This window comes from Miscanthus floridulus, chromosome 19, assembly GCF_019320115.1.
Source record: "Miscanthus floridulus cultivar M001 chromosome 19, ASM1932011v1, whole genome shotgun sequence".
Classification (NCBI taxonomy): Eukaryota; Viridiplantae; Streptophyta; class Magnoliopsida; order Poales; family Poaceae; genus Miscanthus; species Miscanthus floridulus.
Window position 1 is genome coordinate 890,886 of NC_089598.1, and position 71,299 is coordinate 962,184.

Below are 71,299 nucleotides of genomic sequence, written 5' to 3' on the forward strand. Positions count from 1 at the left end.
ATAAAAGCGACGTAGCTATTCTATGTTCCAAGCGTTGGTGAAGACTTCACCCTTCTCGTTGGCTAGCTTGTAGGTCCCGGGCTTCAGTACTTGGGCGATGATGTACGGTCCTTCCCATGGCGGGGTCAGCTTGTGGCGGCCCTTGTTGCTCTGTGCTAGCCTCAACACCAGGTCACCTACCTTCAAGTCTCGGCCTCAGATGCGTCGGGCCTAATAGCACCATAGGCTCTGCTGGTATTTGGCCGAGTGTAGTAGCGCAACGTCTCGGGCTTCCTCCAGTTGATCAAGGGTGTCCTCTCGGGTGCTGCGGTTACTTTGTTCGTTATAGGCTTGTAGCCTTGGGGAACCATATTCCAAGTCGGTGGGGAGGATGGCCTCAGCCCCATAGACCAGGAAGAAAGGCGTGAACCCCGTGGCTCGGCTTGGAGTGTTCCTCAGGCTCCAGATGACCGACGGGAGTTCGGCGAGCCATTTCTTGCCAAACTTTTTCAACCGATTGTGAATCCTTGGCTTGAGGCCTTGTAGGATCATGCCGTTGGCACGCTCTACTTGGCCGTTGGTCCTTGGGTGTCCTACGACTAACTAGGCCACACGGATGTGGTGGTCGTCGCAAAATGTCAGGAACTTTTTGCCGGTGAACTGTGTCCCGTTATCGGTGATGATGGTGTTGGGGACCCCAAATCTATGGATAATGTCAGTGAAGAACAACACCGTCTGCTCGAATTTGATTCGATTGATCGGACGAGCCTCAATCCATTTGGAGAACTTGTCGATTGATACTAGTATATGGGTGTAGCCCCCGGGGGCCTTCTGCAGAGGCCCAACCATGTCGAGCCCCCATACGGCGAACGACCACGTGATGGGGATGGTTTGCAAGGCTAGGGCCAGGAGATGTGTCTGCCGAGCATAGTACTGGCATCCTTCATAGGAGCGTACTAGCTTGGTAGCGTTGGCGACCACCGTCGGCCAGTAGAACCCTTGGCAGAAAGCGTTCCCCACGAGCGTCTGAGGCGCCGCATGGTGCCCGCAGGCGCCTGCGTGCAAGTCCCAAAGCAGGGCTTGGCCCGCCTCGGCAGTGATGCATTGTTGGAGGACACCTGAGGGACTTCACCTATACAATTTGTCATTGTAGAGGGCGTAGGTCTTAGCTCAGTGCGCAAGCCATTGTGCTTCGATTCTGTCGCCAGGAAGCTCCCCCCGATCAAGCCAATCAAGGAATGGGATTCGCCAATCCACATCCTGATCAGTCTGCGGAGGCTCGGTGTTGACTTCCATGACCTCAGGCTCGGTTGAGGGGGTCTCGACAGTGGAGGGGGCGTCGAGTTTCACCATGGTTTCCACCGGTGGGCCCTCCTCTGTTACCAAGGTGTAGTTAATGGAAGGCCTGTGGAGGTCTCTGGCAAAAACGTTCGGGGGGACCAGTGCCCGTGCCGAGGCCATTTTTGCCAGCTCGTCGGTGGCCTCATACTTCCGCGTGACGTGATTTAGTTTGAGATCATCGAACTTGTCTTCCAGGCATCGTACCAACTTGCAGTAAGCCTCCATTTTGGGGTCGAGGCAATTTGACTCCTTCATCACTTGATCTATGACGAGCCTCGAGTCGCCTCGGACGTCGAGGCGCCGTGCCCCAAGTTTGATGGCGACTTGCAAGCCGTTGATGAGGGCCTCGTACTCGGCCACGTTGTTGGAGGCGGTGAAGTGGAGCCGCACCATGTAGCGCATGTGTACTCTGAGGGGTGAAATGAAGAGCAGACCCGCGCCTGCCCCGGTCTTCATCAAGGATCCGTCGAAGTACAGGGTCCAGCACTCCGTCTGAATTTGAGCAGGTGGCAGTTGGGTGTCTGTCCACTCAGCCACGAAATCGGCCAAGACCTAAGACTTGATTGCTTTTCGAGGCACAAAAGTCAAGGTTTCCCCCATAAGCTCGATGGCCTACTTGGCTATCCTGCCCGAGGCCTCCCGATTATGAACTATCTCGCCTAGGGGGAAAGATGATACCACAGTCACTGGGTGCGACTCGAAGTAGTGACGCAATTTGCGCCGGGCCAGGACCATGGCATAGACTAGCTTTTGGATGTGAGGGTAGCGTGCTTTGGTCTTAGAGAGCACCTTGCTGATGAAATAAACAGGACGTTGGGTGGGTAGAGCATGCCCCTCTTCCTGCCTCTCTACCACTATGGCAGCGCTGACCACTTGGGTCGTTGCGGCGACGTAGAGTAAGAGGGCCTCGTCCCTGGCTAGGGGTACCATGATGGGAGGATTTGTGAGCAGCCTCTTGAGTCTATCGAGGGCTTCCTCGGCCTCGGGGGTCCAAGAAAAACGCTCAGATTTTCTCAAGAGTCGGTACAGAGGCAAACCTTTTTTGCCGAGGCGCGAGATGAAGCGGCTCAGGGCCGCAAGGCATCCCATGACCCTCTGTACTCCCTTGAGGTCTCTGATTGGTCCCATGCTGGTTATGGCTGAGACCTTCTCTGGGTTGGCTTCGATGCCGCGTTCCGAGACTATGAACCCTAAGAGCATGCCTCGGGGGACCCCGAACACACACTTCTCGGGATTGAGCTTGATGCCCTTCTCTCTAAGGCATTTGAAGGTTATCCTCAAGTCGTCGATGAGATCCTCGGCTTTTCTAGTCTTGACCACGATGTCGTCTACGTAGGCCTCGACGATCCGCCTAATGTTGTCGCCAAAGACCTGGGTCATGCACCGCTGGTACGTGGCACCTGTGTTTCTGAGGCCGAAAGGCATAGTCACGTAGCAGTACATGCCGAATGGTGTGATGAAAGAAGTCGCGAGCTGGTCTGACTCTTTCATCTTGATTTGATGGTAACCAGAATACACATCAAGGAAAGACAAGGTCTTGCACCCTACAGTGAAATCAACGATTTGATCGATTCGGGGTAATGGAAAGGGGACTTTTGGATATGCTTTGTTCAAACCAGTGTAGTCTACGCACATTCTTCATTTCCCATTTTTCTTCTTGACTAACATGGGGTTAGTCAACCACTCTGGGTGGGACACTTCTTTGATGAATCCGGCCATCAAGAGTTTCTGTATCTCCTCACCAATGGCCCTATGCTTTTCCTCATCGAAGCGACGTAGGCGTTGCCTCGCCGGTCTAGATCCGGCCCGAATGTCTAGGGCGTGCTCGGCGACCTCCCTCGGTATGCCCGGCATGTCCAAGGGACTCCATGCGAATATGTCAGCGTTTGCATGGAGAAAGTCGATGAGCATGGCTTCCTATTTGATGTCGAGGGTGGCGCTGATCCTCAGCGCTCGGTCGTCGGGGCAGGCGGGGTCGACCGGGACAAGTTTGATGGCTTCCGCGGGCTCGAACGCCCTCACGCGACGCTTAGAGTCAGGCGTCTCGCCACTGAGTTAGTTGAGGTGGGCGATGAGGGTCTCAGCCTCTGCAAGAGCCTTGGCGTACTCGATGTACTCAACGTCGCAGTCATATGCATGTTCATACGTGGACTCAATCGTGATGATACCGCTAGGGCCTGGCATCTCGAGCTTGAGGTAGGTATAGTTGGGGACTACCATGAACTTGGCGTAGCACGGCCGCCCTAGGATGGCGTGGTAGGCTCCCCCGAACCCGACTACCTCAAAGGTAAGGACTTCCTTGCGGTAGTTAGAGGGGGTGCCGAAGCAGACGGGAAGGTCGATGCGCCCGATGGGTCACGTGCGCTTCCCTGGCACGATGCCATGGAAGGGGGCGACGTCTCCTTGGAGCCTCAACCGGTCGATCTCCAAGAGCTCTAGGGTATTGACGTAGAGGATGTTGAGGCCGCTGCCTCCGTCCATCAACACCTTGGAGAGTCGGGTGTTGCCGATGATCGGGTCGACAACCAGTGGGTACTGCCCGGGATTCGGAACATGGTTAGGGTGGTCATCTCGATCGAAGGTGATCGCCTCCCAAGACCAGTCAAGGTACTAGGGAGTGGCCACCTTGATCGAGAAGACTTCTCGACGTTCCCTCTTGCGCTGCCGCGCCATAAGGCACGCCGAGGGTCCACCGAAGATCATGAAGGTGTTGCGTACCTCGGGGAACCCATCGCCTTTGTCCTCGTCCCGGTCGCCGGTGCCCTTCTGCTTGGCATCGTCATCGGGGAGCCCGAGCCTGGCCTAGTAACGTCGCAGCATGGAGCAATCCTCGAGGGCGTGCTTGACCGAGCCTTGGTGGTAAGGGCAGGGTTTCTTAAGCATGTTGTCGAAAGGCCTAGGGCCTCTGGGGCCTCGGGGATTCTTGCGTTCTGTAGCCCTGACCAGATCGGCCTCCAGGACCTCCTGCTTTCCTAGGCGCCCTTTTTCTTTCTCTTGGGGAGGTGGGAGGCCGAGGCCTCGGGGGCCTCGTCCCTCCGCTTTCCCTTGGTGTCGCTGTCGGGGAAGATGGCTCCGACAGCCTCCTCGCCCGAGGCGAAGTTGGTGGCAATGTCGAGGAGCGCAGCAGTGGAGTGTGGTACGTTCCGACCTAACTCTCGAACCAGGTCTCGACAGGTGGTGCCAGAGAGGAAAGCCTGGACAATCTCTGAGTCGCCGACGCTGGGCAACTCGGTGCACTGTTTGGAGAAGCGCCAGATGAAGTCTCGAAGAGACTTGTCTGGCTTCTGGTGATAGCTTTTAAGGTCCTAGGAGTTCCCAGGGCGCACGTATGTGCCTTGGAAGTTTCCGACGAAGATCCTAACCAAGTCGCGCTAGTTGTGGATTTGTGAGGGAGGAAGGTGCTCGAGCCAGGCTCGCGCTGAGTCTGACAAGAGCAAGGAGAGGTTGTGGATGATGAGCAGGTCATCGTCTACGCCACCTAGCTGGCAGGCTAGGCGGTAATCGGCAAGCCAGAGTTTGGGGTTGGTCTCGCCGCTATATTTCGTGAGATTGGCTGGTTGCCTAAACTGGGCCGGGAAAAGGGCAGCGTGGATGGCCCTGCTGAAGACCTGAGGGCCTGGCAGTTTAGGAGAAGGACTGCGGTCCTCCTCGCTGTCGTAGCGACCACCTCGGTGTGGGTGGTAGCCCCGAGCGGGCCCCTTGTTATCGTGGCGTCGTCGCCTACTGACCACCTCATGGTCTCCCTACACCTCGCGTCGATTGCCGAGGCGGTCCAGAAGCACGGGGGCCCCTATGGGCTATTGGTGCTCGAGCGGGTTTGGGACGAACCGAGGCTTCCCTATCCTATCGAGGCGGGGCTGCGGGCAAGTTCGAGGCGCCCCCATGCCGTCGGGAGGCGAAACTTTTGGCCTGCTGTACCGCAGCGGTCTCTAGGAGATCCCGGAGCTCGTCGCGGACCCGCCGCCCCTCCGTTGTAGAAGGCTCGGGCATTGCGCGGACTAGCATTGCCGCATCCGTGACGTTCTGGCTAGCGCGATTGAAGACTGGGGGTTGCTCGCTCCCTTCGTCGTCGTGGATGCGGTGATGTACATCACGGGCCCTTCGTCGGGCTCCTCCGCCTTTGCCACGACCTCGCTGCTCCTGTTCGAGAGAGTCTCGAAGCTGTTGTAGAAGAAGTCGGTCCTGTTCGACCTTGGCTTGGAGCTCACGGAGTTGTTCCAGGTCTGGGCGTTGAGGTTGCGCAAGAACGAGGTTCTCGTTCTATGCTGCCGGTAGGACAATGCGTGGAGGTGTGGCGGCGCCTGTACCCGGGCGAAGCGGGGAATGGCTACCTACCCCCTCGTCCTCTTCGCCCGCCCTTGGCATCCCAAGCCCGACGTGAAAACACTCACGAGTGGGGTCGTAGGTACCCTCATCGTCGGAGTCGGAGTAGCCAAAGCAGTAGTCACTTGCGGCCAAGAACTGGCGCATAGCCCCAGGGTCGTGGAGTCCAGAGAAATCCACTCCGGGCCATGCCTCGTCCTCCTCCGAGGAGTCGACGTGGGTGCTCAGGTCGAGAGCGAAGCGCTGGCGGCGTTCTGAGGGATCCTCGTGAGCGGCAGTGTAAGCGTAGGCGTAAGAGGCGGCGGCATTTCTCAACCCAAAGGGGTATGGGGATGGTGCCGTCGCCAAACTCTGCTCCACCGGGATCAGCTCCTCAGGGAGTGGTGGAGCGGAGCTTGATGACTAGGCATCGCCATGTGCCACCGGCGATTTTCCTTTGTCCAAGCTTAGGCTAGACAGGTCTCAAGCCAGGGACCCTATGCCAACAGCTGGTCGTAGGATATCGACGGGGAGTGGCGTGCCGCCCTGGATTCACGTAGCGTCGGGGTGGTCTTGCTCGTGTCGTGCCTAGCGAGCACGGTGAGAGCGGCCGCCCGGGCATCGCCTGCGCCTAGGCTACCGGTGCGTGACTTCATCGTCGGTTGGTGGGGCTCGAGGAGTGAGGAGTACCATGTCATACTCATGCCCTAGAGACATGACCTCTAGGCTCCCAAACCAAACCACCGTGCCGAGACGCAATGGTCGTACGGGGTCTGCCATCCGGAACCTGCTGGGATGACGAAACTGACACGCAGAGGCCCCTACCTAGCGCACCAACTATCGGTGTTTCGGACCGGGGGGTCCTCAACCAACCAGTGAATTTGAACTGCGTGCCCCTAATCCCGGATAGTGATGCAAAGAAACACAAGGTTTATACTGGTTCATGCAATCGATGCCCTACGTCCAGTCTGAGAGATCGATCTTGCATTCCTTGCACCGAAGTGCTTATAGTAGGGGGTTACAAGCTAGGGAGAGAGGAAGCTAGTCCCAGGTCTCGGCAAGGTGTCGTGTGGGCCGCTTGAGATGTTGTTCTCAGGCGACTGGGATGTGTGCGTGTGTGTGTGTTACAAGGTGTTCTTCTCTTCGAGTCCCCCTCTAAGTGGCCCAAGTCCTCTCCTTTTATAGTTGAAGGGAGGACAAGGACAATACATGTGTTAACTATACGGCGTCGTGCCAACAGGGGCGGTGTGTCCAAGCCCTGTGGCCTGTTCCTATGGCGGTGTGGTCGTCGGAGTGGTCCGTCCTTGGAGCACTGGGCGCGACGTGCTGGTCACGTCCGACCCTGTGCGTCATGGGAGCCCCTGGGCTGCCTCGGAGTGGGTGCGGCGGTGAACGTGCAAGCCGCTGTGGATGGACTATGTGCGAGGCCGAGGCTTGGTCGATGCCGAGGCTGCACCGCAGTGGGGGGTCTCGACGAGCACAAACCCTGAGATAGCCGAGACCTTGATGCACAGTGCCGAGGCCCCGAGTGGGCGGCTGATCTGGTGCGCCGGCTTGGAGGCGGTGATGACCTAGGCCAAGTTGTCCGTGCGATGTTGTTTTCGAGGCGGGGATCGCGGGACACAGTGTAGTGTGGGCACTGATCGTGGGCACAGCGTCAGAACACAGTGGCCGGTAATCCCCGTCGTGCCCTGTCCCAGCCGGTATGGCGCTGATGCCCTCGGGTCTCGTCGGCCATTTTATGGCGTCGAGCCATCGTCCGGCTGAAATTGCGGGAGTGGTTGAAGTATTAATGAGACATGACGCGCTGTCGAGAGGGTCGGTCGAGGCGGGGGGCGACGGGCTGCGGACGAACCGGCCTCGAGCGACACGGAGAATGAGGCCTCGCGCGAGACGGAGAATGAGGCCTCGCGCGAGACGGAGATCGGACTTCTTGCCGAGGCCTTGCGCGAGAGGCTCGCGCGAGGCAGAGATTGCGTCAGGACGCCGAGACCTCCTGCGCGAGGTTCGAGGCGAAGCGGAGAGCCTGACGGGCTCGGACGTGGCGGGTGAGGGGCCCACGGCTTACATTCTAGCTTTGTTTTTTGATGGGGCTTAAGTGACCCCTTTGATGTTCGCTCAGGGTACCCCGTTCTAAGGTACCCGACAACATTCTCATTAGGACGCGCGGTAGTATTTCTAACAAAACTCTAGCACATGTCCCACAAATTCTATGCTATGTCGTTGCAAGTTTGTTAGGAATCAATTAAACAAGCCTTAAATCCGACATGAAGAATGGTTGATCGATCTGATTGATTTTAGGTTGGATCTACACTAATTTGTTTTACAACGGACCGAGGATATGCTCATATATATATATATATATATATATATAGCTCTAGTGACATGGCACTAGTAGCAGTTAGAGCGTGTTTGGTCGTCAGGCAATAGTTAGAGCGTGAGACGCGACGCTACGCCCAAAGCTTCCACACCGCTATTTAGTTGATGATTTAAATTGAACATATGCAACTCTTTGCAACATAAAACCCCACCACAGCTATGGCGTCGATTTTTGGGGGCCGTAGCTTAGGCGTAACAACAGCTGCATGTGGCAGCCTGTGGCTAGCGGCCAAACATTTCAACCCCTTTTGATGGAGCTGTAGTCTAAGTCTCTTCCCATTCCAATTTATGGGTAAAATCTTTTTTCCCTATTTTATTTAAAATAATAGAATAAAATAAACTAGAAGCCAATAAAATACCTCGAGTCATATCGGCTCTAAGCTTAGGTCCTATTTAGATCGTATGGTCTAAAATTTAGTGGTTAAAATTTAAACCACTTTAGCTCACGAAGCTCTAGGATATTTAAAGTGTTGTCTAAAGTATAACTATAGACCACACAAATAAATTAAAATGTACTAAAATTTTAGTCATCAACTTTTAACTTTGCGCATGAAAATCCAACAGGGCGAACCGGGAGCCGTGCGAAAAGCGGCTCAATTTCATGAAACAGGGCAACCGTTGCCCGTCGGTTTTCAGCCGAGCGTGGCGTGAGGCCGTGGGCCGGTCGCCGGGATCGTCCAAAACCGTGGGATGTGGGGTCCAAAACCAAAACTGGAGTGGCGTGGCCGCGTGGAGTGGAGGTGGAGCCGCACTCTTCTGTCACACAGTGAGCACTGAGCTGTCCCTCCCCTCTGGATCCTGCTGCCGGCTGCCGCGTCACGTCACGTGCAGCGCACACACCCATCCGCCGGCCGGGCCGGGCCCCCATCGCCGTCGAGTCGCCTCTGCATTCCTTCCTTCCCAGGCTGCCGATCAGTCCACTCCGGTCCTCCCACTTCACTCCCAGCTCCCGAGCCATCTGATCTGCTCTGCCCCCACGGGCCCCACCCGTCGCCGTCGCTCTCGGCATGGCTTCCCACCGCCACTTCCTCCGCCTCCTCGACGACCCCTTCTTCCCCTTCCCACCGCCGCCACCTTCCTCCTCCTCCTGCTCGTTCCTCCTTGACCTGGACCACCCGTCGCCGTTCCCCGCCGCCTCCCCATTCCCTGACCTTGGCGACCTCCTCCTGCCCCCGGCGCCGGCGCTCGACCCCTTCTTCGCCTTCCCCCCGACCCCGTCCCCCTACACCCCGCTCCTCCTCCGCGACCTCACCGACCGCGTCGCCGCGCTCGAGCTCGCCGTCGCCACAGCGCGCCGCCGCCCCGAGCCCCCCGCCACCAGGAAGCGCACCTACGTCACCGAGGCCGGCGGCCGCAAGGTCAAGTGGACCTCCGTCGAGAAGCCGCGCGCCGGGGAGCGGACGCTCAGGTGGGAGGCCGAGATCAAGTCCCCCGACGACGACGGCTTCGACCGCAAGTGGAAGTGGGAGGCCAAGGGAGGATCCTCCGCCGCCGGTGGCGCCGGCGCCAGGAAGCTCAAGTGGGGCGCCGCGGTCAAGGGCAAGGGATGTCTCGAACCTTGGTCCCAGGCCTACACCTGGGAGGAGGACTTCACCGCCAGCGACAGCGACGACGAAGAGGAGGAGCGCGCGGCCGGCAAGAACAAGAACAAGACCAAGAAGGCCACCGTGAAGAAGGAGAAGAAGGAGGAGGTGAAGGCCGTCAAGAAGGAGAAGAAATGCCCCTTTGCCACCGTCAAGATCGAGGAGATCTCCGATGACAATGATGCTGGATGCGTCGCCATCAAAAAGGTCAGACCTTTTCTTCTGCATTCGTCATTCTCCCTCACTGGTGATTGGGTGGGTTTTTGCTCCTCACAGGGGTTTTGGACGGTGGTTGGGGCCAAGAAAGGTTTACTTTTTATTTATTTATTTTGATCTGAAGAAAAGGTTAGATTTTTAGCAGGATTAAGAGATCCATAGACGCTTGTTATGGTTTTAGAAGAGTTTGGTGATGTTCTACCGTTCTGGATCCGCATTCCTGGCTTCTTGTACTGACCTGCATTTTTTTTCCTCTCTGATGAGTGAAGGCATTTGCTAAGGGCAACGGCAAGGGAAAGAGGAAGGAGCTCTCCCCACAAGATGCTGCATTGCTCATCCAGATGACCTACAGGGCTCACCTTGCTCACCGCTCCCAGGTGCTTCGATGCCTGCGCGATCTGGCTGTGGCTAAAGCCAAGCTCAAGGAGCTCAGGTCCCTGTTCTATAACATCTCCTACAGGCACCGCATTGCGCATGACCACGAAGAGCGCCAGAGGTTCTCTGAGAAGATCATCGTCCTGCTCATAACCGTCGATGCGCTCGAGGTGAGCTGCATGTTTGTCATTGTGTTTCCTCAGTTACAATGTTGGGTTGCGAGTTGAGTTGTTGCATTGTTTGCCAGTGTGATATATTTGTCAAATCTCTTTGTGCAGCATTAGTTTCCAGTGCTGCGCTAGTATCTGAAGTTATTGGTTAAACCGTTTAAGTAATATTATCACATTGTTAGGAAAATAGAATCTATTGTACAAGTATTAAAAAGTTACTGGGGATCATTTTTGTTGTCCACTTGTGTATGTTTTTGTATGCACATATGATCCTGTAATGAATTAAAGATATAGGCTTACTTTAGATGTAGATACTAGAAATCCAAAATGGCTGCCCAAGGCCTGAAAACATACAAAGACTGACTTACTTGTGACAGTTTTTTTTTCCTGGATAGTATATTCACTGATGCTGTGAGGTTGAAACCTTTAGTATTGTTATTCTTAGGCAATGCTACATATTTCCTGTGAAGCCAACTTTGCATAGTAGCACAACATTTATATGACTGGTATTCGATTGATTAGTAAGCAGAAATCCATGCTATTTTGTTCCTTTAGAACTTCTCTACTGTTTATGTTGTAGGCTTCCAGCTTTTCCATGGCAAATAAATGTAAGGGAAGCCATCTAAATTAATTTCAAATGTTTCTAGATATTCAAGCATTTTAACCCTGCACTGATTGAAATTCTCAAGTCTTTTTTTCTGGATTGGAACCTATCTATTGATAATGCTATGGTAGTGAAGAAAAGGCAAAAAGCATTAGGCCTCGGTCTCTGTCGCATACATTTTGTATACCTTGCCTTTACCTTCACTACTAATGCAGTAGTGTTGCACTAAAATTAGGCGAGACAATCACATTCGCCTCTGCTTCCTTCCTTGAATATATGTCAATCAGATGAACCGTTTCTTCCTCAGCTTCCTTCTGATCCTTCTATTGTACTAAACATGTATTGCCAACTAACTAAACTGTTTTGTTCTTGAAATCCCTGCTTGTATCTCATTTTATCCCTGGGTTCCATATAACCAGTAAAAGTGAATGGTGGTTGGCATGCATAAATCGTAATACCTGTTCTTTCTGGGTTGCTTTGTGGTTTGTGAAGTGTTGGACATTAGCCTCGGACTCTGACCATCTTTGGTGCTTGCCCATGAATCCAGGGACCTGACTACATGGTGAGGACCGCGAAGAAATCTATGCTAGAGGAACTTGAAGCAATGCTGGAGGTTGTGGACCCTCAGCCCCCAGGGAAGCAGAGATCACTGAGCCACAGGAAGTTTGATCTCCCAGAGGGTGGAGCCATCTCTGATGAGAAAATGGCTGCTGCGAACAAGGCCGCCAGGATCATCGAGGAGGGTAAGTGATGCAAGGGTAGAGGGAGCCACCACCTTGTAAGTGGCAGGATATCATGCCTGAATCCTGATGAAAGCTCTGTAGCAGCAGCATATCTATTCGTCTATCGTCTAGGAGAAGTTTAGAACTGAGACAACTCTGCACTTTGTTGAGACTTCCTATTATCCTCGTGGGAGCTATCTCTGCACTTTGTTGTACCTTCAGTGTTATCCATGTTTTACTGTGAACCTGTAATATGTTGCTAGACAGTCAATTTGAGCTTTAGAATGTGTCAACATGTCTAGATGACTAGATCCATATCTATATGTATCTGCAAAGTGCTTTGAGCGACGATCTATTCAGCAATGAAAACAGCTAGTACTTGGTGTGTTCAACAAAGCAGCGTGCCTAGCCTCAGAGACGTTACATCCGTATCTATATGTATCTGCAAATTTGAAGCAGCAGAATTTGTGGAAACATGTACAGACAGCAAACATGTACAGACAGCACTAAGGATGGGAATGGGATGCACACAAACTAGCACGGTCTAGCATTCAGAAGAGCACACCAGGGACAGACTAACATCGATTCTTCTTCATCAGGCTCAACTCTTCTTCCTTTCATGGCCTTTTGGTGTTGGGGACTTGACTGATGGAGCAGCAGCAGCAGCAGCTGGGGGCCGAGCCAAATCCAAGCTCTGCATCTCGCTTGCCAGCAGCGCCCTCCGTTCTTTCAGGAAGTTGAGCCGGTTTGTCAGCTTTACTAATGCCGTTGATGCTGCTGGTGGTATGCTTCCACCGAAATCCTGATCAGCAACAACATACATAGGAGCATTCATCATCGCTAGCTCATCATTCGACAACAAAGGAAAGGAGCATCATCTCATCTCATCTCAAGCACAAACCTCTAGTCTGCTAGATCCATGAAGCCCTCTTATCCATGGGCTATTTGAATATTGTTTCTGCGCAAGATTCCACTTCGAATTAGAGGATGATGACGACGGCCCATCTTGGCCCTCCCTGGCAATCGATTGCCTTCTTTGAGGAGCCCTCTGGCTGATGCTCCCGACCGCCTCGTGACCTGGCTTGGCTGTTGAAGAAGGCGAATGCTGCGCAGTTTGCTTCCTTGACTGCTCAATATCACCCTGAAATGTTTTCTGTTCTTTTTAACCTGAAAAGGAGTTTCCTCCCGCTTATATTGAAAGCAGAATGAAAGGAATTTGGCACTCTTACCATGTCAGATGCAGAATCACTCCCAACAGTCGGTGACACTTCCACTGATGAGCTTTCAGGTCTGGAGAAAGGGGCCCCAGTTTAGTACAAGTCTACAACCGAAATGATGCCAGACAGTGAAAAAATAATAGACCAAAATCTTACCCGCCAACCCTGTCTGTATTTACAAGCCGTTTGTTGCATGATTCACAGCACAGCTGCTGGCCGCTGACCTGCCCACGAAGACCAGAAACCTCTTGCTTCAAGTTCATAATATCAGATTCAGCAGTCACAACTTCCTCAAGATCAGCCTTAGTCTTTAATTAACAGAGTAAACATTTTAAATCATGGAGAACAAAGGAACTGAGAATAAACTCACTAATCACTTCTTTAGGAAACTACCTTGCTGTCTATTGTTGACGGCAAGGACCCCTGCCCTCTTCGCAAATTCATCACCCCGGACTCCAAGGATGTCTTCAAATTTCTCTCCTTCTGCAGCTGATCCCTCAAATTTTCAACCTATTGAATCAACATTATTTTGCTGTCAAAAAGAGAAATGTATGACTTACTCTGAAAAAACACACCCAAACACCTTCAGAGGAATGAAATACTACATGGCCGTAATTTTGCATACTGAACACTTTGAGCATTATTTTATTGCAAAGCTTCTTATTTAATCATTGTGGCCTTTATTTCTTCTTGATGGCACAACGGTTTCTTATCGAGACAAAGTGACCTGGATTTTACTGACCCAAAATGAAAAGAAAAGATAACCCTTCAGTTCTTACTTCTTTTTCAAGTGCTAAACGGCGCTCATGTAGTTCTTCTTTCCGCTTTTCTAGACTTGACTGTAGGATTGCATTTTCTTTGGCCTATGAAAGAAAAGGAACAATATCATCTCATCGGGAGGTATCCAATGCCACTTAACCCAATTCATGTGATCATAGGGGAAAAGGCTTTACCTCCTTTGCAATTTTCGATTGTAGATCAATCTTGTTGCTCTCAAGTTTCTCAATAAGGGTCCTTGTTCAGAAGCCACATCAGAAAATAACTCAAATGTCAGCCCGAAATTGTGAAAGCTTCCTTGCATTTTTTTATATATTTTTCGTTCCAAGCTGCTGTTAAGTTTTGTTTGTGATAGTTTTACTAGTTGAAGTCAACATGCAAACACCGAATGGAAGGACAGCTTCACAGTGGATAAGCGAATGGCAAATGGCAAGTTTGCGATAGTATTAAACAAAGACCAATATCACAAGTAACAAATAAAGTATTGAGAAAGAAAAGCTGGAAAAGATTGTGGTGCTTTCAAAGGATATATGTTTGCAATTCTTTCAATAAATAGGAAATGTCCAAAGGCCACTTACTCATCATCGCTGCAGCATTCAATCTCCTCTGTTGACAGGTCTTTTCTTGCCTGTATATCAAGTATTCCCATAAAATTGTAAGATTATCCTACCAGCATTAATATGAAGAACTATACCAATAACATTTTCACTTACTGAAGTACGGCCCCATAAGGTTTTTTTGCCCTTGTGTGCTGAACTGCATGATTTCTCCATAGATTTTTCTCTTGAAGACGATGAACGAGAAGTTGATCTTAGTATACCATCTTTGGATCCATTTGGTCCACACGATTCTTGTTTCTGGTTGGATTGACTATTGTCCTCTGCCTGTGCACCTTCTACGGAAAATGAATTAAGCGGAGAAGAATTTTGATCAGTGCCTTCCCTTGATGCACCATTTTCTACTCTTGTTGCTCTATAGGAGGTTGAAGATACTGGTTAATTATTGTCATTACCTGCAGTTTCTGAGATATTGTTTTTAACCTATGGACCAAGAAAAATTGAAGTCAGAGACCTAAAGCTGCAGTTCTGAAAAATACATGTGTTCTACGCCAAATGAGCAAAGTTATTTGCAACTTTGTATGTGCTTTGAAGCTGTAGTCTAAACTATTCTTCAATATTGTATCCAAGAGCATAGTGTGACCAAGGTTTTCTTGTGTAAGAATATAGTTACAAACACCGCAAAGCGATTTGCAGTATATGATGCACTTAGAAGTCTCCATGAAATACAAGCAGTTATAGATATAACCATCTTTATAAAAATATAAATACCACTGTTTAAAAGTGGAAAAGTTTGACCACACACATAACTCAGGCACCTATATTAATGGACAAAACATATGAGCCAAGTTGCTAATCTATGCATGCTAAAAGGAGAAAAACAGGGTACCCTCAGAAATTGAAATAATAAAATATAGCACGTTGAAACAAGAACCATATCATGAAAGGCTGCAAAAAGCTAACATCTGTCTCGAAGGACCTTCCAATGCCAGCATGGAGAATATCTCATCTATAATGTTTTGGAATCAATACAATGATCAGTGAAGTACCTTGCCATCCTTGACATTAGCGTTGATCTCATGTTCACTGTCATCAGAGTAGTCCAAGTCTTCTTCAATGTCATCTTCACCAGAATCATAAGAACCATCGTCATCATGGATGTCATTATCTGTGAAATATTCCTTATCAACATCGTCATCCTCAGACTCGGTATAAGCATCTGAAGAACAGGAACCTTCTTCCAAGTCCTGTATGATAATCAGTTGAATTATAACTCATGAATGACTACGTTAAGAACTTCACATGGATCCAGTAAAAAGAGGATACATCAAATATCTGATCAAATTCCTCCATCATAATAATAACAATAGCTTGTGCATGATTTGCAGCCGCAGCAGCTTGAAGTAGCTGGAATGAACTGTCCCCTCCCATACTAAATTCATTGTCTATGTCACATTCTCCAAGAAGAAGAGGTCGAAGAAGGAGTGGTGCCATGCAAGCTGCCAAAGCAGATTGAGACATCCTATTCACAGCTTTGTGTGACTCAACAATTTGCATCATCTTAAGAGTCCTGAAGAAAAACCTGATTAGTCTGGAGCCCATTTGTTGGGATAATTTTGTTACGGTTCTACAGGATAATGTAGCTCAGTCAAATTGATTATAATGATACCAAGGGATGAGAAGCCCCCATCAAGAATGAAAATCCAGCTACGACGCCACAGGAATTAATATGCTAAGTATAAAGTTTTGGTTGGCAAGAAAATATGATATAAGCATACAAGTTAGATACCTCTGCAACAATTGTTGATTTGGTTCTGGGAAAACTTCATATATCACCCTATTTATCTCATCAAGTCTTCTTGCCTTGTCACTTCCTGTATAACACTAGTCTTGATCATCGTATGATTCTAACATATCAAAATGTTGTAGATAAGAGCATATATTAATTTAATTATGTGTAGTTACTTTATGACATCAATTGGGATTATATATCACTTTAATTGATAAATTCAGAAATACAAGATAACTACTGAATGCATAAACAAAGTTTCAAATTAATCTTACGGTATGCTTTAACCAGGGCAGTGCAACATGATGCAGGAACTGGAGATGATGGCATCTCTCGAAGAACATACTGTATCAAAGGAAAACCAGACAAATATCAGTGAAGAGCATTCCTTTTTAGTGAGATTGTAATCAACACTTGCCAAATATATACCTTAATACAGTCACCAATAACATGAGCATCCTCTTCTGGGGAGAACTCGTTTTTCCCTAAAACACAAATTAAATGTGTCTTAAATAGTACAAAGAAGATGGTAAAGCAGTCAAAGCAAATAAAAATACAATTCCCACACATTATTATGGCCCTCATAAAATATCTTCATGAAAACATAGTGAAGAAGACAGGCTATTTTATTAATTGAACTAAAGACTGCCAAACACCAAAAGTAGTTATCCTAGATAAGAAAAGAAAAGGTTCAGTCCAAAGAAATCACCCTTTTCATAATCCCGAATTCTGCGTTTGACTTCTTCAACATCAGCAGACTGACGCAGGATACCCTCTACCTTGACCCCTACAGATAAAGGGTTTTTTTTGTGTGTGTTAGGACTGTGCTGAATGATTTATAGCCATTTATGCTTTTACTCACCATAATGTAAAATTTGCCAAGATTGTGTAATGACCACAATAAGCAAAAGAACTTACCATGATCTTCAATGAACTTCAGGGCCTTCTCCAGAAATGATGGACTACCATCAGCATCTACTAGTGCAAATTCTGCAGGTCTGCCAATAACAGAACTGTCCTCCGCTGCACCACAAACAACTGAACTTGCTTAGCATAATGAAATGCAATGTTTTCAGGTCGTCTGGTCGAACCCGGTCGCCATGTGACTGAACAGGAGACTAATCGCGATTAGTCGTCGACCAGGCCGATTAGTCGACCTTGGTCGTCCATCTAGTCGTCCATGTATATCAGGTCATATATATATATATATATATATATATATATATATATATATATATATATATATATATATATATATATATATATATATATATATATATATATATATATATATATATATATATATATATATATCAAGCATATGTTACAGGGTTCATCCGAACAATTTTCACCCTTGAGCTCTTGCCCCCGCGTCGCTCCCACGTGAGCGGCTCGGGCGGCTCCCCCCCAAACCCTAGCAGCCCCTCCCCTCCCCTCCCCGCCGCGCAGCCGCCGGAGCTGGCCGCCGGCAGGGATGGCGGCGGCGGGGCCCTTCTCCCTTCTATTGGCGGCGCGTGCGGCAGCAGGCCGACGGCCCCTCCCCTCGCGTGAGCTGCGTGGAGCTCAGCGGGGAGGGTCGTCGCGGCTATGGCGGCGCCGGCTGGTGCCCGAGCTGGCACAGGGGACGGCGGCGGGCTCTCTTTCTCCTCAGTGCGTTCCCCTCCTCCTCTCTTGACGGCGACGGTGGCGACAGCTGGGGCCGCCTGTCCGGGCCACGTGAGGTCAGATCCAGTGCCCGGGAGGCTAGATCTGGACTCCAGGTGGCCAGTTCGGCTTCGGGGCCGGCGGCGGGTGCAGTGGCGGCCGGTGGCGGTTGCGGCGGCGGCCGGGGCTTGTGATGGCGCTGGGGGCAGCGCTCTCTCCTCTGCCTGCCTCTCCCCTCACGGCCCTGGCTGTTGCGGTGCCTGCGGTTGTGGTCAAGACGGAGGCGGCGCCGGCGGCATGGGGCGCCGTGTTCGGGGCCTGGTGTCCAGATCCGGCGGTCCAGGGCTGGGGGCGGCGCCCGAGATGGTGGGGCACACGCCCTGTAGCGGCTGGCGGCGAGGTCGGCTGTGACATCGGCGGGTGCCAGGGTCGACAAAGATGGTCAGTGGCGGCCTCGTTGTGCGGCATTGGGACACGAGCGGCGGAGTCAGGTCCGGCTCTGCGTGGCCCGGACGGAGGGGGTGGCGGCCGATGGAGCTGTGCGGCTGCTGCGTGCAGCCGGCGCGTCGATGCCCCTCTAAAGGGGCTTCCGTGGGGCGGCGGGACAGCGACGATGGCGGTGAAGGCTGGCGGGGGTCCGGCTTCGCGACCCGGCGTTCATGCTAGAGGGTTCTTGGGCGAAAGCCTTGGCGATAGCGACACCATTGGGCGCCACTTCCCTGTTGGGGGCGTCGTGTTTCCCCTCTAGCATGTCATCCAAGGGTGAAAACCCGGTCCACTTTGGACGTGCGACGGTGGCGCCATCGGCGTCGCTCCCTTCCTGAAGGCGTCGCATCCGGATTATCACTGCGGCCTCGAAGCGAGGCATGGGTTCACGACTGGAAGTCGGAGCTGCTCTTCGATGGTTGAGCTTGGCAACGATGACCGGTGGCGGTCGTTCCTTTGGACCCGTCGGGAGGTGACCAGTGGGTGGCCTGCCATGGGAAATCCAAGCTGCTGGCAGCTTTTGCTTCCATGCTCGGCAACGATGATCTATGGCAGTGTGTTGTGTTTGTCCTCAATCGCGTTGCGTGGGGTGGTTAGCCTCTCGGGTGCCATTTTGGCTACTCGGTTGGCTAACCTTCTTGTACATTATTACATTCTTTCGTCTTAATTGAGTGGTAGAGTTCTCGGGTGCCATTTTGGATACTCGGTTGACTATATATATATAGTATACACAATAAAGCAAGCATCAAGACTGCATTAGTGTTTAGCTGGTGACACTAATGCAATCTTGATCTTGACGCACCTGAACAGCAGCACTGCTGCAGTAGCAAAATAACTAACATTTAGCAGACCATAGCAGCTACATAGCCAGCATATTACATAACCAAATTAGTTCAGTACAGATAAGTATAAGGAAAATGGACCCTTGGCCTATTTACTTTGGATTTTGGTGTTTAATGACCAACACAACCAAATTGGACTAATGAATTTGCAAGTGTTTGTTTTATAGTTCAATAGGGTGCAAGACGTAACTTAGACGAATGTGACGTGATGATCCGATGATCAACACCTCAAGCAAGACCTTAGGAGCATAAAAGAAGACCCAAGAAGATCAAACAAAGTCTAAGCATGAAGATTGTAACCAAGCTGTATGCAAGATCGCGAAGAAATGAGCTCACTGTGGTGACCGGACGCTGGACAAGCGACCAGACGCTGGCGGCAACCGACCGGACGCAGGACAGCAGCGTCCGATCGAGTACAGTAAGGTTCCAGAGCGACAAATCTGTGACCGGACGCTAGCCAGCGTCCGATCAGTATATATTGCCGGCTCAACGGTCGGGACGACCGGACACGTCCGGTCAGGACGATTCAGCGTCCGGTCAGTAGCAGTTTTGCGGGAATCCGACCCCAACGGCTACTTTCTCAATGGGGCTTATAAATACAACCCCCAACCGGCCATTTGAGAAGTGTGGAGCTGAGAAAACATACCAAGGGTGTTGATACACCATTTTAGTGATCTCCACTTGCATAGTGCTTAGTGATTGATCAGGTGATTAGCGTAGGTGCTTTACGAAGTGCTTAGGTTGATTAGACCACCGCTTATGCGCTTGCTCTAGGTTTAGGCCTAGTGTTTAGTGAGGTTTGCATACCTCTTGCTACCCCGTGCTTGCGAGCACAAGTGTTGTACATCGGAGGGGCTTGAAGTCTTGCGAGATCACACCAACCGCGTTTGTGGTGTGGCCACCACCATGTACCGAAGGGAACAAGGCTCGCGGCGTTTCGGCCGGAAGCTTGATAGTGAAGACGGCGGGGAGCATCCGGGAGAGGCTTGCCGGAAGGCACGTCGGAGACCCACTTGCGCGTGGGGAAGGCCCGAGGCTATCCACGGAGTTACCCGACCGGGAGCTTGGCCCTTGCGAGGGATTCCTTGCGAGGGGCTCCAACGAGGACTAGGGGGAAGCTTGCGCGCTTCTCGATACCTCAGTAAAAATATCGAAGTCGTCGACGGGAGTTTGCATATCTCTACCTTGCTCTTTAGCTTCCGCATTTACATTAATTACTTTACTATGTTTACGGTAGAGATAGCAACACACTAGCAAAACCATAGTTGTACATCTAGATAGTTTATCTATTGCATAGGTTTTGCTAGGGTTAGAAAAAGAGGCCATAGTTTTGAGTTAGAATTTTTAAGTTGCCTAATTCACCCTCCTCTTAGGCGTCACGGTCCCTACAATTGGTATCAGAGCCGGTTGGCTCAATTTGGACCTTTGGCTTAACCGCTGTTGAGCCGACGCTATTTAGAGTGGTTGGGATGGATACCGCTAGGCCTCCGCTCTTTGACGGCACTAACTTCCCATACTATAAAGCTAGAATGGCTTGCCACCTTGAGGCGGTTGATTTAGGTGTATGGAGAGTCACTCGTGACGGGATGAAACTCATCAACAATCCCAAAAAACCGACAAAGAGTGATGAAAAAGAAATGCACTTCAATGCTAGAGCTAAAAATTGCTTGTTTGAATCACTTAGTATGGATGTTTTTAACCAAGTATTCACTTTAAATACGGCACATGAAATTTGGTTAAAACTCCAAGAGCTCCATGACGGCACAAGCAATGTCCGTGAGCAAAAACATTGTCTAGCAAAGCAAAACTATGATTTCTTTACTATGAATGATGATGAGTTTGTTCATGATATGTATTCTCGTTTAAATCTAATTATCAGTGAGCTCCATTCTATAGGATTATTAAAGCAAGATGATGCGGACATCGTGAGGAAGATCATCTCCGTGCTACCACAAAAGAAATATGCAAGCATCATCACCATCCTTCACAACATGGAGGACTTGAGCAACATGACCCCGGGCATAGCCATTGACAAGTTAGTGGCATTTGAAATATCATGTAAGATGGGTCAAGAAGAAGCTTCTTCACCAAGCAAAGGCAAATCTCTCGCTTGTAGCGAGAAAAAGAAGATGAAGGGCAAGCAAGTTGAGACAAGCTCAAGCTCAAGTTCCTTAAGTAAAGATGAAGAAGAAGATGAGGACGATGATGATGATGATGAAGATTCAAGTGATGATCAATCTTCCCCCTCCACCTCCGATCTTGATGAAGAATCAAAGTGATCAACAAGGTAGAGAAGATGATCCAAAGACTCAATGTCAAGGGTGTGCCCATCCAAATTCAAGATTTCATTTTCATAAATCAAAGAAAAGAGCAAAGAAAGAGAGGATGCTATGGATGCAGCGAGTTAGGGCATTTTGTGGAAGTTTGTCCAAACAAGCCCACACCCAAGACAAAGAAGAAGGCATGAAAGAACCAAGCCCTCACATCAATAAGATCATGGGATGATTCTTCAAGTGAAGAAGAACCCCATCACAAGAGGCGAGGCAGCAAGCAATCATCATCAAGCTCTTCTCGTGTGTGCCTTATGGCATGAGGTAACGAAAGCTCTTCCTCTAGTGAGAGTGATAGTGATGATGATATGCCTTCTTATCATGAACTTGTGCAAGAAAATCTCAAATTTGCTAAAGCTTGCACTAGTCAACAAAAGAAGCTCAAAAGTTTTAAAAAAAAGCTAGATAGTTCACAAAAAGTATACAAAACCTTGCTTGAACAATATGAGAACTTTGCTAATCTCAATGTTGAACTATCTACCAAAATTGAGAAACTTGAGACTAGTACAACAACAAATGCATGCACAATCAATGATGAGCAACTTATAAAGAAAAATGAAAAATTAAAAGAAAAGTTAGCTAGCTCACAAGAAGCATATAATAGTTTGCTTGCTAAAATAGAAACCATGTGCAAACATTGTGATGAGCTAACTAATAAAGTTGCTAATCTTGAAGCCGTTAGCACAATCCCCACCAAGGCATCTAAAAGAAAAAGTTCTATCTTTAACATGTCTAAAACAGATGCCTCTACTTCTTGCAATAATTTATGTTTAGACTCACCTTTGTGCAACCAAGTTTGTGTTGAAAAAGTTGTTGTAGATACATGCACACAAGAGGTTGTAAAGGAGAATGAGCAACTCAAGCAAGAAGTAGCTTGCCTCACCAAGGACTTGACTCAAGTGAAAGGCAAGGCAAAGCAAACCCAACTTTATCAAGATAACACCGTCAAGGGAGTGAAGAAGCTTGATGAAGGACAAACCGTGGTTTGTTACGTGTGCCACAAGGAAGGTCACAAGTTCTATGAGTGCAAGGTAAAGAATGGGGGAGGAGCAAAGAAGAAAGAGAAAAAGAAAACAAGCAAGCTCTCCAACACCTACACCAACAAGGTGGAAAAGAAGGCCTCCACACCTTATCTCTTGAAGAAGAAGAAAATAACAAGGTGGTGGCCATCAAGGTGAACAAGCAAGCCAACAATAGGGTCAAACGCTTTTGGGTGCTAAAGGAAATCATTTCCAACATGAAGAGCACCAAGAAGGTTTGGATCCCAAAAGAGAAGTAAGAAGTCCATCGGACAACGGGAAATTTGGAGACTTGGCAAAATTTGGATGCATTTCATGGGGTGCATCATGATGGATAAAGTCATTGCCAAGTAGGTTAGTGAATACTATGGACCCAAATTCCCCTTCCCATGTTAGGTAACTAGATGTCATTACTTTCAATTAGTATTCATTTCAATTGGTATTGTTTTTCAATTGTTATACTCTTAAAGTTAATTGGTATCTAGTTATCTTTCATGCCTATGTTTGCATTTACATGCTTAAATCTTTTGTCAATGCTTTCAATAGGTATATCATATGGTAGGTTTGCTCGGTTTCATTATCAACCCTGGGAGCAAACCTACATGGTTTAAAATTGTTTAGAAGCACGGCACATAGCTTGTTTTACAATTATTTATCTAATATGTGCCAAAGTCCAAATTGTAGATAATCTCTCCCAGATATCATCTTTCAAGTGGTATTTTGATATTTTAAATCAATGTGCACAGATTTTACAAGTATTCAACACTTGTGTGCACAAATTTAGAGGAGCTTATTCTACAACTTGGATGCTTTGAGACTAACACTTTTTCAAATGGTATTAAATTTTCAAACCTATCATATGTGTAGTAGTCTCATTGTAAGGAAATTGGAGTCCCCGGAGTTAAGCATCATTCTTCAATTGGTATCATCATGTTGATTTCATTTCATATTTATATGTTTTCTCCATGCATTATATAGATTAAACTCTCTTGTACAATAAATTGCCAATTATGCATATGCTTTGCTTTCTACCATATGTATGCATATATTCAGGGGGAGCTTAGTCTATATAATGTGAGAGTCAAATTTTGTGATTCATTTCACTCTATACACAAAGGATCACGAAATTTGACCCTCCATTGTGCTACTAATGTCTTCCTTTTCGGTGTTTGATGCCAAAGGGCGAGAATTTGAAGGACCAAAGGCAAGCATCAAGTTGATGTCTACAAGTGGTAATGGTCCGAGAAAGGGAGGAAAGTGAATTATGGATTAGTCTAAGTAATGGGAGAATTTTTTTTAGAAAGCTAGGCTTTAAGGGCAAGACAAGTTTTTAAGTAAAGTTTCAATTGGTATCTATCAATTAGTATCATATAAACTTGCCCTTTGCATTGCATCCTAGTAAGTAGGTAGTTTTTAACTTCCAAATTCTTATTATTTGCTTGTTTTGGTCGTGTTGGCATCAATCACCAAAAAGGGAGAGATTGTAAGGAAAATGGACTCTTGGCCCATTTATTTTAGATTTTGGTGTTTGATGACCAACACAACCAAATTGGACTAATAAATTTGCAAGTGTTTGTTTTGTAGTTTAATAGGGTGCAAGACGTAACTTGGACAAAGGCGACGTGATGATCCGATGATCAACACCTCAAGCAAGACCTTAGGAGCACAAGAGAAGACCCAAGAAGATCAAGCAAAGTCCAAGCATGAAGATTGGAACCAAGCCGTATGCAAGATCGCGAAGAAATGAGCTCACTGTGGTGATCGGACGCTGGACAAGCGACCGGACGCTGGCAGCAACCGACTAGACGCAGGACAGCAGCGTCCGATCGAGTACAGTAAGGTTCCAGAGCGGCAAATCTGCGACCGGACATGTCCGATGGCAGGCGACCGGATGCTGGCCAGCGTCCGATCAGTATATATTACCGGCTCAACGGTCGGGACGACCAGACGCGTCCGGTCAGGATGATTCAGCGTCCGGTTAGTAGCAGTTTCGTAGGAATCCGACCCCAACGGCTACTTTCTCAATGGGGCTTATAAATACAACCTCCAACCGGCCATTTGAGAAGTGTGGAGCTGAGGAAACATACCAAGGGTGTTGATACACTATTTTAGTGATCTCCACTTACATAGTGCTTAGTGATTCATTAGGTGATTAGCGTAGGTGCTTTGCGAAGTGCTTAGGTTGATTAGACCACCGCTTATGCGCTTGCTCTAGGTTTAGGCCTAGTGTTTAGTGAGGTTTGCATACCTCTTGCTACCCCGTGCTTGCGAGCACAAGTGTTGTACATCGGAGGGGCTTGAAGTCTTGCGAGATCACAACAACCGCGTTTGTGGTGTGGCCGCCACCGTGTACCGAAGGGAACAACGCGTTTCAGCCGGAAGCTTGATAGTGAAGACGGCGGGGAGCATCCGGGAGAGGCTTGCTGGAAGGCACGTCGAAGACCCACTTGCGCGTGGGGAAGGCCCGAGGCTATCCACGGAGTTACCCGACCGGGAGCTTGGCCCTTGCGAGGGGCTCTAACGAGGACTAGGGGGAAGCTTGCGCGCTTCTCGATACCTCGGTAAAAATACCGAAGTCGTCGACCGGAGTTTGCATATCTCTACCTTGCTCTTTAGCTTCCACATTTACATTGATTACTTTACTACGTTTGCGGTAGAGATAGCAACACTAGCAAAACCATAGTTGTACATCTAGATAGTTTATCTATTGCATAGGTTTTGCTAGGGTTAGAAAAAGATGTCATAGTTTTGAGTTAGAATTTTTAAGTTGCCTAATTCACCCCCTCCCCCCCTCTTAGGCGTCACGGTCCCTACAATAAGCTAAAGTGTTCAACACAAAGTCACAAACATTGACATTCAATAGTCCCACATGTCCGTCCTGTTAAACAGGCCCAAAAACAGAGTAACCAAACTGGTCGTCCCTGTCCTAGTCGGACGATTAGTCGTCGACTAATCGGACGACCAGCTTTCTGATCGAGCTAATCGAGTCGGTCCTCCTAATCGAATACCAGGACCGACCAGGACGACTAATCGTGATTAATCGCGATTAATCGGACGACCTGAAAACATTGATGAAATGTAAGGAATCCATCCCTCCCACAAAAAAATTCAGTTATTAGCAAATGCAGGGGTTCCATTCTACTATTTACAATTAGCGCAGTGATGTCTCTAAGATCGCCCTTGCGTGCGCTACCCTGGAGTCAGTGGCAATTGTTTTATTTGCCTCTCTAGCTGGCCTTTCGTTTTTAGGATCACCTTGTGAACTACTCCCTCCGGTCCATTTTATCTGCCGCAAGTTAGAGTGACACGGTCTCCTATATTACACTTTGACTATTCATTTGCTTTATATTATATTATTTATACTTATAAACTTATAATCATTGGATAGTATAATTCTTTACGAATCTACTCATATAAAGTTTGTATTATAATAGTTAAAAATTATTACCCTAATTATTGGTTAAAGTTTTAAAAGTTTGAATCTTGATATGCGTGTGCGTCATATAAAATGGACCGGAGGGAGTATTAAGAGTTTGGTTGTATGGTTGCTTGAGTGTGCAAATTTTTTTTAAATAAATGTGGCTGATTCCTCTATTTTGAGGATGAAGCTGGATTTTTTCCATTACGTAAAAAAAAAGACGCAGGCATATTCTAAACATCTAAGATCTCAAATGGTGAGCAAGTAACGAAAAATTAACAAAGCTTACACTGTTCAGCTGGAGCTTCAGCAGGTTCTGCTGCTACGTCAGTGCTGAATATTGGATTTTGCCCCATTGTAATTGCTACGCTGGGTGCCTGTGCTAGAGCACTCTCCAGTGCATTTCTCCACTCATTTAGATCTTCTGTGGTTTCTGCCTGCTTGGTGAAAATTCATACCATTAATTCATAAATAATAACATACAAGTATGGTACCTGTAACAAATTAATGGAACAAAAATGAGCCAATTTCTACAGTGTTACGGCATAGACCCCTGCAAGCTCCTAAGGAACTAGAACTAGCATGGCCCTCCCCTCAATCTAACCAAGTAACCATCACTACTGCTACTTCAATCACTGCCAGCCACACTCAGTTGTGCAAACCGCAACAAATAACCAATCCCAATTGGAACACCGGAAGCAATATGCCAGACATTGTATGAACTGGACAACTAACCTTCAGAGTGAAAGTTCGTCCATCACGGCCATCAGGAAAGAACACTGTCAAAAGTTTCCTTTCTTCTTTGACAACAACACTTAACCATTCCCCAATATTATAAGCTTATCAGACAATATGGAAGAATCATCAACCTTTCGTCAAAGTTTCGGTTTCATTGCATACCTTCCGGAGCTATTCAAGTCGATTCCACCAAGTGTAACAATTGGTTCAGCTCCTCTGGGTGGGGGCACATTCTGAAATTAAAGCACAAAATTGGGAGTGAATACTGTGTTAATTTTTTTAAGAAACCAAAACTCAAAAATGGAAAGAAAAAAACAAGCTTTAGCAATTGTACTTATGGCTTGATACTAAAAAAATAACCTTTTATGCAACTTTTTGTTATCCAACTAACAGGACGAAAAGTAACTATCCCACTTCACCACTAGTTTCACCAGAATGTTTCCCCTGACAAAATGTGTATGCAATGATAATTGTATTCTGATTTCCATCACAGCAGAGTAATGTCAATTTGATAATCTATAGGGGTATCTGAGCAACAATATGCCCCTATCACAAGTAGCTGTGCGTATAGGTATATGATCATGGTATAGACGTATTGACAGGGCCCAATAAAAACAGAGCTCAGTCAGTCTAGCAGATACTATATCTCCAGCCACTACCTGGTAATGATTAACAAAGTAAGATGAGACTTACAGCCAAAGTAAAACTTGAAGAAAATATTATCTCATTAATAAAGTGCAGATTTCACATTGTTATGGTCATTTGGGAGTGTATTTGCTACGATCTCCTCACGAGAAGCGGATTAGCATTACGAAAGCTTCTTTAGTGTTCATTACAAGAAAAATTATTTTACCTCAAACATATGAATAGGATATTACAGAGAGCAGATTGGCGCATGAATAATGATGTAAATAAACACAAAAAAGTACAGATAATACAGTAGAACTTAAGGAAAAGGAGGAACATTGAAGGAACTAGTGCAGTATATCTTACAGGGTCACTTCTGAAGAACACTAGGGATGCCCTTGTAAGAATAAACCAGCGCTTTTTCCATGATGTCCATCCAATTCCTGTTTATAGAAAATGCAATATGTAGTGTTTTATCTCGAAAGTAAAATGTGATCAACTATGGAAGGTGACTAAGTGGGGCAGCCAAGCTTTGACGCTTAAACAAATTATGACCATTTGGCACCAAAAAAGGGATAGCATAAATAAACTATTTAAGGTATTAAAGGAGAGGAAGGAGAACACAGAATTTATGCAATATCATACATATTTGCAGGAAAGCATACCTTTAGATGAAAGTAGTAAATGTCCACTCTTAAGGACCTGCACTAGAAGAATACTTATCATTGTCCTTGATAGTTTTGTTACAAAGATATGGAGAAAATAACCAGGTATATTTCTCTATTTTTACTGTCTATCATGACTTAAATAATAGTATACTTTGCAACAATTAATAAGATAAGTTTCTAGTAACTTTCGCTTTGACCTCAACAGCCAGCTGACACAGTTCGACCAAGCCCCTGCTCACTTGAGAACTTGGTGGGAAGAGACCATGCCCAAGGTCGCAAAAGAGGAAAGAAGATGCTTCAACGGTGATGAGGACATGACACCCATGCATACGACTATGTTTGGCGCATGGTATGGAGGGGTAGGAGGCTAGCAAGGGTGTCCAAGTCAAGAAGGAGGCCCGAGGCTAATTCGGTTCGAGTTCCCGAGGTGGAGGCCCAAAGCAACTCAAGTTCGAGCCCGTCTCGGAGTCCAGGACCAGTCTGCCTTAAACTGGTCACCCAGGACGCATCCGGACTCCGTTTTCGACGATCCACATATGGATGGAAAGATAATTAGATAAGGAAGCCAATGCAAGTGGTCTCACATCAAAAGCCCTTCGGAATCAATGGGAATCGTCGAAACAAGTCAACGTCCAGAATCTGCCAGGGTGCTGCGACACCGTCTTTTGGTCCGTTGGACCGTGTATCGTATTTGGGCCCATTAGAGGGCGCGTTCAGGGGGGTGACGCCCAAGACTCTATAATTAGCAGCCGTCGCTCTCCTTAGAGTTTGAGTTTTGTTTAGTTCTTAATTTTCTCGTGAAACAGACATTGTTTTGCTGCAACTGTGCCGCCAAGGCTGCTTGTTGTGAACCAGGGCTCCAGTTCTTGATCGTGTTCGCCTGTAGCGATTAGTCATTTCGAATAAAGACTTAAACTCCTTCTTGTTTTCATAAGCCTCATATTTATTTGCAATTTCAGATTGTGTTCATCCCGTTCTTACTTGTGTTCTCGATTTGCTTGCAGGAGAGCCTTCTCGGCGAGGTCAATCGCGTTCGCGTGGTTGATAACCAATGGAGCAGTGGTGTAACGGTTGCGGGGGTCTGAATCAATCTTGGTTCGAAGCCTAGATCGTGAACGTCGAGTCTCTACCAATCGACGCTATCATACCTATCGGAAGATCGGGCCTTGTCTACATCAAACGGTTTGGTGATTTACACATGCTGGAATCTTTGGAAGGAGAGAAATCAAAGAATCTTCAACAATGCCCAGGAATCGGCTTTGCAGGTTGCCTCAAGAGTCAAGGAAGACATTGCAAAAAGGAAAAGGGCTTTAGAAAGGGAAGGCTAGCAAGCTGAGTTTCATGCTGTAGCTGTATCAGTGTTTGTTGACCCTTCTTCCTCCTTTGCCTACCCCACCTTTTTGGCTGCTGAACTAAAACCTGTACATAAAACTATTCTCTCCTTCCTTAATTGAAAGGCAGAGCTCCTGCCGTTCATTTTAAAAAAAAAAACTTTCGCTTTGACCAGATGCTGAGGCACGGCCAAGTTGCAGATAAGCATCAGTAGCAGCCATGCACAGTGATGACAACTTGTGAAAACATCAAATTGTATAAAGTCAGCTGATACATGTTGAGCAGCGTATTAGTTATAGGACACAGTACAACATTAAAAAGGCCATTTCTTTTATTTTCTTTACTGCAGCACAAAGCCTTTAATTGTAAGATTACACAAACCTGGCAACTAGGACAAGAGATCGGCGGGCTGTCACCAGTTTCAGATGTGGAGTTCGGGTCTCCCTCCCCACATCGACAGGTCTTAAACTGATTTACATTCTCAGTAGGCTGTGAAGAAGAAACCTATCAAGAGAATTAAACAAAGTGAAGTGAACATGTAGAACAGTGCCTCGGTCAAACAATTAAACAGTGATCTTGTGAACTTGACTTTAGTGCAAAAGGAAGGGGGGGGGGGGGGGATGTTTTTACATAGAGAAGTTTGATTACTACTATTATTCAAAGCATAATAAGGCATGGATTTTGTTTCAGCATATCCTCCATAGGCATGCATTATGCAGCATATTCTCCGTGATTTACTCTTTTATGTACCAATGATTCATAACAAGAATGCCTGAAGTAAACTATACGGTGTGATTACTACTACCCAACTCAGAACAGACATATCTACTCCAGTAAAGCACTTGAATAATGCAACGATGTATATACACATTGATAACCAAACTCCAGCACAGAACATAAAAATTATTGTTGAAACATATGAACCGCTTACTTGCTGGTATGGAATCCTGAACTCGGAAGCTGACATTGTCAGCCTGGTCTAAACGGCCGACTTACGAAGAACGTCAGGATGATTTCTGTCCTGGCATTGTGCTGCCGTTCTTGCTCCCTATTTAGAGATGCAGGGTACAATGTTAGTGTCCATAAAGTCATGAGCTTTGTGATCCACAACCCCCAAAAGAAGAGTAAGGTGAAATGGCACAAGTAACTGATCCGAATACCAATTTGCTGTGCTTTCAGATAAAGACGTGCCTATGTTGAGGGGGTAAAATCGATGTGCGTTGTCCCAGTTGTGCAACCAAGATTCGATTTTGATTGTGTGAAGGGCATGGACTGTCGATCCATGATCCATATCGCAATCAGCTATAGGCTGACTGGCAATGTACATTCGAAACATATAGATGCTGGGGCGTCGCGGATGTTACCTGAATGAATTGAAGGAATAAATGTCACTGATGCGAATGGCGGAGGGAAGAGGCGAATTCAGATTTCAGAGTAGTTGCGTTGCGGCTTGCGGCAGGGCAGGAGAGGAGAGGACAGGAGGCGATCAGAAATCCCCTAGCGGAGACTAGCCTCCCGATGTTGTTCCCCCGACAGCTGCAACAGCTGCCCCTCGGGCCTCCGCTCTTCGCTCTTGGCCGGTCTTGTTGTTTGTGGCACCAATCCATGGATGGTTGGTAGAGCTCCCTCTTCTCCAAGATACATGGATCCGATTGGAGTACTATTCTTGGTAGTTGAGTGGACAGCATCGGAGAAGCAATTGGAGACATGGCATGCGGTTCAGATGGAGGGACGGCGCCACGTCGTTGCCCGCCCGCGCCCGGTGTTCATGCCAAATTATAAATTTGCAACAAAAAAAAAGATAGAGAAATGGATGAAGAATCTGCAGGGAGAAGCAGCAGATGATGAACCGGCGGATTCGAAATAAAGCGATGTCTCATTTTGGCACGTAGTCACCAATAATAAAGCGATGTCTCATTTTGACATGTAGTCACCAACTATGTGAGAAGAGAAGGAAAGCTATAGTCCGACCATGCACCCAACCATCTTTATTAGTTACCATGCATTATTTTCGAGTAGGATTAAAAATGTGGCGGAACCTTCCGAATTGTATGGTCCACATGTGTTCGTCATTGTCCTTTAAACTTCTGATAGCTGCACACGAGAGCCAGATGGCTCCGAAAGTCTGTCGGGTGTCCTCGGGGAACCCCGAGTCATCCACGTTCTCTTCCAAGCAGGATCCATTACAGAAAGCATTGCAGTATTACAACAATTTATACAAATATAATACATCGGAGTAAATAGCGAAAGACTTACAACCATAAGTTTACAAATCATTCGTTAAGTTATTACAAACTATAAACTTTAGCCGACTAGGCAGTAGGGTAGCATGACAGATACCACTATGATCACTCAAGAGAGATTCACCCTGCCCAAGAGTCCACACAAACTCTTCTAGTGCTAGCTCTCCTCCTGCAACAAGGGTTTAACAAACCCTGAGTACAAAAGTACTCAACAAGACTTAACCGACAAAAAGGAAAGACTTCAAGGATATGCAGGCTTAAGGGGAATCAAGGTAAGTCTGAAGCAAAGATCAAGATTAACTTTTGCATAAAAACTTACTAATAATTAATCCTTACTTTCAGCTCCAGTTAAGTCATTATTAGTCTTCAGTTTGCCCCTGATCTAAAGCAACCACTTCTTTAGTCATCACATCTCATGATCATAAGTACCATTGTTTTATTTGATTAACTATGATGAGTGGTCGGAGGATCGAGTCTTCTTCTCCGAGAAGCAATGGTGATTCGAATCGATTAGGCCCAGCTGGGGTTTCCTTACCACACGACGTATGCAGGTCCCGGTCCTGAACCTACATACATCAGCCCTCACTCAGATCCTCTAAAACGTGAACGAGTCCTGCGCCACCCGAGAGTACAGTACCCACCTCCCAGTGCCACTCTTGGTGGATTTCACCGGATGAGTACACGCTACTCTCTCCATCTCTCCACTTCTAGTGCGCGGTTGGCCTTTCACGTAATGGAACAGCTGAGATGTTAGGCTTACCAGAGTATGTGCCCAGTACTACAAAGTCTCGAATACAACAGGCCTACAACGAATGGTCCTTAACCGACACAGGCGGGGCACTATGTTAAGACTTAATTCTTAACGCAAGTAAAGAGTCCGCCCGGTCTCAGATTAAAATTCATGATCATTATTAACCACAAGGCATTCCCTGGGTAAGAACATATATAAGCAACTTGTTGCTCAACTCTTATCCACTAAGCATGACTAAGCATTTATTAACTACTACTACTACCATCCGGGTGAGTATTGAAATATCAAGGCAGGTATGCAGCAATTGGTATTCAAACAACTCCTATTTTACTTAAATGCATCCATCAAATGACTTAAGTGAATAACATTTATAAAACACATGGAAAAGGGTTATGCTCTGGGGCTTGCCTTCGGTGTCGGGGTTGTCAGTTACTTTAGATAACCACAGAAAAGATAACCAACTCCGACTGTTAGAATTCCACTTCAGGGACTAGCTCAACAATGGAATTCCACTCTTGATCACTAGACGTAAATAAATATGCATGCTTTAGGATGATGAGATGTTAAGCATGGATTAAGATGATTAAACAAAATTATTTAACTTGAGTACAACTTTCCTTCATTAATTAAGTAGGTTAATGACTCACAAAGCAATATTTGTTTTCATTAACAAGATTAAATATGGGTACACAATCAAGTAATGAAATTGCCAAGGAACAATAAAGGTGTGGTGTCCCAAGGTCTACAATCAACCCAAAAGTGCACTCAAGTCATGTTATGATTAACTCTATCAATTAAGCATTTATTAATTAATTAACTAAGCATAGAATTAAGTGGATAATTTACATTCATCAAAATAGTACCAAAATTTTTGTGAAAGCAGGTCTAAGCATGTAAAGCATACACAAAAATTTTCATGATTAAAATATAATTATTTTGTTCTATAAAAATCATGAAAGTTACATTTATTAATTAAAAGAGGTAATTTTGTAGTATGCAAAAACTAATCATTTTCACTATTTTATATTTTTCCTATATATACAACATCATAAAGAGGCTACACAAAAATGTTCATAATTTTATCTTACTTCTATGATTTATTAGGAATTAAACAAGATATAGCACAAAATAACATTTTCTGGAAATGAATAAATTCATTTTCGATTTAAAAACCTTTATTTACTCACTCCTCTCCTACCCTCTCTCCCTGATGCATGGGGCCTAAAGATGTCAACGGGGCCCCGTTCCTCGATTCCCCGTGGGGAATTCACCCATTAGGGGACGGGGATGGTACAAATCTTCTCCCCATGGGGAATTAAATGGGGAAAAAATCATCCCCATCGGGTATGACGGGGACGGGGATGGTATGCATGCCCCCGTCCCCGTTCTCCGCGGGGACCCAAAATATTTAAGGCCCAATTCCATGTGCACTAAGGAGGCTCCTGCTTAAGCTAGCTGGGCCGGCCTAACAGCCTCCTCCCCCGTTCGAGCAATGGCCCGGCCTGACAGCTTCCTCCCCCGTTCGAGCAATGGGCCGGATGCGATGGGAGGCCCAATAAAAAACACGTTGCGTTTGGTGGAGAACTGAAGATGAGGCAAAGCTTTAGTACCATATCGGCTACGGAGCGTGGAGCGCGGAGGGAGGGAGCTATAAAATAAGGGGCACCCCAGCCAAAACAAAGCAAAATTGTGTTCTCTGGACCGTTGGTTTCCATTTAGGACTAATGGGCCAGCATGGGCCTATGTTTCTATAGCTGCTACTAGCCTTCAACAAAGCTAGCACTTCAGGTGGTGAGTTGATGCGGGGATGAGGATCCCCGCGGGGATTAAATCCCCGAGCGGGGACGGGGATGGGGAAGAAATGCTTCCCGTGAGCCTTCATGGGGACGGGGACGGGGGAAATTTGCCCCCGCGGGGACAGGGATGGGGCAGGTGGCGAGCATGCGCTCTGGTGTGACCTATGGAGGAAAAGATCAACGGTCATCTCGGTGAGCTTCACGGTGTCAAGTCAAGCACAAAACAAGAAACGAGAGGACGGGACCTGCTAAGGTGTGGTCTGGCCACGACAGAGGGGCTTACGGCGACGATGGCGAGCCGTCGCGGTGGAATCAGTGCACGTGGCCAAAATTCATCAGCGAGGGGCGATACAAGCGGTTTAGGGAGATGCGCAAGGAGCAAACAGAGTTGTATGCGCGAGCAATTGGGCGATGGTGCTCTGGTCATGTTGAATTGCGTCGGCGAGCAAATGGTGACGACGGCGAGCGAGAGAGGAAGAAGAAGACGTGCAGCGACCGACTCGGGGCTTAAAGGAGCGGGGACATTATGAGAAGGACGCTAGTTGCTGCTGCCTCCATTCACGTGAAGTAGGACATGGTGTGGGCGTACCTAGAAGCGGCCGGAAGGGCGACGGCGATGGCAAAGCAGGAGGTGGCGTTGTGCAGTTGGCCGGCTACAGTAGCTCTTTTCCCTTCTTGCTATTTTCCAAAATTGCTCCAAAATTTATATAACGTCTTCAAAATCTTCAAGAATAAAAGTTGTCCAACTTGATCTGCTCTACAACTTTGCTTTTTGGACCTTACTCAGATTATGCCTATATTTTGAAATTTGAAATTGGGGATAAAAGAGGGTATTTGAATTAGGATTTTGAAATTCAAACTTAAATTCTTTGGTGAATTAATTGGTGATCAATTAGTTGTCACGACTATCAACTAAATACACCATTGATTAGAGCAAGGATTGATACAAACAATAATACATTAGTTGAACCAAGTTTACTTTGAAAATTCATTTTATAAACTCTCCAAATTTGAATTCAAACTTGAATTACAAGACTAAAATAAGTTTTGGAATTCGAATCTAAATTCAAACCTGAAGTTCAAGTTTTAGATTGTTGGACTTGATTCTTATCCCCTACATTTGGCACTAGTGTAAAGTACAACTTTACACCTCAAATTTAAATAGGGCATAAATTCAAGTGTTTCGGGTGAAATTTAAAGATAAAAGATCACGAAGGATTTTAACAAGATTTTTGGTTTTAGGTCACACACCACACATATGCATTGCATAACTTACTAAACAACATTGATTTTAGTTATTGCAAGGCATAATTAGCTACCATGGATGCCTATAATGCACAATGATGATCATGTCCAGGTTTTAGTGTTGCTTAACATCAGGAGTGTTACAGCCCTTCCCCCTTACAGAAATCTCGCCTCGAGATTACGAAACACATAAAGCCTTGGGTTAAGTAATGGAAAAGAAATTGTGTCAAACACATATTACAAGCAAGGTTTCCATAGAATAACAAGGGGGTTTACAACATCTACATCAATCTTTTCAAAAGAAAGGTTACAACTATAGAAAAGTTGGCAACCTAAGTAGATGCAAGGAAATCCTGGTTATTCTCCATCAAATAATCCTCTTATTCCTAGGTAGCTTCCTCTTCTAAATGTTTGTTCCACTGAACCTTATAGAATTTGGTTGTTCTCCTTCGAGTGACTCGATCTTTTTGATCTAGAATTTTAACCGGATATTCTGCATAGGTCAGATCTGGTTCAAGTTCAACTCCCTCAATCTCAATGGCCTGTTCGGGCACTCGTAGATACTTCTTCAACTATGATATATGAAACACATCATGTATGGTTGATAGTTATTCAGGCAACTTAAGACGATACGCTATAGGTCCACACTTTTGCACAATTGGAAATGGACCAACGTAGCGAGGTGCTAACTTTCCTCTGGCTCCAAAACAATTGACTCCTTTCATAGGAGATACTTTCAAATAAACATGATCTCCTATCTTGAATGCTAAAGGTCGACGCCTCCTGTCAGCATAACTTTTCTAACGAGACTGTGCTGCTTTCATATTTGCTTGGATAAGTTGAACCTTTTCTTCTGCTTCTTTCACCATGTCTACTCCAAAGAACCATCTTTCTTCAGGTTCAGACCAATTCAATGGAGTTCTACACCTTCAACCATAAAGAGCTTCGAAAGGTGCCATCTTAATGCTTTCTTGATAACTATTGTTGTAGGAGAACTGTGCCAAAGGTAAACACTCATCCCACTTATCTGAATAAGTGAGTACACAGGCTCTTAACATGTATTCCAGAATCTGATTAACTCTTTCAGTTTGCCCTACAGTCTGAGGGTGATAAGCTGAACTATGGATAAGTTCAGTGCCCATTGACTTATGCAACTCTGCCCAGAATTTGGAGACAAACGGTGTACCTCGATCAGAGACAATAGTTTTCGGTACCCCATGAAGACTTAGAATTCGATCGATGTATAATTTGGCATATGTTGCTGCGGGATATAACACTTTAACTGACAAGAAGTGTGCTATCTTGGTAAGACGATCAACAATAACCCAAACAGAATCCCAACCTTTGGACGTCTTAGGTAGACCAACAATAAAGTCCATACTAATGTCATCCCACTTCCAAGATGGAACATGCAATGACTGTAATTGGCCAGCGGTTTTTAGATGGACAGCTTTCTCGTTGGCAAGTATCATACTTAGCAACGTATTTAGCAATCTCTATTTTCATTTTGGTCCACTAGAATCTCTGCTTCAAATCCTGATACATCTTATTACTTCTTGGATGAATAGAAAATCTAGACAAGTGAGCTTCATCGAGGATTTGTTGACGCAACTCAGGAACTTTTGGTACTACCAGACAATTCTTGAACCAAAGAACAACTTCATCATCAATTTGAAAACATGAGGCCTTTCTGGTCACAACTCTTTCTTTGATATGGGCTATCCCTTTGTTCCCTTTCTAAACAGCAATAATCTGACTCAGAATAGTGGATTCAACTATAATATTGGCTAAGGTTCCCTATGAAACAATCTCTAGATTTAGCTTCTCCATTTCCTGACATAAGGTGCTATCAAATGACCTTGCTGTCAGATAATTACAATGAGACTTTCGACTAAGAGCATCTACAATAACATTGGCTTTGCCTAGATGATAATGAACTTCTAGATCATAACCTTTGATTAACTCTAACCATCTTCTTTGACGCATATTCAATTCTGACTGAGTAAAGATGTACTTCAAACTTTTGTGATCAGTGTAGATATGACAACTGCTACCCAATAGATAGTGACGGCAGATCTTAAGTGCATGAACAACAGCAACTAATTCCAAGTCATGAGTAGGGTAATGTTCTTTATGATGCTTGAGTTGTCTGGAGGCATAAGCAATAACTCTACCTTCCTGCATCAGTACACACCCAATACCAATGCCTAAAGCATCACAGTATACATCAAATGGCTTCTCAATGTCGAGCTGAGCTAGAATAGGAGCAGTGGTTAGAAGCTTCTTCAAGGTTTCAAATGCTTCATTACATTCCGATGAACATACAAACTTGGTTTGGTTCTTTAACAACTTAGTCATAGGCTTGGATACTTTAGTGAAGTCAGGAATGAAACGACGGTAATATCCTGCCATTCCCGGAAAGCTACGAACTTGATGAACAGAAATAGGTGGTTTCTAGGGTAATATCTCTCACTTTGCCAGGGTCTATAGCAACACCCTCGGCAGACAGAACATGCCCAAGGAATGGCACTTCATCAAGCCAGAACTCACATTTGCTAAACTTGGCATAAAGCTGATGTTCTCTTAGATGCCTTAGAACAATGCGTAAGTGTTCCACATGCTCTTCTTTATTCTTGGAATATATCAGGATATCATTAATGAAGACGACAACAAACTTGTCGAGCTCTGGCATGAACACAAAGTTCATAAGGTACATAAAGTGAGTTGGAGCATTGGTTAAGCCAAAGGACATGACCAGATACTCATACATACCATATCTTGTAGTGAAAGTAGTCTTTGTAATATCTTTCAGACGGATCTTTATTTGGTGATAGCCAGATCTGAGATCTATCTTAGAGAACACTTTAGCTCTCGCCAGTTGATCAAAGAGTAGATCAATGCGAGGAAGAGGATACTTATTTTTGATAGTTACTTCATTCAACGGATGATAATCAACACACAACCTCAGAGTTTTGTCCTTCTTTTTCACAAATATTGCAGGGCATCACCATGGTGATGAGCTTGGTCTGACATAACCCTTATCAAGCAACTCTTGCAATTGGATCTTAAGTTTGGCTAATTCTTTCAGAGGCATCCGATAAGCTCTTCTGGATATTGGAGCAGTGTCGGGTTTTAACTCAATTACAAACTCCACATCTCTATCTAGAGGTAAACCAGGCAAATCATCGGGAAACACATCTGGAAACTCCCTTACTACAGGAATGTCTACCACTTCCTTGCTAGTGGTTGCACATACTCTTTCTACTGCCCTCTTTGGAGTAGGTAAGCGGATAAGCAACTTAGAACTGCTATCAAGAGAGTTTAACTGTATGACTCTATGCAAAGTATCAATGACAGCTCCCCGCTGATATAACCAATTCATACCAAAGATCACATCTATATCCTGACTCTTTAGAAGAATCAGATTGGTAGGAAAAAGTATGCCCAACAAGCTCTATTGGTACCTGATATACCATTTCCTTAGTAACCAATCATCCACCGGATTCACCAAAAATTAGCTCCACTTCACCCTAAAATTTCTCAAAACCTCTAGAAGCACATTTACCATTTTGGTGGAGCTCTTCAGAGGGTGCTCCACCAACTCAAGTCTAGTGAAGTTGGTTACTGAAAGCATCTAGGCCCCTAGTTAGGTTTTGGTGATTAATGACAATACGTGATTACTGTGACTAACATGTGTTTTGCAGAAACAATTGAGTTAGGTCACGGTAATGGAGATCGATTGGGCAATCATGGTTGTCATGCCCCTACGATGAAAATCATTTCGGTTTTCAAAGGATGGACGACAAGGTTAAGGATGGACTAGTTCTAAGTGTCGATTGGAGTTGGAGAGACACTTAGAGTAGTTTAGGACTTTGTTTTTCCTTTGGTCGTACTATTACGGGGGTTATGAACGGGTAGCTTGACCTAGGTGAGACTAGTGAGTTAGGTGTGGTGCACACTTGTTAAAACTAGCACTAGGTAGCTCCAAAACAGCCCTATGATCCAATGGAGCAAACTTCATTCACATATGTTCGAGAGTTGGAAGTGAATGGAGGGTCAAATACTGATCGGACGCTGGCTCCGGTGTGACCGGACGCTAGCTTAGGGTCCGGTTAGTTCATTTGACCAAGGTGATTACGTCTAGATTGATCGGATGCTGTGAGGTCATGGCACCGGACGCTGAGGGCCAGCGTCCGGTTGACTCCAGTAAGGTTCCAGAGAGGGAAAATCACGACCAGACGCTGTCTAGTATTCGATCACACTGTAAACACTAGAGTTCGGGGTACACTGACTGGAGCATCCGGTCAACATGACCGGAGCGTCTGGTCACCCCGTAGAGGCACATAACGGTTCATTTTTTAGCCGGTGTTATAAATACCACCTCCACTCATGTGTGGGGGTACTTTTGCTCATTCCAACAGCTGAGAAACACCTTAGAGAGTGCCAAGAAGAGCAAGGTCCTAGTGAGGTGATTGAGATTTGAGAATCCCAAAGAGAGCCCTCATTAGTGAAGATCAAGAGTAGCAAAGTGTGCATCCACCTTCTCATTAGGCTTGTCGTGGTTAAGTGAGAGTTTGTGCTTGTTACTCTTGGTGATCGCCATCACCTAGATGGCTTGGTGGTGATTGGGAGTTCAGTGATCACCTAGCGGAGCTTGTGGGTGACCCAACTCATGTTGTGAGCGGTTGTGGGTGATTCACCACGACAGAGTGTCGAAGAATCAACCCGTAGAGAGCACTTGATCCTTGCATGGATCAAGAGGGAGCTACACCCTTGCGTGGGTGCTCCAACGAGGACTAGTGGGGAGTGGTGACTCTTCGATACCTCGGCAAAACATCGTCGTGTTCCTTCCTCTCTATTTACTTTGAGCACTTACTTTGAGCAATTCAATTCATGTCTTTACATTCTTAGAATTGCCATGCTAGAGTAGGATTGGAACTTAGGTTGCAAGTCTTTTGTGCGGTAGAACAATTAGGAACACTTTCTAGGCACAAGGGGTTAATTAGGCTAACCATAGGATTTAATTATTGCGAAGAAATTTAGAATTAGTCCAATTCACCCCCCCTCTTGGGCATCTTGATCCTTTCAATTGGTATCAAAGCCCCATGCTTATGTATTTAGACTTAACCGCCTAGAGCAAGATGTCTCATGGGGATGGACCTCCTCCTTTCTTTGAGGGAGATGACTTTCCTTATTGGAAAATTCGCATGGAGGCGTATCTTAAACCTCGGGATGCAACTAACCTACAAGGCAATGAGGTGAACTATGAGAAGTGGAATGTAAAGGCTCGAAACACTATATTTAGAGGCCTTTGCAAAGATGTGTTCAATCGTGTGAGGAACCACAAGGACACCCATGCACTATGGTCGGACATTTGTGCGCTCAATGAGGGAACTAAGAGTGAGCGTGAGGAACGCTATCATCTTGTCATGAAAAAGCTCAACTCTTTTGAAATGCTTCCTAAAGAATGTGCTAATGAAATGTATTCATGTTTGAATGTTCTTGTAGAGAAAGTCAATGGGCTTGGACTCACTCAAATACAACCATCCGATATTGTAAGAAAGATCTTGAGTGTCCTCCCCATTGACAAATATAGGCATATTGTGACCGTGCTACATCAAGGTGATCTTTCCACCGCTACACCGACATAAATCTTGGGGAAGATCAATGCTCATGAGATGTACATGCACATCACTCCACAAGATGGCTCATCCTCTACCAAGAAGAAAGATAAGGACTTAGCATTCAAAGCTAGCCAAGAGAAGGGCAAGGTGAAGGGTCGAGATGGCGACTAGAGGGGGGGTGAATAGTCCTTTTTAAAACTTAATCACGTTGGCTAACCGAAACAAGTGCGGAATTAAAACTATCGGTCTAGCCAAGACTACACCCCTCTATCTATGTTCACTAGCACCTTGCAAAGATACTAATCAAGCAACAAAGGTGCCGGGCTAGCTAGAGCTCTCCTAACCAATTCTAGAAGCAAGGTCACACAAACCTATGCCACTAGTACTTTAAGCAAAAGGGGAGCTCCTACGCATGCTAGTAAGCAAAAGCACAAAGCCAACTAAGCTCACTAGCAATGCTCAATAACAAGGCAATCAATGCCAAATTAGAGAGCGCAATTACTTAGCTACACAAACTAAGTAATGTGACTAACAAGGTTACATAAACCAAATTAGCCATGCAAGGGAGCTACTTCTATGCTACACAAGCATGAAGGTAACTAGCAAGCTACACAAGCTAACTAATTACAAAAGCAACAACACAAGCTTAATGTATATGAAAGTAAACGCAAGCTTGTGTAACGGAGATGCAAACCAACGGGAAGAACAAGGTTGACACAATGATTTTTCTCCCGAGGTTCACGTGTTTGCCAACACGCTAGTCCCCGTTGTGTCGACCGCTCACTTGGTGGTTCGGTGGCTAATTAGCATCACCCGCTAAGCCCGCACGTCGGGCGCCGCAAGAACCTACCCCTTGAGTGAGGGTAGCTCAATGACACGCTTTACTAGAGTTGCTCTTCGTGGCTCCCGCGGGGCGAGCACAATGCCCCTCACAAGCACTTCTCTGGAGCGCCGCACAAGCTTCTTGCGCGCTTCGACGGAGACCACCACCAAGCCGTCTAGGAGGTGGCAACCTCCAAGAGTAACAAGCACCACCGGCTTGCAACTCGATCACCTAGTGCCACTCGATGCAACCTCACGATGCAATCGCACTAGAATCGCTCACTCACACAATCGAATGATCACTATCAAGTATATGTGTGATGGAGGGCTCCAAAGCACTCACAAGCATGGACACTAAGTCCCTTGAGGTGCTCAGCACCAGCCATGGCCGAAGGCCACTTCTATTTATAGCCCCAAGGGCTAAACTAGCCGTTACCCCTTCACTGGGCAACGGTCGGGCCGACCGGACGCTCCGGTCGTGTTGACCGGACGCTGGACCTCAGCATCCGGTCGCCCACAGATGGCCACGTGTCCTGGTTCCAACGGTCACTTGACTTGACTGGACGTAGCAGCTTTCAACTGATCGGACGCTGAACCCCCAGCATCCGGTCACACTTGATCGGACGCAGCCAGCGTTCGGTCACACTCTAGCTTCTGCGTCATCATACGTTAGCCTGACTGGATGCAGCCTGCCAGCGTCTGGTGCTTTCAGACCCAGCGTCCAGTCAGTTGACCGACGCCAGCGTCTTCGCGACCAACTCATTTTCACTTCTAACTTCTTCACCCTTGCTCCAATGTGCTATCCACAAGAATTTGCATTCGGCGCAATAGAAAATAGGCATTCCATTTTCCCGAAAGCGCCAAACACCACCTCCTTTGTAAATGTGCCAACACCACCATGTGTACACCACCATGTGTATGTGTGTTAGCTTTTCACAATCACTTCCCAAAGGATGTTAGCCACTCAACTTGCCACGCCACTCGAACCTAGCGACGATGCAAAGTTAGATCACTCGAGTGGCACTAGATGACCGATATGCAAACAAGTTTGCCCCTCTTGATAGTACGGCCATCTATCCTAAACCCGGTCATAAACTTCTCTACACACCTATGACCGGTGAAATGAAATGCCCTAGGTTATACCTTTGCCTTGGGCATTCCATTCTATCTCCTTCAATGTTGATGCAACACATGCACCAACATGATCAACAATGATATGATCCACTTCATATCATCACGTGATCATATTGGTTCATCGATCTTGACTTTACTTGCTCTTCACCGTTGCCATCGCCCATCGGCGCCAAGTCTTGCTCAAGCTTCACCGCCATGCGGTCCATCACTCCAAAGCCTTTGACTTGCCCTTCACGCTTGCAACCGGTCCATCAAGCCAAGTCTTGTCTTGATCTTCTCCACCTTGATCACATGACTCAATGTCATGTCTCATGTGCATTTAAGCTCCTTCATCATCACATGTGTGAGCTTTGCAACATCTCCAAGCCATTTTCACCTTCATGGCATATGTTGCTCATACACATGTACCTGTGGACTAATCACCTGTGTATCTCACATAAACACAATTAGTCCACCTAGGTTGTCACTCAATTACCAAAACCAACAAGGACCTTTCACAAGGCAAGACTTGAGTATGAGAGCTCAAGTGATGATGAAGTTGATGATGAAAGTCTTGCTCTCATGGTGAAGAAGACTGCCAAGATGCTAAAGAAGCTCAACAAGAGTGGCATCAAGTTTGATAGCAAGAAGAAGAAGTTCTTCACAAGCTCTAGAAGGAAGCCAATCTCCGAGATGGATTGCTACAATTGTAGAGAACTTGGTCATCTAGCTCATCAATGCACAAAGCCTAAGAAAGACAAGTTCAAGAACAAGAACAAGGGCAAGAAAGATGACTCAAGCAATGAAGATGAAGATGAGAAGAAAAAGAACAAGCCATATAAGAAGAGAGATGGCAAGAAGAAGGATTTTCATAAGAAGAAGAAGAGTGGAAAGGCTTACATCGTCGGTGATTGGCTCACGGACATTGATTCATCTAGTGGATCATCCGATGATGAAAGTGACAATGAGAAGGTGACCGCCATTGCTATTGACTTATCATCTTCACCGCCACCACCGCCATCATCCTCTACACACCTATGCCTTATGGCCAAGGGTGAATGCAAGGTATCACATGATGATGATAGTAGTGGTGATGATCATTCTAATAATGATGATAATGATAGTGATAGCGATGATGAATATGAGTCACCTACTTATGATGACCTTGCTAAATTACTAAAGAAATACACTAAGATCATTATAAAGACTAGAGCTAAAAATGAAAAGCTTGAGATTAAGAATGATTCTCTTTTAGCTAAATGTGAGATAGCTGAAAAGGCTAGTGTTGAGCTTAGAGAAGCAAATGATGCTATGTCATCCAAACTCAAGGAGCTCAAATCTTCTAAGAAAGAGCTTAAAGATAAACATGATAAACTTGAGTGGGTGCACAAAGAGCTCATCACTAGCCATAACAAGCTAAAAGATGAATATACCACTCTTAAGGTTAATCATGATACCCTTGTTATTGCTTAAGAATTCTTACCCAATGAGCCACATGATGCTACTAACGATGTTGTTAAGATTGATATAGCTACATCATGTGATGATTTAATTGATGAGAGCATTGAGCAAGGATCTAGTGGCAAAGACAAGCAAGTGGTTGAGTGCAATGACTATGATGAGTATGTCAAGCTCAAGCATGACAATGAAAAGCTTAAGAAAGAGTTTGAAGAGCTCAAAATCCACAACACCATTATGCTAGAAACTCTTGATCATGATGGTGACTTGGCTCTTGAGAATGAGAAGTTAAAAGAAGAAAACAAGAAACTCAAGGAAGAGAGAAACAATGTTGCACTCAAGGAAGATAAAAGTAGTGATGCTCTCAAGGAAGAAAACAAGAAGCTCAAGTTGGAAAAAGAGCATCTCAAGATTGGATTGAGCAAGTTCACTAGAGGCAAGTATCTTCAAAGTGAGCTTCTAATGAACACCGTCATGAAGATGGATAGAAGTGGCATTAGGTACATGGCAAACAAAGAGAAGAAGACTCAAGCTCAACAACAACAATCAAAGCCAAAGCCAAAGCTAAAGAGATGCTTTGAGTGTGGACAAGAAGGCCACTTTGCTCATGAGTGCCAAACTCCACCACCACAACCCTTACCCAAGCATGCTAGACCCTTTGCCTTTAATGCTCACTACATGCTTAGAAAGGATTCTAGTGAAAAGATGAAAGTGATGTTCTTAGGTCCTCCCAACAAGAATAGGCCTAAGAAAATTTGGGTTGCAAAGTCACTTGTTGAGAAGGTGAAGGGCCCTCAATAAGTTTGGGTTCCTAAAGATTGATCTCTTGTGTGTAGGTGAACTACAAGACCAGTGGAAGTCATTGGGTTATTGATAGTGGTTGCACACAACATATGTCCGGTGATCCTCGTATGTTCACCTCACTTGATGAAGAAGTAGATGGGCAAGAAAGAATCACATTTGGAGATAACTCAAAGGGCAAAGTCAAAGGATTGAACAAAGTGGCAATATCAAATGATTATTCCATCTCTAATGTGCTATATGTTGCTTCATTGAGTTTCAACTTGCTATCCGTTGGATAATTGTGTGATCTTAGCTTCCAATGCTTGTTTACCGAGAAGGAGGTTGTTGTATCCAAGAAGGATGATGATCATGTGATATTCAAAGGATTTAGATACAACAACCTATATCTAGTGGACTTCACCTCTGAGGATGCAAACTTGAAGACATGCCTATTCATCAAAACAACCCTTGGGTGGCTATGGCATAGAAGACTTGCTCATGTTGGGATGAGCTCACTCAAGAAGCTTATGAAGAATGATTTGGTGAGAGGGTTGAAGGATATGAAGTTTGAGAAGGATAAGTTTTGTAGTGCATGTCAAGCCAGTAAGCAAGTTGCAAATACCCATCCAACAAAAGCTTTCATGTCAACCGCAAGAGTGCTAGAACTCCTTCACATGGATTTATTTGGACCAACAACATACAAGAGTTTGGGAGGAAATCTTTATTGTCTTGTGATTGTTGATGATTATTCAAGATATACATGGGTATTCTTCCTTCATGACAAATCCAAAGTTGCATCTTGCTTCAAGAAGTTTGCCAAGAGAGCACAAAATAAATTTGAAGTAAAGCTCAAGAAGATAAGAAGTGACAATGGGAAAGAGTTTGACAACACAAACATAGAAGCTTATTGTGATGAAGTTGGAATCAAACATGAAGTCTCTGCAACATATACTTCTCAACAAAATGGTATAGTTGAGAGAAAGAACCGGACATTGATCACTCTTGCTAGAACAATGCTCGATGAGTACAACACCCCCGAAGCTCTATGGGCATAAGCAATCAACACCGCATGCTATGCATCCAACCACCTATTCCTTCAAAAGTTCCTTGACAAGACACCTTATGAGTTGCTCAATGGGAAGAAGCCGAACATCTCCTTCTTTAGGATGTTTGGTTGCAAATGCTACATCTACAAGAAGCGGCAACACCTAGGGAAGTTTCAAAGACGTTGTGATATTAGTTTTCTTGTTGGTTACTCATCAAAGTCCAAAGCATATAGAGTATTTAATCATGCCACCGGCTTGGTTGAAGAAACATATGATGTGGAATTTGATGAATCTAATGGCTTCCAAGGAGCACATGAGAATCTTGATGATGTAGGTGATGAACCATTGAGGGAGGCGATGAAGTACATTCCAGTTGGAGACATCAAGCCTAAAGATGATGAAGATGATGTACAAGTGATTGATCCACCTTCTTCATCAAGTGTGCCACAAGATGATGAAAAAGATGGGAGAGTAGAAAATGAAGATACTCATGTATCCCATGAACAAATGGTGGTACAAGCACAAGATGTTGATGCTCCACAACCTCCTCCTCAAGTGGTCAATAGAAGAAATACGCCCCTACTTCAAGATCGTCCACAAGATCTCATCATAGGGAGTCCATCAAAGGGTATAATGACTCGATCTAAAAAACTTGCTTTATTTATTGCTCATCACTCTTTTGTCTCTTGCTTTGAGCCTACTAAGATAGAGGAAGCTCTTCAACATCCGGATTGGATCAATGCCATGCATGAAGAGTTGAACAACTTCACTCGCAATGAAGTTTGGACTCTTGAAGAGCGGCCAAAAGGTGCAAGAGTCATTGGAACAAAGTGGGTGTTCTGAAACAAGCAAGATGATCAAGGTGTTGTTGTGAGGAACAAGGCAAGACTAGTTGCAAAGGGGTTCTCTCAAGTTGAAGGTTTGGATTTTGGAGAGACCTTTGCCCCGGTTGCAAGATTAGAAGCCATATGTATCCTCCTTGCATATGCATCACATCATGAAATAAAACTTTATCAAATGGATGTGAAAAGTGCATTCTCAAATGGCTTTATTAATGAACTAGTCTATGTTGATCAACCTCCTGGGTTTGAAGACCCTAGATATCCTAATCATGTTTATAGGTTGTCCAAGGCACTATATGGGCTTAAGCAAGCCCCAAGAGCTTGGTATGAGCGCCTTCGGGACTTTCTCATTGAGAAGGGCTTCACAATTGGGAAGGTCAACACCACACTATTCACCAAGAAGCTTGATGGGCATATCTTCATTTGTCAAGTGTATGTTGATGATATCATCTTTGGATCATCAAATAAAGATTCATGCAAAGAATTTGGTGAATTGATGTCGAAGGAGTTCGAGATGTCAATGATTGGAGAACTTACATTCTTTCTTGGTTTTCAAGTCAAGCAAATGAGAGAAGGGATTTTCATCTCTCAAGAGAAATATACTAATGATCTTATCAAGAGATTCAAGATGGATGAATGTAAGCCAATCAAGACTCCAATGCCAACCAATGGACATCTCGACCTAGATGAGGGAGGTAACCCGGTTGATCAAACTCTCTACCGCTCTATGATTGGTAGCTTATTGTATTTGACCACATCTAGGCCCAACATCATGTTTAGTGTGTGTATGTGTGCTAGGTTTCAAGCTAATCCTAAGGAAACTCATTTAATTGCCGTAAAAAGAATGTTTAGGATCTTAAGCAAACACCAAGCATTGGCCTTTGGTATCCCAAAGGAGCTAGATTTGAATTAATTGGCTATTCTGATTCGGATTATGTCGGATGCAAAGTTGATAGAAAAAGCACATCCGGAGGGTGCTATTTACTTGGTAGATCACTTATGTCTTGGTCCTCCAAGAAACAAAAGAGTGTGGCTTTGTCCACCGCTGAAGCGGAATACATTGCCACGGGTGCTTGTTGTGCATAAATACTTTACATGAAACAAACTTTGCTAGACTATGGTGTAGTTCTAGATAAAGTACATTTTTTATGCGACAATGAAAGTGCGGTAAAACTTGCAAATAATCTGGTTCAACACTCTCGCACCAAGCACATAGATATCCGTCATCACTTTCTTAGAGATCATGTTGCTAAAAATGATATATCACTAGAAGGTATAAGGACCGAGGATCAATTGGCGGATATCTTCACTAAACCGCTAGATGAGGCAACATTTTGTAGATTGCGGAATGAGCTCAATGTGCTTGATTTTAGTAACTTCACTAAAAATTGAGCTTGTGTTGTCCCTTGCATTGCATTGTAATATACAACATGTTTAATGCTTTATAATGCATATAGGGCTTGTCTAACATGGTTAAGATAACCACCAAAAAGCATCTGAAGAAGCTTAACCTTAGATCAAACTTGACAAGCAACTAGATTTACTTTCAAGTATTGCATTGCATATGCATGATTGTTGTTTGTCATTTGTCTTCAAATTGCCCTCTTATTGCCTATTTTCTTAAAAAGAAGTATAGTCTAAGGCAAAATATTTTGAAAAACTTGAGGGTTTAAGAGAGGTCACTCACATCAGTCCCAATTGGTGTTTATTTGGATCTTATTGGAGTTGGGACTTGATTGGGAACAGGCAGCGCGAAGGACTTTGAAGATTTGCTGAAGAAGGAGTGACCAGACGCTGCACTGGACTCTGATGTCCAGCGTCCGATCAGTTCACAGGAGGTGAACCTGCTGCCGAAGGAGTGACCGGACGCTGAAACAGTGTTTTTCCAGCGTCCGGTTAGGAGGAGCTTCAGCGTCCAGTCGATCTTGAAGATGTCAAGGCTAGGTGACCGGACTTTGGCTGCGTCCAGTTGGTGTCCACCAGACATGTCCGGTCGTGATTCCAGAGGATTTGGACCTCTCTGGAATCGACCGGACGCTGGGTGGTAGCGTCCGGTCGCTACCACCGGAGCGTCCGGTCAGTAGAAAACATGCGGCATCAGATCTCTTTTCCCGTTTCCTTCTCTGATTCGGGGGGGCACCTTATTTAGTCTCAGCGCGACGTTGACCTATCCCTACTGCCCCCATCGCCGTTGTCGTCCCGTGCCCTAGCAGCCGCCGCGCACGCCATAGCCGTCGTCTCGCCACTGTGCCACCGCAGTCACGCCCAATCCCTATGCCATCGCCGCCGCTCGCCCATGCACCACCACTGCTTGCCTGGGTGCCGCACTATGCCACTACGCCACCACTGCCCCTGCTCCCTGAGCCGCCACGATTCATAGCCGCGCTGCTCCTTGCGCTGCTGCCCAAGCGCCTCCCTGCTGCTCCGCGCGCCACCGCGCTGTGCTCTGCCCAAGCCGTCGAGATCGACAGCAACAGTGCCATCCACGTCTAGCGCCAGTAATGCCCTACCCTAATGCTGTTGCACTTGACCTAGCTCTGCATTCACATTGCAAGCACTAACTTGAATTGCATCCAGTGCCGTCGATCCACCACTGCAAACCCTAGCCTCGTGATTCGGTGGTTCCCCACGCGTCGTCTCTTTTCTCCTCGGGTCGCCGGTTCGTTCGGTAGCAATGCTCCGCGTTTCAATTTCGTATCTAAATTGCTTGCTTCCTAGGGTTTCACATCTATTAGGTATATTGTATTTACTTGTATATCCTATCTATTCCATCATGCAGCGAGTCGGTGTCGTTGAGATTGTGTGGCAGTTGTCAGTTAACTCAGGGCCAAGCTCGCGAGTACGAATCGAGGCCAAACCTCAGAAGCGACAGATTGATAGTTGTTCTTTGTCAGCGGCAGTTTTTTAGATTATAAGATGGCTCGCATGAAGAATGTCGGTGGTGGTCTAGGTGATGAGGATCGGAGGCCCCCGCCTCACCAGCCTGCAGATCCTAAAGGCAAAGCAACAAAGAAGCTAGCAACCCAGAAGCAAAAATATCTAGATGCAGAGACAATGAGAGTAGCAGCAGTTGCAGAGGCCGCAAAGCATGCCGAGAGAGGAGGTGCACGCAGTGGAGTTGTTATTGCAGATCCACTTTCACCAGAGGCAATGGCTACACTTTAGCGTGTTGAGCGTCTTCATGGTGGTCCAGCTGGGACCCTCATGATTGGAGAACAGTGAGTTGCCATTGATGAGGTTCAGCCTCAGGGGGAGCCATAGCAGCAGCCTCAGCCAGCTCAGTAGACATAGGAGGCACAGCAGACACAGCCGTCTCAGGAGGGTGAGCAGGTCCAGTAGGCCGAGGAGACAGAGCAGGCACCACAGCCACAATTACGCCACTCTGGTCACACTCGTGTCCTAGTTTCACCAAGGCCAGTCACTCAGCGGAGGGGTTCTCGTCCACCACCTCAACCACAGGGTCCGCCTCCAGTGACCCATCTTGACCTAAGGGCCGCCACGACCAAGCAGGTATAGCAGTTGAGGTTTGTTGACTTTGAGGTATGGTTTCCACCGAGGAGGGATGAGAGAGCATCAGAGGGATTCTATACACCCCTACAGGAGGACTTCTACAATGCCTATCTGAACAGTGGAGCAGTCTTTAGACCACAGAGAGTATGCAGCATTGAGTCTATTGTTGCAGCAGCTGGAGAGCACATTCGCCCCTACTTTGCATATCTGCCAGGGCTGACAGATCTGATTGGATGGACTGGATTATATGTTCCATCTTGGGTTCGGCACTTCTATGCTTCTCTCTTTATTGACCCGCACCATCACTTTATTCACTTTGCATTCGGTGGGAGAGACTATCGATTGATGAGCACCAGGGCCAGGGAGATTCTTAGGCTTCAGGAGCAGCTAGTCAGGCTCCATGAGGTGTGCTATGGACAGACTGCACCCCCAGACGTCCTCATGGTGGCTTGGTACCCCCTACATACTTGGTGCATCACTGCTTCACTGAGCCTTTTAGCGAGGGTTCGAGGAGGAACCCCAGTGATCTCACGCCCACTGCTCACATGCTTGAGGCAGTTATGAGGAGGACTTTACTCCTGAGGATGGGATACAGAGAGGGATTGACTCGGATTTAGCTTTGGCTTATCAACTCTCTGATGCAGCAGACAGTCTTCGACATCTGGGATCTTCTGTCAGAGATGGAGGACACTATAGCTGAGGGCTTCAGAGGTCACAGGCAGCTACCCTATGCTCACTGGGTCACTTTTCTTATCCACAGAGCTGTGTCAGTGAAGTCGCCTAAGATGATTGCTGAGTACAGTGGTGCCACGATAGAGTTCTCTACTTATAACCTATCTCAGATGATTCGGCATAGTACACCATAGGCACCGAGTCAGCCGTGCCATCATCCAGAGGTGCCCGAGACTATAGCCCAGCAGGATGATATCATCAGGGGTATTGTAGCTACAGAGGAGGAGGAGCTTGCTCAGCAGGAGGGGTTGGTCACTAGTAAGCCCAGTGACAGTTCTGATGATGATTACCAGCCCATTCCACAGATGCCTCCTCGACGACATGATGCTGAGGTCGGTAGCTCCAGTTCAGCACCACCTGCCCCGCAGACTAACCCCGCTCTTCTTGCGATACTTGAGCGGATGAGGCAAGACCAGGCCAGACAGGCTCAGGAGACAGCTGCTACACTTGCATAGTTCTAGACTCGGCAGGATGAGTTCTAGTGCCAACAGCTTGTTATTCAGCAGTAGACCCAGGCACTATAGCAGCAGTAGCAGGCTATGCATCAGTAGCAGATACTCATGCAGCAGCAGCTTCTCAGGTTCATGCAGCATGTAGTGCAGGCTATTGGGGCCCCACAGCCACAGACTACGCCCTAGCTTGGTCAGCCTGCCACCACTTCCACGACTCCAGCGTTACAGCCCAGTGGGCTTCAGAGTCAGGGACAACCACCAGCACAGTTTGCTTCTCCTACAGAGCAGGTGTCCTAGTGGTTTGCTACATTAGTGCCAGCCCCACAGTTCACACCATTTCATACGGGCTTCACACCGGCTGAGACGTCATCGCTGCTAGAGCCAGAGACCATAGTGTCCAGGAGCCTTGGTGCTTCCTTCAGTGAGTTGACAGGGTAGCCCACTCCTCCATACCTGCATGTTCTAGGACCTTCTATGGCTACACCTATCACGGCGATGATAGAGATGCTCCCCTCCTCAGTGGCATCATCAGATCCCGCTGCTTCAGTCATACCAGCTCAGCCTACAGCAGCACCAGTTCCTGATCTGACCCAGACTGCTTCAGCGTCAGTACCTACTATAGAGGGTCCGGCAGCACAGAGCTCAGGATCAGACAATGATGGCACCCAGTTCCACCTTGCTCCTCGTACCTCAGCGCTCGGCTCATCCGCTGCAGCCCCACCGATCGACCCGTAGGTTTTGGTGTTTGACGCCAAAGGCGGAGAGGGTTCGAGTATGTTAGGCTTAGGGGGAGCTACTTATCTAGGGGGAGCTTAGTTATTATATTAGCTTATCTATTTACATTTGGAGTTTCTATTTGTGAGATACACTATTATGCTTTTATGTGTGTGATACATTATGCATTCATGTTTACTATTATATCTATGTGATAGTGATATCTACGTGATTGTGATATATGACATGTGTGCTCTCTACTTTGAATTCTTTATATGTCATATCACTTGTGCTTTGCTCATTTGCCTTTGCTTCCGTGCTTTACTCCGATGCAAATGAGCTTTATTACTTGTACTCATGCATATTTCATATATTTTGAGTACATCATGATGGCTTGGGTCATATAAGCTTGTCTAACACTTTTGTTCTTATTGCCAAAAGCTTATATGAACCAAGCATGTTAAAAACCTCATCTCTTTCACATACTCGAGGTAGTATTGTCATCAATCACCAAAAAGGGAGAGATTGAAAGCATCTAGGCCCCTAGTTGGGTTTCGGTGATTAATGACAATACATGATTACTGTGACTAACGTGTGTTTTGCAGAAACAATTGAGTTAGGTCACGGTAATGGAGATTGATTGGGCAATCATGGTTGTCATGCCCCTACGATGAAAATCATTTCGGTTTTCAAAGGATAGACGACAAGGTTAAGGATGGACTAGTTCTAAGTGTCGATTGGAGTTGGAGAGACACTTAGAGTAGTTTAGGACTTTGTTTTTCCTTTGGCCGTACTATTAAGGGGGGTATGAATGGGTAGCTTGACCTAGGTGAGACTAGTGAGTTAGGTGTGGTGCACACTTGTTAAAACTAGCACTAGGTAGCTCCAAAACAGCCCTATGATCCAATGGAGCAAACTTCATTCGCATATGTTCAAGAGTTGGAAGTGAATGGAGGGTCAAATACTGACCGGACGCTGGCTCTGGTGTGACCGGACGCTGGCTCAGGGTCTGGTCAGTTCATTTGACCAAGGTGATTGCGTCTGGTTTGATCGGACGCTGTGAGGTCATGGCACCGGACGCTGAGGGCCAGCGTCCGGTCGACTCCAGTAAGGTTCCAGAGAGGAAAAATCACGACCGGACATTGTCCAGCGTCCGGTCACACTGTAAACACTGGAGTTCGGGGTACACTGACCAGAGTGTCCAGTCAACATGACCGGAGCGTCCGGTCACCCCGCAGAGGCACATAATAGTTCGTTTTTTAGCCGGTGTTATAAATATCACCCCCACTCGTGTGTGGGGGTACTTTTGCTCATTCCAACAGCTGAGAAACACCTTAGAGAGTGCCAAGAAGAGCAAGGTCCTAGTGAGGTGATTGAGATTTGAGAATCCCAAAGAGAGCCCTCATTAGTGAAGATCAAGAGTAGCAAAGTGTGCATCCACCTTCTCATTAGGCTTGTCATGGTCAAGTGAGAGTTCGTGCTTGTTACTCTTGGTGATCGTCATCACCTAGACGGCTTGGTGGTGATTGGGAGTTCGGTGATCACCCAGCGGAGCTTGTGGGTGACCTAACTCACGTTGTGAGCGGTTGTGGGTGATTCACCGCGACGGAGTGTCGAAGAATCAACCCATAGAGAGCACTTGATCCTTGCACGGATCAAGGGGGAGCTACACCCTTGCGTGGGTGCTCCAACGAGGACTAGTGGGGAGTGGCGACTCTCCGATACCTCGGCAAAACATCGCCGTGTTCCTTCCTCTCTATTTACTTTGAGCACTTACTTTGAGCATTTACTTTGAGCAATTCAATTCATGTCTTTACATTCTTAGAATTGCCATGCTAGAGTAGGATTGGAACTTAGGTTGCAAGTCTTTTGTGCAGTAGAACAATTAGGAACATTTTCTAGTCACAAGGGGTTAATTGGGCTAACCATATGATTTAATTATTACGAAGAAATTTAGAATTAGCCCAATTCACCCCCCCTCTTGGGCATCTTGATCCTTTCAGTTACCCACCACTGCCACTGGTTACGTAGAAAGAACTATTCATTCTAATTTTTTCTTTCCTTCTCCCATCGCCGACCGAACCTGCCCGAGACCTTCGCCATGTGTCGCTCCTTCATCTTGCTCACGCCCCGCGTTGACCGCGAGCTCTGGCCTCGCATCGCCCATGCGTCGCGGCACGCCAGCCACAAGCTCCAGCCTCACACGCCCGACGAGGCACTACCATGGCGAGCTTCGACCACGAGCACCGATGTCGTGAGCTGCTACGCGAGGCCACGACCTATGGGCTAGCCCCCGCCACATGAGGCACCGACGGGCTAACTCTGGCTGCGAGCGCCTGCCCAACGTCGTGGATCTAGAACACACGTGGTGAACTCGAGCAGCGAACCCCGACCCAAGAGGCGTGGTGGTGGAGCGACTTGAGCAGGCGGATCTCGTCGTAGAGCCACTCCTCCTCCCCTTGGTCGCTGCTCGTCGAAGCCACCGGCACAAGCGCGGGTTGGCTGCCGCAGGCCTACCGCTAGGGAGGCTGGCCACGAGAGTAGCCGCTGGCGCGGGTGCAGAAGGCTGGCCGCGAAAGCAGTTGTGGAAAAAGGGTGCAGCACGAATGCGAGCTGACCACCTGTCCATTTAAACTAAAATGCCTGATCTAGAGCCTATCACATTGACAGTGGATCACATTGACAGGTAGGGCCTATCACGGGGACAAATCTATCCATTTAAACTAAAATGCCTGATCTAGAGCTGTTGCATTAGCCAAACAGTTTCTTGGTAGCTCAACAGTGGATCTTAGGTCCACAGTGGAGCTGATCCATGGTGAATTCTAGATCTAGATTCACTTTTTCTAGTGGTGAATCTTTACCAAACAGGCTCTATGTCTTCATTGATGCCATGAACAATGTATCAATCATTAAAAACACAAAATATATCTGTACATACTAATAGGGGTACTATTAAAAGATAGATTAACATTACAATACTCCTATTTGTTAGTTCATCGAACAAAGAAGCCACTCCCATGTCTCCCTCCACGCCCGCGCCCCTCTTCCACCTCTCTCTCTCTCTTTCATATTCATAGCAGCCTCCACCACGGCATGTGTTAGGCGGCCTCTGATCCTCCCCAACGGCCGCCTCCATGCCCTCATTGCGCCCTACCCCCTTCTTTTCAAACTTCAATGGGCACAGAAGAAGGGGTTTGGGGGAAGAAGGCTGACCAGGCGATGGGGATTGCGACTGGGCGATTTAGGGGCGTCGTAGCAGTGCTAGCCAGCAAGCATGGCCATGGCAGCGCCAAGAGGGGGAGGGGAAGAAGGTGGCGCCGTGAATGAGCTAGGGTTTCACCGGAGCTTCGCGACGGCGAAACCCTAGCTCGCCCTGGTAGGGCGGTCGAGCCGCGACGGTGGGGTGGTGGGACCACGGGAGGAAGAAGAAGCAAGCGGGCGGCGGGAGGAAGAAGAGGAGCGCGCAAGCTATGCGGGGCGGCTGGCCTAACACACGGTCGGTCACTCTCCAATAATAATCTCATCGTACCTCTCAATCGGTGGACTTTTGCTGATTCAAGTTCCCTAACTTTGACTCCTCACGATTCTAGTAAATAATTATATTCATGTTACATACTTGTAGTATCAAAACAAAAAGATGAACTATATCAGTCTTTACGGAAGCCGCTGTCATCGAGAGACACAATCGCTGCTGCCGCAACTCTCGCTTTCGCCGTGGCCGCCTCTCCTAGGGCCCCTTTCCTTCTTCCTCTCCAGTGTGTCTGCTAGGGACAAGAATGGGAGGGCCCCATCCTTTTTCCCTGTAGTTTTTCGATCTAGTTGCTTAGGGTTTAGTCTAATAAATCTTCCGACGAAATAAGATGATTTTCAGTTGGGATCGTGTTTCCTACGATGACTTCAGTGATTGGCAAGACGAGATCGTCGTTGCAGTCGTCGATTTCATCGACATGCAACCAATTTATGGCCTTTATCTACAAGGGGAGGGGTGCTTCTGGGAGCTCTCTACAAGGACAACGGCTACGGGTCTCATCCATCTCATCGTCGATGGTTGCAGAGAGGAATTCAAGATCTCGAGGTGACGAATCTGCAGCCTATGTCGTACACGACGATGCAACTACCGATATTCTTTCAACGATTTAGATGCGTTTTAGACTAGTTCTGAAGTGTTGAATCTTACGGCACGTCCAATGTTTTGGGTGGTCGTTGGATTCCGCATAAGGAGTGCACTTTTGGCTTCGGACGTTCGAAGGAAGCCATTGAGGAAGAAGACGATGGAAGAATCATGATAGAATGTTATGTATTTTTTATTTTATATTTTTAATGTGTAATTTAGAGATGTATTGTGCCAAGATTTAATATAAGTCCCTTTTTTTTAAAAAAAATCTGAACTATATCATAACTACATCTATAGTATACTAGTAATTTACTCTTCTAGGGATAATTGAATTCTCGTAAGTTTTCCTTCTGGTATGTCTTCCACGAATCTTAGTTGACCTATGGTAACTATGTATGGACTTCCTACTCTGTAAATCCTTTTTTTTTTAAGAATTCTGTAAATCCTTATATATGCGTATCTAGTATGAAAGTCATCTTTGTTGACTTACGGTACCTTTGTGTGGTTAACCATAATTATGGACGTCGACCTGCTATTATTTTAGTAAATCCTTATTTCATGTTATACAGTTCTAATAAATATCTGAATTCTATCGTAAACTACATCTCTGCTATAGTAATTTACTCTTCTAGGGATCACTGGGTTCTCGTCACTTATCTTATTTGACTTTATCGTAACTCTGTTTGTGGTTACCAAAACTTTTGACTTATGGTAATGCCCTCCTTACTACTACAATAACTACTCCATCTGTCTCCAATTAATTGTCGCCGTTGGTTTCCATACCGAAAGTTTGACTCGATTTGTAGAAAATACGTGTAATATTTGTATCTCCAAATAATAAATTTATTACAAAACTAGATTTAAATATCTATCTAATGATATTAGTTATGTACCATAAATATTAATTTTTTATATATATTTAGTCAAAGTTGTTCCTCGCTAAACGAAAACGACAAATATTTAGGGACACAGGGAATAAATCCTTGTTGGGGAAGGCGACCTTGACTGGAACCCCGCCTCACCCTCGACCCTCGATTTGGACCGGCTAACGAGCCTCACGGTTGACGCTGACCCCGCCGCGAGGGTATTTTCTATTGGTTGTCTTCCGTTTTAGGTGTCTTCGCGCGAGGCTTGATCTGGAGGCGACATACCGTTGGAAGGATCGCGTAGCTGCTAACGGGAAGTGAACCTTTGGCCGGGAGGGCGAGGGTACATTGCAAGCCGCCAAGGAAGTCCGACGTGAAGCCGGCGGCGGACCCCATCGGCACAGTTAGGGTTTGGAGTGGTTGGCCAAGGGTACAGAGCCCTTGGCTGCGCTGTATTGTGACTTACTACTACAAAACTACAAATGGTGGTCAAATGAGCCACCCCTACAAATGCATTTCTGCTGTTATCAGCCGCCCCTACAAATGACCCGATTTATAGGGGCGGCTCAATATACAGCCGTCCCTACAAATCGGATTTGTAGTGGCACAAATGGACGCCGAATATTTAAAATTAAGCATTAAAATTTGATTTTTTTTCAAACGACCTCGGATAGAGAAATGACCAAAATAAAAGTTGTAGATCTCGAAAAGTTATAAAACTTTGTTGTTTACAACTTTTTCATTTAAAATCATTTACTACTTCAAAATATTGTTTGAAATTAATTTTTGAAATTGTTGAAGAACTCCGATTTCTCTTTTTAATCTCTGACTAAAACTTGTAACTAGTTTTTCTCCCTCGTACTAACTTCAAATTCGATAATTTTTTTTCTAAAATTTTCTAAAAACATGGTCTATCAATTTATTGTGTTCTTACAACTATTATTATGTCCATCTTTTCATGTGACCGTCTTTTATCTATTTGAATTTTGAATTTAAAAAAATGACAACTTCAATCGTGATTTTGAAACATTAAATGACTTCAGCTGAAAAAGTCATGAATATAAAAGTTATAGAACTCATCAAGATCTACAACTTTTATTTTGAACATTTGTTCATCCGAGATTGTGGTAGTAATATTGTTCACGAAATTTATATATCTCTCTTATAGTTTCATAAACTATAAGAGAGATATGTAAGATTTATGAACAATGTTACTACCATAATCTTGGATGAACAAATAACCAAAATAAAAGTTATAGATCTCGATACGTTAAAGAACTTTGTGGTTGATAACTTTTTCATTTGAAATCATCTTGTCAACGTTAACTACATTTGAATTTCTTGAATTTGAAATTAAAATTTTGTAAACGACCTTAGATGGAGAAACTACCAAAATAAAAGTTATAGATCTCGAAAAGTTATGAAACTTTGTAGTTGACAACTTTTTCATTTGAAATAATCTTGTCAAGGAAAACTACGTTTGAATTTCTAAAAATTTAAAATTTGAATTTTTAAACGACCTCGGATTGGCAAACAACAAAAATGAAAGTTGTAGATCTCGAAAAGTTATGAAACTTTGTAGTTGATAACTTTTTCATTTAAAATCATCTTGTCATGAAAAACTATGTTTGAATTTCTCAAATTTAAAATTTAAATTTTATAAACGACCTCGGATGGAGAAACTACCAAGATGAAAATGTGTTGATCTCGAAAAGTTATGAAACTTTGTAGTTGACAACTTTTTCATTTGAAATCGTTTAGGGCCTCAAACAATCAATTTATGCTCAGCTTAGTATAATATGTGGGGAACCAAAATCCATTATAGACGCAGTGGTAGAGGAGGGTACGTGCGAGGGGGAGGTCACGGGTTCAAATCCCCGCAACCGCGAAACGCGCAAATTTCTAGTGGGGGCCTCCCTAGCTTTAAAAAATATTTTGCTATTTTCTGAGCCGATTTCTTCTTTACTGGAAAATAGATTTATAGGGACGGCTCAATGTCCAGCCGCCCCTACAAATTATCGACCGCCCCTAAAAATCAATTTGTAGGGGGCGGTTGGCCAGTCGTCCCTACAAATCGGGCATTTGTAGCCACCCTTGCTTAGGGGCGGCTGGCAAAACCGCCCCTACAAATGGTCTTAAGCCGCCCCTAAAAATCATGGCTGTAGTAGTGACTTACGATCCTATAGTGTAATTTCACCGCAGCCCCGGTGTGAGCTATAAATACCCCAGGGCGCTCGTGCAAGAGGGATAGAGTTTTTGGCAATTTAATGAGCAATTAATCCACATTTATTTCTTGTCCCCCTCGTGGGTACATTTGCCCCTACGCTTATGTCCCCTCGCCTTTATCCACACTTCCACCTGTGGGAAACCCCCGGCCTCTCCCCGCGCATCCTCCGCGAGGGTGAGAGGCTTGGAGTGACCCCATAATCCTTATATAAGTCACGCATTCTAGTACCAAAGTCATCTTCGTTGACTTACGGTGACTTTGTACCCTTACCCAATATTATGAACGCTGCCTTGCCATTCTAGTAAGTCCCACCGCTAAGAGCATCTCCAACATTACTTACTATCTAAACATTTGTTGGGTAGGCACCTATTTTTCTACAACCCGTGTTTTGCTCCCAACTCAGGCTACCCAAACCCACCCTAGTAGGGAATGACACACAGATCCCACATGTCATCCTCTATCAGCTTCTTCTTCCTACGGACAGATCAAAGCAGAGTAGAGCTGGGCTGTGCCGGGCAGGGTAGTGTTGCCGGGGCAGGCCACGTAGGCAGGGCAGCGCCGCCGGGGTAGGTCTTGCCACTGGGGCAGGCTGCACCGCCAGGGAAGGGCATGCTCGTGATGCACCTGCGACGGAGAAGCCGAGCCCAGGATGCCGCGCTCGCGCCCTGCCACCGCGCCGGGGATGCGTCGTTGGGGATGCCGCGTAGGAAGGCGGACCAGCTAGGGAAGGGCGCGCCGTCAGGAGTCCGTGGCCGAGCGAAGAAGAAGACGTGCACGTGGTGGGGGGAAAATTTAGCTAGTCACCTGTTGGCCCAACAGGAATGGATAGTGGGAGAGGGAATTTGGGTAGCCAACAAATATGAGTAGGTAGTGGGAGCTGTTGTTTTTTGTCCACGCTATCCAAATTGAGGATAGGCAGCGGATTTAGATTGTCTCCCGGAGATGCTCTAACAACAATTATGGGGCCCACCTACCATCCATGGCCCATGTGTCATTTGGGGTGACCTTTATTTTCTTTATCTTTTTTTTTTCTAGCACTCACGCACGGCCTTATCTCTCAGCCATGCCCCGTTTGCTAGTTATTATTTAAATGGGAAGAGTTATATATTAAGAAAGTATCTTTTAATTCAAGTAGGGGCAATCTTGTCTTGTTAGTTTATTTATACAAATTTTTAGATACTCCTGATTAAAGCTAGCAACGTTTGATCTAAAGGAAAAATCCTAGATATATACTCCATTTTTGGATTGATAATTGTAATTTTGATCAAGAAATTTTCATTAAGAAAAGATTCTGACCCTTATTTTCTCTTACATTATGCTGCATCTTATTTGCTAAATACTCCATTTTTGGAATGATAATTGTATTTTGATCAAGAAATTTTCATTTAAAAAGATTCTGACCCTTAATTTGCTAAAGAATCAATATTATCTTAGATCTACTTTGAATACAAAAACTATTAGTGCAAGTTTTATGTCATAAATTTGTATATAATTTGAATAATTGTTGGCGAAGATCTGTAAAGTTTGAATTTTTATTTACAAGATATACTTATCATTTTGGACCGATGGAGTATATTTATTTATATTTACGATCGTAGGTAGTAGATAGGAAGATTGCACGCTGCCAATTAAATAGCGTATAGTACATCACAGAGTAATAATCTTGAAAACGAAATTTGAAAGTACTTGTACATCATCGTGATTGAAAGACAACGCACGATGAATGTCACGTTGGAGAAATATAATCACCCCCAATCAACGATGACGACTATATGCTTCTTTGTATCATTTATTTTAAGGGAGAATTGCGTTCTTGCCCTTGTCCAATACTTCAATTGTGATTTTGCCCCTCTTTTTTTTAACTTTGTGATTTTGCCCTCGCTTTTTTCAAACGAAGCTCCCGTCTACCCCTATTTTATAACACCGTCTAAAATGCTTCGATTAAATGATAAAAAAAAAGAAAAAGAAAAGACGCCTATATCAAAAGACAATGATACCCTCGGTCGCTTTCTCCTTTCTCATCTGTTCGCTCGACCCGTTTCGACGAGAAGTCGCGGCCCGCACATGGTTTCGCGGCCTGGCAGAGGCGCAGCTGCTGGCGGCGGCGCAGCTCCTCCTCCCTCCTTCCCCTCCCCCGGCGTGGCTCATCCTCCCTCGTTCCCGCACCACCGCCACCTCACGCACACCGCCGCCGGGCGCGCGCACGCGCTACTCCTGTCCCCGCCGCTCGCGCTCGCCGCCATCTCGCGGGCGCCCCACCTCCCGGCGTCGCAGCTCCTGCTCTTCCTCCGCCGCCTGCGATGCCTCCCCGAGGCCCGGATGCGGGACGAGATGCCGCGCCTCGCGCTGCGCCTGCCGCTCCCGCTGGGCGACGACGCGTGCGAGGCGGACGAGGTCTTCGCCGCCGAGGCACACGCGGAGGAGGAGGCCGCGCGGAGGGACGCTGACCTCGCCGCGCGGACCACGCCCAAGAGGGACCGAGCCTCGCACCGGGGCCGGGCCGGACCCGCCTAGACGTGGAGGCGGCAGCTCTGGATGGTCATCCTCGAGGATCTCCTCCTCCTCACAATCCTCTTCGCCGCCTGGCTCGCAGTCTGCCGGGGATTCAGCTGCATTGGTCGGTAAATAGCTACACAACCTCCAAGGTACGTACGGAAATCAAATCCAGGGCCTTTCTTCTACTTCCGTTCCATGATTTGGATCATTCCAGGTGATATGGGTTCTCAATTTGATCCAGGAACACGGATCTCTAGTGTACGGTCTGCATCTGTGAACTAGAATTTATACTGCAATTTCAGACTCCATGCTTGTTTGGGTTTATCAGATTTTGGAATCTATATGTTTTTCGTTATGTCAACAAGGTACACGACACCACAAGTTCATTGCTGGGACTGGTAGCATTGCTAAAAACTTTTCCGTCCATCAAGTGATTTGATTCCAAAATCTTACTCCTATCAATGTGCTCATAAATCATAATGTCATTGCCAATGTGTCTAGATTCCTGCTCCAAAGCGGGGAGAGATTGTTAGGCAAATCGGTGATGCACTGCGAGCAAAGCTCCATCACCTTGGCACGCTTGTGTCACTTGAGATGGGGAAAATTCTTCCTGAAGGGATCGGTGAGGTTCAGGTAGGATCATACTTGCTTGATTGCTTCTAGTGCATTGTCTACAATCTGCACACCATTTATTGTGCTCACGAAAAGTACCATCACTGAGTTCACACTTCACAGCTCATCTTTGCGTTTCTATTTTAGGATGTTAATTTATATATACTACATTATCATCTATGAGGTTTCGTTACTGTTTCCATATCTGTAAGAACTGCAACTTTGCCTAAAACATGTCATTCTCATATGTGCAGCACTATTGAATAGGTCAGTTGGTACTGCATTGATTTGTCCTCTTTTTTGTAGGAAATCATCGACATGTGTGATTATGCTGTGGGGCTAAGTCGCCAACTAAATGGATCCATTATACCATCTGAACGTAAGACCTTTCTTCCTTTAGTTATATCTTTTTTCATGCCATTGAAAACTACATCATTATTATAAAAAAAAGGAAGCTACATCATCTGCAGTGGAACTGCAGATTTGAATATTTGATCATTCTGGTTGCAGCTTGCAACTGATTCAGATTATCTATGACTGTTTAGGAGCCAGAAAGGGCCTTGTAAATGCTGGAAAATATATTTGAATAAAATTCTGATGGTCTAGCTTTGTAGGTTTGTGTATTGTATCGGACACGCTGAAATTGGGATCAGCCAAGATTTTGCACTTTTCTTTTGCTATTAGAGCTGCTAATCTGCAACACAATCATTCATGTTAAATTATTTCCTTATCACTACTTTAGTTCTGTACAATAACACATCATTCCAGATTTCCAGTTTTCTGTTTTGTACGAACTTCAGTTTTCCCAATTCCCTGAAATGTTGCGTTATTACTTACTGAAATTACAATTATCACAGTAAAGGAGCATAATAAGTAACAGATCCCTTAGAAAACAAGGTTTTAGAGTGTTAGCTTTCTGATCGGTTGCAGAAGGTAGAGTCCCAGTTGTCAGAGCCTTTTGCATTGGTCTTGGGTGGCTTCATATGATCTTTTCTTCCTAACTCCTGGTCCTAGATATAAAGCATATGTGCTGCTTGATGATGATATCAGCTCTCTCTTTACTTTGAATTTTAGGACTCCTCGTTTAGGGAATGTTTAGCCAAAAAAAAGTTTTAACAACTCTTGGTGCAGGAAGTTTTTAGATGAAAAGTTTAGCAGTTGACAGTTAATGGTGTAACCTGGTATTTAGCTGCACCCATAGGATGCCTTTTAATCTACCTTTCATGAGTTCTTACTCCTTGCTCATTTCTAGTGCTATGAAATTGCTGTCAACATTTACCATATAATCCTGTAATCTTAATAGCCATGAATACCTCAATAATCTCTCATGTCATGTAGGTTGGAATGCTTGCATTGCTTTGGTCTGTGGAAATAGCATTGTCTGGTAAGAATGGTTTACTTTTCTGATAAAATTGTAGTGCTGATATATATGTGTATAGAAAATGTAGCCATTAAATTCCGAAATATTGAGTTTGGCTCCCTGATTATTCATCTATTAGTTTGTCCCTGCTCATGGAAATTTACTGGTCCTGCCCTTCCAACAGAGTAAATTTAACTTTCTATGACTGTAACTATCATATGAACTGTTGTGGGTTGTGATGTGACTTGTCCTATTCATCTCATCATTTGTAGTTTGCACTCAGGAAGAACTTAGACAATGTGTGCTGCAACTTGTATCATCCTTGTAGGCTGTACAAATTATTGTGCGTAAGTGCATTTTGGTTTCCAGTTCTGACTCAGCTTTGAATTGCACTTGCAGCAAAAAAGGGAGTGGCAACACCTTTACCGTGTCCATGAAAGAAGGAGCTGTTCAAGTTGGTGGTTTACAGTTTCCCTTGGATCCCCGGCCACCCACGGAGCTCCGTCCCCGCCCGCTGTGCGGTTCCCGCCGGCGCCGCTGTTTGATTGGAGTAGCCAGCAGAGCAGCCAGCTAACGACTTCAGCAGAGCCTTGTGTTTGATTGGAGTAGCTCTGTTCTTTGCCAAATTTCTCTGAATTTTGCATGTAAAAATTTTAGTCGACCCTAATCAAATTTGTTCTTGGTATATAACTCTACTAGTTTGGTTCAAGGGCAGAGATCGAGGAGCCACCACGGGGCCGACCTGCCGGCTCGTGCACACGGCTCGTTACATCTGTCATCATTATGAATGTTTTGGTCCCAAAATTTTGAATATTTATCAATATTAAATCTGAGTTCAAATAATTGCAAGTTGTGTCAAATATGTTTGACCAAATTTAATCAATTGTCAGCATATAATAAAAAGTCTAATTCTAAATCAGGGTAAAATCACAATTAGGCATAACAAACAGGGGTAAAATCGCATGGGCATTCATGTCCTTTTGTACAAAGTTTAACACCGTTAGGGTGGATGACGGAGCAGGGGCAAACTGGTGCTTCGTGAACGGCACAGTAGGGGTAAATTCACAAAGTCAAAAAAATAGGGGCAAAATCACAATTTCGATACAAAACAAGGGTACAAACACAAGAGCCCCTAATTTTAAAAAAGATGACAATAGCTATTTCCAGGTTTTGGGTCGGTAGGTTTTTGGGTCTGCGGGTTGGACAATTCCCGTAGAAACGTTTTAGGTGTAGAGATTTGTATGACCGAACAATCATACACAAAATAAGAAACAATAATGCGACAAAATACTAAAAATGGAATTTTCATTCATAATTGATCGTAAACATAACTAAAATATATCAAAAAAGTATTGGATGATCCTAGTGAGGATGAATGGGCATATATATACTAAGTGAAGATTGAACACTATGTAGGAAAGGTTATAGCAAATTCATTCTTCGTGTTTTGATGTTTTGAAACCGCTTCGTAATTATTTCATCATCAAGTCCTTAAAATATCACACACTTAGTGTAGCATATTGTTGACGTCGGAAGTGATCCGAATCAAACACCAACAGGGCCTTGGACGCCCGGGCCGCTACGGACCGAAGAACGCAGCGAGGATATCACTCTTTCGTGGTGAAGAACGGAGAGGTTTACAAGCAAACCACCAAAGAATAACCAACGTGCTTACGTGACGAAGAACCGGCTAGTTTTCAGGCAAACTAGCAAAGAAACCGTCGAAGCTCTCGCCCGGGAGGGACCCCGTCAGGGCAAGGACGTCGTCGGGTTGCCCTAGGTCGGTCGGCAAGCCTAGGGCGCCATCCTTGGTCGTCGGATCAAAGGATGAACATCATGTGGTTTGGAGAAGAGGATAAAAGGGTTGGAGTAGAGGTTGTAGATTGATTTGTTTGACGATTGGATAGATGGTAACTCAATCGGCCATGATCCTCTCATATATATAGAGGGGGTGGTCTTATCCCAGTAGGAAACCTCTCCAAGCCTTATTTTCTAAGTTTCCCATGAGTTTGGAACAGTTCGGATCGGAATCCAAAAGGCCAGATCCAAAACAGGATTTTCTGTCAGGTATGTCAGAAGTCCCGACCTGGGTCGAAAGTCCCGACTTGAGTCGGAACTCCCGACAGTCAGAACTTCCGACTTTTGTCGGAACTCCCGACGTAGGGATAACCCCAGACACCCGAGCAGATTTCTTCAGGCTTCCCGAAAGTCCCGACACATGTCGGAACTTCCGACAGTCGGAAGTCCCGACTTGGGTCAGAACTCCCGACGACGAGGCATCTTTCCGAGAGCATAACTTCTTCATCCGGACTCTAAATTAGACATTCCATATATGTTTCTTGACCGTCTCGACGAGAGGAACGCAATGGTGAAGTCTGTTTCACATGTTGACAACTTCACAAAATGAACATTTTTGGTTGTCAACATATGCCCCCCTATTTTCAGGTGAATGATGCATAAACCTGAAAACAATTAATCAAATAAATTAAAACCAAACAGCGACGATTCCCATCTCATCGGATGCTCAGTGGCTAAGGACGATGTATACATCGGCCATTTTTCTAAGGGCGATACATGTATCGGTCATTGTTTGGTGAGCACTTAGGCTTCTTGCCAAACACTTGGAAAGTACCTTTTTAAGTACCTCCCGTTGATTGCTCTCGTGAGACGTTCACCTTGCAATGTCTCTAGCACATATGAATTTCCGAATATAACTTTGACCACTTTGTAAGGACATTCCCAATTCGGTGACCACTTGCCAAACTGATTGCTCTTCGATCCAATTGGTAGTATGGTTTTCCACACCAATTCTCTCACTTGGAAGGATTTGCTCCTGACTTTCTTGTTGTACGCTTTGGCAACTCGAGCTTTATCTTTCTCTATTTCCTTGAGAGCTTTTAATCTCACATCAGTTACCTCATCGATATTATCCATCACCAAATCATGATACACAACAGCTGATAAATCATTTTGTTTAGCAAGCCTATATGCATCCAAATTCACTTCGACAGGCAACACGACCTCTTGGCCATATACTAACTCAAAAGGAGTAACCTTTGTAGCACCATGCCTTGAAATGCGATGTGCCCATAGAGCCTCAGACAAAACTTCATGCCATCTCCTTGGATTCTCCTCAATTTTCTTTTTGATGAGCTTGATCAAAGTCTTATTACTAGACTGAGCTTGGCCATTGGCTTGAGCATAGTATGGAGATGAATTGAGTAACTTGATCTTATATAATTCAGCAAATTCCCTCACCTCTTTAGACACAAACGATGTCCCTTGATCTATAGTTAATGTTTGAGGGATGCCGAATCTATGAATAATATGCTCAGTAATGAACTTAATTACTTCCTTGTGTGTCATATTCTTCAAAGGAACTCCATCGGTCCACTTAGTAAAGTAATCTGTAGCAACTAACATAAATCGGTGTCCCTTCGAAGATGAGGGATATATTTGGCCAATGAAGTCTAACCCCCAACCACAAAAAGGCCATGGTTTGATGATAGGATGAAGCACAGCAGCAGGCACAAGCTGAATATTTCCAAACTTCTGGCACTCTTCGCAACCTTTATAGTAGCGAAAACAATCGGCCATCATAGTAGGCCAATAGAAACCGGTTCTACGTAATAACCACTTCATCTTCGGGGCCGATTGATGCGTACCACAGATGCTTTCATGGACTTCTCCCATAGCCACTCTTGCCTGATCTGATCCTAAGCACTTAAGCAGCAAATCTTCGGCGGTTCTTCGATAAAGCTCATCATTATGCAATACATATTTGAAAGCTCTCCGCCGAATACTTTTATCAATTTTGGCACTTGGATCACGTAGATATCTCAACAAGGGTGTTCTCCAATCTTCTAAATCAGCCCCAACATCACTGGAAGTTATATCAGGCCGATTTGATAGCTTCTCAAGCGAATTGACCGGGTTGGTCACAGGGGAGTCGGCTGAACCAACTGGGCTGGTAGGCTTAACCGATTTAGAGGTGTCGGCTTGGCCAACTAGGGCAGTCGGCTTAGCCGACTTGGCCACAGCAGAAGAGTAGTCGGCTGAGCCAACTTGGTCAGTTGGCTGAGCCGACTGGTCTGTACCTACATAGGAAAAATTGAAATCTTCATGCATCGGCTGTTCTTGAATATGAAAATTATGTCCACTGACATCATAGCCAGATGCTTGCTGAGCCAACATGCTGGCCTTTTGATTTTCATGCCTCGGAATATGCCGAATTTGAAATTCGGCAAAATAATCAATAACATCAAGGCAAGCATCAAGACAAGCTCTTAGTGATCCTTCTAAACATTGAAATTCACTAGCAACTTGGTGTACCACCAACAAGGAATCACCATAGGCTTCAACATGTTATACCCCATGGATTGCAATATAGCCAAGCCGAATAAGAAAACTTCACATTCGGCTCAAATGTTGGTGCAGATATAATTTTAATCGGCTTGATGTCTCCAATAGCACCATTGTGAGAAATAAGATTATGCCAACACCTTGACCTTATTTGCAAGCCGACTAATCATATTGTCACATCCATGAAGTAAATCAAAATGCATATATCATGCCCCCCGGCCCTTAAGGCCATCAAAGTAAAATCCATGGGGGCTTTCTAATAGCACGATGGTCGCAAGCATTCATCGGCTATATTTTTACACTAAGGGCGATATCAAAATATCGGCCATATGAATTCATCCACATAAATATGCATAGCCGAAACAAAATATTTTGGCTCTTGATCATTGGTTAGTAAAATAATTTGGCAGCCCACCATAATATAAAGATCCACACCAAGGATCAAAATAAGAAGCTAAGGGATAACCATGCATACCAGAAGATGAATTCCACATAGGCATAGGCAAAGAATATGGATGATGCCATGACCAATAATTTTGATGATTTGGTGCAAACCTCCAACTTGGCAATTGTTTCTTGAATCTCTTTCTCTCCTTTGCTTTTGTTGCACCACTTGCTTGAACATCATCCTTCCGAGCTTGAATACTTCCCTTAGGAACACATGCCAAGACTTTTCCTTTCTGCTTCTCTGCACTAAGCTTCTGTAACTTCTTCTCTTGCCACTTTGGGAAACCGATTGAGCATATCGGTTTTATTTCTGTTTTGGACAGCGGTAAATCTTTCTTGATTTTGGGCACTCCCACCTTCTTTTGTTCAGATTTGGCACCTACAATATCAATAGATGATTTCCCCACTTCTTTGCCATCAATAACCAAAATTTTCAGCAGTGTAATCGGCTTTTCAATAGTTGAATTCAGATCTGAACTCTTCTTTTTTCGGCCATCATACTTCACGCGGTAAACTTGCTTTACCGCTTTCTTCTTTGGTTGAACTCCAGACCGATTTTGATCAAAACGGTCTTTACAAGATGATAGTCTCTCTGAATGTCTAGGAGCTGCATACTCTACATATTCTCGTCTCAAATATGGTGGAACATGTGCCTCTTGATCAAACCAGCCCCAAGATGAATAGGGATGAAAATATACGGGCTGTGGTCCATATGACATGGTAATTGGCTGCTCAAAAGGAGAATATGTTGCTGTTGTGTGAGATCTATCTCCTTGCCAATTCCACTCTTGAGACTTATGCTTTGGAGGTAATTTTGATAATTGGATTTTCTTTGGCTGATTGGTGACATTTGTTTTTGCTATCTTCTCATATTTAGCTAGAAGTTCCTTGAAGCTAAGCTTTGGCCTTCTACTTCTTTGTTTGTCACGGCCTTTACCTCCATTAGCTTTACGAGCATCCTCCTTCTCCCTATCTTGACAGACATGCTCCAAAGAAGGATCCTTAGCCGATTCCCCTTGCTCAACGAGATCAATCGGCTTTTGCTTTGGTTGGAGAGATTTCAGCTGCCCCCCAGTGTCTTCTGGAACTATGATAACTTTGTTATCCTCTAGAATATCTTCTATTTGCAATTCATCAACAACAACCTTGCTTCACTTGAGGGCTCCACATCTCTCTCTTGGGCGTTCAAGCTTTGAGCTTTGAGTGAATCGGCTAATACAAGCCGATTCAAAACCTGTTTGCCATCAAGACCAATTGAATCCAATTGGTCTATGTGTTGAGCTTCAGAAAATCTCAATCGTCCTTTATCAATGGCCGATTGGATTACTCGATGAAATATATTGCAACTAGAGGTATTATGATTAGAAGAATTGTGCTATTTGCAATATGTAAGCTCTTCTAAATTTTTAACAGATGGCAAAGCATTATGATCAATGATTCTAATAAAATTATTCTTGAGCAAGACATCAAAGACATGATCACAAAAAGTAAAGTCAAAGGTGTACTTTGATTTCTTTAGCCGATTCTTTTGTGGAGTCGGCTTTAAATCTAGGCAAACGAATGGATTGGATTTATTATCAATCCATTCGGCCACACCTTTGCAATTGCTTACAGGAAGCTTTAACTTTGATGAATTACCACTATCGGCCTTGCCATATGGAATAATGTCTTGGCCGATAGAATCTGAATTTATTTTATTATCAACAAATAAATTGCTATTCTCAATCGGTCTATTATAACAATTAGCAAGGATATCTCTAATAGATGTAGAAATTGAAATAGTATGAACGGATTGGAATTTGAGCAAAATATTTGTGTTTTCTACCTTGTTGATCATGTTGGAAAAGTGCACATCCTTGATTTGCATGATGTTACTCTCCATCTCCAGAGAATGATCAACAATAGGTGCCGAATCATCTGAAGATGCATCGACAGCTGCCGAGACTGAGAAAGTCGGTTTAGCCAACTGGAAGTTGGCTAGGCCGACTTGGGCACTAGCAGGGGCAGTCGGCTTAGCTGACTCAGGGCAGGCAGCAATTGACTCAGCTGACTTTGAAGTCGGCTCAGCCAATTCTGAGTAGGCAGGCAGCCCTCCTTTGTTGCTTGTAGGGGCTTCATCTCCATCACTGATGCGGTAATCACTAGATAAGTGTACAACCCCTTTAACTCCTGAAAAATCAAGTCTAGCTGGTTTCTGGCGTTTTCCATGCTTTTCTATAGTAAGACTTGTTTTTTGAGATGTGATTGATTCGGAAAGGATATTGTATTGTTCGGCTTTTGTAGCCGAACCTTTGCTTACATCTGAATCAATTATTTCTTTTATGCCCACTAGCAATTCTCTTTTAGCCGATGACTCAACTATGATCGGCCTTTTCTCATTAGTCTTTCCAAAATATTCATAGAATTGCTCCTCTAATTGAGACCATGAACCAATAGTACATCGCAGCAAAGATGTAAACCATGCAAAGGCAATACCGGTGAGAGATAAAGGGAAATTTCGCACTCTCATATAGTCTTCTTTATCGGCAAAATCCAGCTGTGAGAGATATATACTAATATGTTCCATAAT

At 45.4% G+C, this 71,299-nt stretch overlaps 3 protein-coding genes and 1 pseudogene across 8 annotated transcripts; 2 read left to right on the forward strand and 2 right to left on the reverse strand.

Annotated features, from left to right (window-relative positions):
- Positions 1-1,149: 1,149 nt before the first annotated feature.
- LOC136528684 (uncharacterized) lies at positions 1,150-1,545 on the reverse strand. Its single transcript, XM_066521650.1, has one exon. The coding sequence runs from the start codon at positions 1,543-1,545 to the stop codon at positions 1,150-1,152; it is 396 nt and encodes a 131-aa protein (XP_066377747.1).
- Positions 1,546-8,698: 7,153 nt separating this feature from the next.
- Positions 8,699-12,240, forward strand: LOC136525374 (BAG family molecular chaperone regulator 7-like). The gene is made up of 3 exons (XM_066518380.1): positions 8,699-9,791; positions 10,070-10,345; positions 11,497-12,240. The coding sequence occupies exons 1-3, from the start codon at positions 9,009-9,011 to the stop codon at positions 11,698-11,700; spliced, it is 1,263 nt and encodes a 420-aa protein (XP_066374477.1). The 5' UTR covers positions 8,699-9,008; the 3' UTR covers positions 11,701-12,240.
- LOC136525373 (rho GTPase-activating protein REN1-like) lies at positions 11,995-30,948 on the reverse strand. Of its 6 annotated transcripts, none has more exons than XM_066518375.1 (26): positions 30,480-30,948; positions 30,307-30,387; positions 30,047-30,163; positions 29,497-29,619; positions 27,781-27,817; positions 27,482-27,558; positions 26,651-26,721; positions 26,486-26,564; positions 26,040-26,187; positions 16,930-17,034; positions 16,721-16,798; positions 16,441-16,496; positions 16,287-16,356; positions 16,012-16,096; positions 15,549-15,792; positions 15,272-15,469; positions 14,678-14,705; positions 14,379-14,560; positions 14,244-14,293; positions 13,842-13,902; positions 13,668-13,751; positions 13,282-13,398; positions 13,045-13,196; positions 12,901-12,961; positions 12,573-12,824; positions 11,995-12,473 (listed from the first exon to the last, which is right to left on the reverse strand). In XM_066518375.1, exons 3-26 carry the CDS (start codon positions 30,080-30,082, stop codon positions 12,273-12,275), a joined length of 2,595 nt encoding a protein of 864 aa, XP_066374472.1. In that variant the 5' UTR covers positions 30,083-30,163; positions 30,307-30,387; positions 30,480-30,948; the 3' UTR covers positions 11,995-12,272. The 6 variants fall into 6 exon arrangements, with proteins under 6 accessions (XP_066374472.1, XP_066374471.1, XP_066374475.1 ...); XM_066518374.1 differs by having other exon boundaries at positions 30,276-30,387; XM_066518378.1 differs by lacking the exon at positions 30,307-30,387 and having other exon boundaries at positions 13,045-13,139; positions 30,480-30,947.
- A 30,569-nt stretch (positions 30,949-61,517) lies between these two features.
- On the forward strand, positions 61,518-62,078 carry LOC136528687 (phytolongin Phyl2.2-like; annotated as a pseudogene).
- The last annotated feature ends 9,221 nt before the right edge of the window (positions 62,079-71,299 follow it).

What these genes read in the sequence shown, in the direction of transcription:
- LOC136528684 (XM_066521650.1), bottom strand. Translation starts at nt 1,545, where the DNA reads ATGGAGGCTTACTGCAAGTTGGTACGATGCCTGGAAGACAAGTTCGAT.
- LOC136525374 (XM_066518380.1), top strand. Translation starts at nt 9,009, where the DNA reads ATGGCTTCCCACCGCCACTTCCTCCGCCTCCTCGACGACCCCTTCTTC. An exon ending in GATGCGTCGCCATCAAAAAG is followed by an intron (nt 9,792 to 10,069) that starts GTCAGACCTTTT and finishes TGATGAGTGAAG; the next exon opens with GCATTTGCTAAGGGCAACGG. An exon ending in TAACCGTCGATGCGCTCGAG is followed by an intron (nt 10,346 to 11,496) that starts GTGAGCTGCATG and finishes CCATGAATCCAG; the next exon opens with GGACCTGACTACATGGTGAG.
- LOC136525373 (XM_066518375.1), bottom strand. Translation starts at nt 30,082, where the DNA reads ATGTCAGCTTCCGAGTTCAGGATTCCATACCAGCAA. An exon ending in AATCAACAATTGTTGCAGAG is followed by an intron (nt 15,793 to 16,011) that starts GTATCTAACTTG and finishes GTTTTTCTTCAG; the next exon opens with GACTCTTAAGATGATGCAAA. An exon ending in CAATATCTCAGAAACTGCAG is followed by an intron (nt 14,561 to 14,677) that starts GTAATGACAATA and finishes CATTTTCCGTAG; the next exon opens with AAGGTGCACAGGCAGAGGAC.